General features: G+C 36.0%; 1 long non-coding RNA gene across 1 annotated transcript; it reads left to right on the plus strand.

The window, feature by feature from the left end:
• The first annotated feature begins 23,420 nt into the window (after positions 1-23,420).
• Positions 23,421-56,821, plus strand: LOC143693842 (uncharacterized). The gene is made up of 3 exons (XR_013181823.1): positions 23,421-23,518; positions 55,521-55,682; positions 56,761-56,821. It is a non-coding gene; the product is annotated as an uncharacterized LOC143693842 (long non-coding RNA).
• The last annotated feature ends 15,268 nt before the right edge of the window (positions 56,822-72,089 follow it).

Below are 72,089 nucleotides of genomic sequence, written 5' to 3' on the forward strand. Positions count from 1 at the left end.
ACACCCAATGGCTCTTTCTAGAAAATGGCAATCAAAAGGCAAGAGCTCAGCCCGTGCCCAACCCCCTGAACTTTTGCTTCAGACAAAAGCAGTAAGGAAAAAACTGAATTACTATTTCGGTTTATGATGACAGAAAATTTCACTCTGTTTCAATAAAGTGCTAAGTTAGGCAGACATTTAAATAATCACTTGGTCTAATTCCTATTCAGTAAACTTATATAAGTGTGTTCTTGACATCTAAATGAATGAAGTCATTCAGAAGCTCTAATGTTTTCAGAATTCTGTTCTTTTTCAGTAATCCCTTCTAGATAGAAATAAAGAAATATAAGTGAGTTTAGTGTATACTTACAACTGCACAGCTAAGCTTGGCCTCAAATGATTTGTTTATGATCCATCCCTGAGACATGAAATTAATTAGATTTCTGTGATTGCTAATCTAGATTAACCATAAAAAAACTAATTATGAATTTACATATAGGAAAACTCATAATTTAGTGACATTCATGTGTGAAAATTCTCTTTTTTATATTGAAAATATTCCAAGAAGAAAGGGTCCTGTAGAGACTGAAATCACTGCATAAAGTATGTCTATAATTTAGTCTCTTCTGAAGCACAGAAACTTTTTTTTTTATTTAATATGGAGGCACCGTATTTACTATTTTGCCTTTGTTTGTGAATCCAGCTATGATTTTTGGTATAGGAAACCATTTTGGCTGTTATTGACTGACTTACAGATTATTGCTTTTACAAGTGCAGCTCTTTTGGGTTTTCAGGTGCCCTCACGTCTCTTCTATTGTTACATGTCCTCTTCATTCCATTCCTCAGCACTGGGGTGGCATTATGTGCCCTCTAGTACTCCTTTCTCTTAGTGTGCTATTGAATTTGGCCAATACTTTTCCCCTGTTTCTGCCTGTCTTCTGCAGAATTCTAAAAAACCTAATTCCCCTGAGCCTGGAGTTTTCAACTGCTTTGTATAGTTCTAATTGTCTAACTACCTGTTCAGTGCACAATGGGGAAGGATTTTAATATTTTCCTTTTTCCTCTTGGTTTCTATCCCCTTTTCATCGTTTTTTTCTTTTTTCCTTTTTTTTCTTTCCCAGTCATGTTAACCATCTCAGTTTCCAACTCTAGAATGTCCCATTAATACCCTTTTTTGTTTGCTTTCCATAACGGAGTAAGTAGAAGAAATTTTTATATGTTTTATTTATATTGGTTTTTTATGTTATTAACTGATTTACACAGTTGTCCTTATTAATTTCTACAGTCTTTAATACTTTCTTATACACTAATCATTATTTTCTTTCCCTGGGATTTTAAGTGTTCAATAAAACTATCTTTTTCTCTGAACACTCTTTGCTTTGTGTTATTTATGCCCACACTCTGCCTTTTACCTGATGTATTTTTACCAAGTAGAACTATTAAGCATGCATAATTTTTCTTTACCAAATGTATCTTGTGCTATCAGGTAGTCTTAAGGAGGTTTTATTTAAATTTTATTTTTATTTTGATTACAAGCACAGCAATATTGCCTCCTTTGGCAGATTATCTTTTACCTTTATGTCTTCAAACATATTCTCTGTGCCATAGCAAAAGAACAACTGTGTCATTCAGATGCAGAGTGGAATGTGAACACAGGTATTACACGTGTGTATCTGCCTGTTCTTCCAATCAATTACCACACTTAATGCACTCCAGATCTCCCCTAGGAAATAAAACTCACCTTTTTCTTATTAGCATTTTGTCTTTTATGTACTTTTATTTGCTCTGTCAGTTTATAGTCCTTTCTTTTTAGATAACTTATAATAGGTTTCTGTAATTACAATAGTTTGCAATTTGAAGCATCTACAATCTTAGTCCATAAAAAATTAAACTAATGTAGGTTTCATCTGATCCCAATTACCAATAGTGGTAAGTAGAACTAATAAAAATACATACAGTTAGCAAAATACATGGTTTCTACTGTTTGTATTGCACATTTATGCCAGATGATATTTAGTGATATAAATGCTGTGGTAACCTTAGTTTTCTTCACAATTAACTGAAACTTGACAACACCCATATTGCAAAACGCTGTGATGCCAAGGAGAGAGGTACTGACCTACTCTCCTCTGATTTTTGGGAAATGCTCTTGTAATGTCTGCAACGTGTTCAAGGTGAACCTTAGCAGGGATGCTGGATTAGGTGATATGTAGAGGTCACTTCCAACCCCAAACATTCTATGATTTTGTGTAAATCTGTGAAAACATAATTTATACTGTGTTTGATATGAAGTCCCATCTAAAAGAAAAGAGAAGAGCTATATAAAGAAGCAGGAGTTCTGTGTTCAAAAGGCCATGGTATTTCAAAGAGCATTAAAGACATATGTAGATATTAAGTATCATTCTTTGGTATTATGTAGCTGAAGATCACTATAAGAGCCTCTCATGTGAACACTGTTATTAATTCCAATACATGTTCAGTATTGCTGCTTCATATTTCTGCTGAACTTATTTTATTCTATCCCTAGGAGATGTATTCCATTGAGTTTTTTGTGTTAACTTCCCTGCAGAAAATGTACTGCTATGAGATATACTGATTTCTAGATTTTAGGGTGTTCTGCTGTATTATTTCAAAATAACTTTTGCTGAAAATTCAGAATTTTCAGAATTCAGAATTCAGAATTCAAAATAACTTTTGCTGAAAATTCTGAGTTTCAACAGCATTTTTTTTTGCAGATGCAGTTTAACAAAACATGAAGTAAATGCAATAAAAATATTTAATAAAAGCACATATAATTTCATATTTTCTGAAAAACAATATAAGAAAAATATTAATGTAAGAAATCACCAGGCCCATTTTTCTCAAAATGCAGGAGATACAGTGGGTTTTTTCCTTCTCTATGTAAGAATGTGCCTTGGGCAATGGCTAATTTTTTATTTTCTCTCTTCAGCATTACTTCTTAGACAAACCAGTAGTGGCAATCATTACTTGCTGCTTCCCAAATGAAGCATAAATCTCTGTCACTTTAGAGACATAGATTCAGTGTTTTCCCTCTGAAACTGTATTGTTTCTATTTCACCCCTAGCAAAGCATATATACCTTCATGGCTGATGCTTTCTTTGGTGTGCATCACTGTTTGCACATCACTTTTTTATGTCTCTAATATATTCCTAGTGGTAGTATTTTCCTACCCTTCCCCTGATCCCACATTTTTCTCCCTTTTTTAGAAAGCAGTAGTATTTTCCTACCCTTCCCCTGATCCCACATTTTTCTCCCTTTTTTAAAAAGCTATAATCTTAATCTCTAAAGTTTACAAATCCTGGTCCTAACACCCTGTTTAAAATAAAATTTCTCTTGAGTATGTCAGTTTTGTGCCATGTTTTGGCATCTTACTGTCTGATTTAAAGCCAGTTGAAGATTTTAATTCCTTTTCTATGAAGCCTCCCATGTTATTTATTTTTTTTTTTCCTTTTGGACATTTTGCTAGTCTTTGAACAATAGGATCATTGGTTCTATTACTTTTTAGATTTCATGTGCCCCTAGTTGCAGTAAACTAAAATCAACTAAACAACTTTTAAGATGTTAACTACTATTTCAAAGATGCTCCTTTTGGTGTTAGTTGAGCTGATAAGGGTAGGACTCACCTTGCTGGCTGAAATGTTCCCTGATGTAGCAGACAATGTACAGCGCAGATGGTGGGATGAGGGGAACAGAGAGTAATCTCAAGAGACACTAGAGATGTCCATAAAGTGCAATGCACTGCTGTGAAGAAATCCCAGAGCTCTGAATTTGATGGTTTTGGATCTGGAAACATAATGTCATGTATAAGGTAATTGAGAACCCAGGCTTGGCAATATTGGATATCCTGTGGATATATTAGTTCTCTTGGCACTAATTCAGTCATCATTAGCACAGCACTGCTATGAAACATCTGTTCTTAATTTCCTATCTCTTTCTAATCTGTGGGATTAATGCTGTATGCTTGAAGAACTGCTGTACAGGCTGTATTCCATATTAATTGGAAGGGTAATCTAGATTTGTATGAGTGGGTGTGTTTCTTAAAAGACCTCAAAGAAAATTTATGGGAAACTCATTTTCCTGTATAAGAAACTTCCAGCTATGGCTGACATGCCACTGTCCCACTGCAGCACCTTCTTGAAGCTGCTGGGCAAGACAAAAGCCAAACCTTCACCTGCAGGAGTCGTTCTTGGAGTTGATGGAACTTGGCACAGCATCCAAGGCTGCGGTCCAAAATTTACTTCTAGATGCCAGTCATGGTAACTCAACCACACTTGTTCCAACAAACTTTTTTGTTTGTTTGTTTGCTTTTACACAATCACCATTACTAAATTCCTGGAGCTGGACAGCAGCTGGCAACAGTGCTGTATAGCAGGGGTCAATAGAGTAATTGCAAATGGATTGCACAAGTAATTCTCTACTACTTCTTTCCACAAACTAAGGAATCAATCACAGTGTCTCTGAGTGTAAATTATTATTAGTTAAGCATTTGCCAGATGAGTTGTGTAAGTAACTATGTTTTAGCCTGTGGCTCTGCAGGAAACACACTATGCCCTTTTCCCATATAGTGTGTAATCAACTTAATAAGCCAATAATGTGGATTTGTGTTCAAATATTTTCAAAATAATGGGATAATAATTTGTATGATAATGTAGTGACATTTTCATTATATTTGATAATATTTTGACTAGAATTTATTTTCAGTGAACATGAACAAGTGTTAGATACCAGCAATAACGTGAAGTAAGCATTCTTTTCACAATACTTATAGTTAATGATTCCTGTATCTATATTTACCGAAATCATAATTTTCAGCATTGAAAAGTGAAGTGTCTTCATTCTGTGCCCAAGAAGGGCCTATCCTATAAACTCTTTCTTCAGTTGCTTTCTTTGAGATCATCCATCTGCTTCAGACAGAAGGTATCAGAAATAGTTACTATGCTGCAGCAAAATGTTTTCTTTACTACTCTAGATTTATATTTGTTACAGCTAATCATAAAAAGAAATGTGCAGGAGGTAAATCAAATAAAGAGGGATTCAGAGGAAATAAGTATTTTAAATTGTGGGATAATATTGTGAGGATGACATTTAAGCTGTATGCATTTGTGGGTGCCCAAGTATTGTAAACCATTGCAATTTATACACACACTAACTGGACAGGTTATAAAAGCATAACAATATTTTTCTTTCATGGTTGTACTGACATGAGAAAAACACTTCATATTCACTATCAAAGTCTATAGTGTCGTCCACCATTACTTTTATGAAATGTTTTTGTGCAGAGCAAAGGAATGTAATTTAGTTTATGCTCTTATAGTGTTTTTTTTTTTAGTATATGAAGAAATGGAGGTTCTTAATTCGTAGGTGAGCAAAAGAAATTACATATCTTAACAGATCCTTGTCTTCAGATTCAGTGGCACAAATCCTGTCATTTGTAGAGTATTGTCCTTGGGCTCAGTTGCTGATTGAAGGGACAAAAGCTGGCATTTTCTGGTTGCTGGTATGACATAGAATGAACCAAAGGGAGAATTTTACTTTACATACTTTTATCCTCCTCATGTGTTCACCTTTTAAAACACAAACTAGATGAAAATGTTCCTTGAGTATTAGTCTCTGAAATTTTTGTTATTTGTACCACTCAAAGTAGCAGATTACAATGATACTTCTAAAAATGAGTGTATCTGTCTGCTTTGACCAATAACGTAGTAGGAAAGTTAGTAGTAGCTGTGCTCTAGGTAACAACAACCTCCCATATTGCATTAACTATATATATATTTTTTTTTTCACTCTAGCACTTTGACATTGCTCAAAATTATATTGAATATATAATACAAAATTATATTGAAACTATAAAGCTGAGTTGGTTTATATTATTCATAGGAAAATGATGCAGTTTTCTAACAATGTTCAGTTCTTCAAACTGGTTGAGTACAATTCTCTATGTCATCAAAGTTTGTTTCTCAGAATATTACTTTTCCTGAGTGATTCACGTACTTGCCCTTTTCTGTCTCCCTCCTTCTCTTTCCATCTTTATTGAGTTGATATCTAAAACCAATTTTACTTCCTGATAGGATAAATCATTATGGAATTTTTAAAGGTAGTCTTCCTCTCAGGATGATTCCTTTAGAAGTAGTAATATTTTAAACTCTTTTTTTTTTTCATGTAACCTCAGGTAAATCATTAAGGTCTAATAGAAGCAGATGACTAGCTGACAGGTGGAAAAGATCAATCTGATTGGCAGTCAGGGGTTCTCAAATATTTTAAGTATGGCTTCTGCATCTGTTTGGTCAAGTTCCAGATCTGCTTCAGTAAATTTGGAAGAAGTCAGTTGCATCCTTACTTATCTGTCTCAGAAGTATTTTGTAGCTCTCTGCTGAAGTAGTACATACTGAACTTTAAGGTTGTTTTTTTTCTCAGTGTCTTTATTCACCTCTTCAATCATTTGGTCTTCCTAAGATGTCTAGAGATCTATTCTGAGATTCCATTTTCAAGATGGATGTTGTTATCTGGGATATACATCATTGGTACATTTAGGAGACAGCTAAATAACGTCCATAGTTCAGCCTATATGCACAAAAGTCCAGGGATTCCTAGCATGGTTGAAATTCAGGTGTAGTATCCTCTCTATTTCCCCTGATGCCTATATTAATTCCTGAACAACTTCTATCATGACAATGTAAGCATTTCAAGATGCTGTTAGGTTTCCATTATTGCCATCTCTAAGGAAAGTAAGGCACGCTTCGAGTCTATGTGGGTTTCATGAAAATGAGTGATTATAAAAGACTGCATCAAAATTACCTTGGCAGATGTCAACACCAGCATTGTTGATACATTAAAAAGCCTTTTCTAAGTGGGATGCAATTATCCAGTAGTCAAGGAAGAGTTTTTTTTTCATGTTAAGTAAATGATTTAGGACTTGAAGAGCTTGTCTGTGTGGTTACAACGATATCGTGCCATTATTTCTCAGACAGATCTCTGATGCAAAATTCTGCATTAGGTTTTTCTGTTGCAAAAGTTCATTATGGAATTTTTTATTAATATTAAAGAAAAGGTGAAAGATAGTCATTCTATCACCCTGTCAATAATATTTAGAAATAGAGTGGAAAGAACATATGGAAGGAACAAACCTTTATAACATGAGTATTTATTTTGATGTAACATAAAATAAAGACAATTTTGGAAGATGGATTCAGAATTCTTCTGCCTTGATTGGTGCCTCCCATTTATCTCAAGAAAGAAAATCCCTTTTTTGTTTTCCAGTTAGAGATGCATTAACTTAAAATACTTTGAACTTCATAGGACAAAGTATGAAAAATTGTGCATTCATCCTAATAATCCAGGCTGATTTTGTCCATAAATCATGATTAGAATTCTCACAGGCCTTGAGGTTTGCTTAGGTTTACAATATATCTTGATTCCTCTATGATGAGGTTATTTTATGACTTTTCACACCCTTGACTGGCATCCTACCTATGTAAAATATCAAAGCCAGAAATCTGACTTTTTTTAATCCAAGCTTTAAGAACCAGAGCTCAAACAGTTATTACTTTTAAAAATATGTATATGATTTACTTAAATCATGCATGTAATCCATTATTAACATTACCACAGGGGTATAATGTCAGACTTGTTTGACATTGTTCATTCTTCTTATAAACAGTGCAGTCTGCTCTTAGCCTATTTTTGGTCACAGTGATGTAAAATGAGCATTGTAGCTGTAGCATAATTTCAGCTGCCAGAGATATCTCTAGCACAGATCAGCACAGAGTTTGTCACAGATCTTTTGGTGCCAAGACAGGAACAGACATGTGTCATGAGTCAGGTGGATTGGCAAGCCTGTGTGGAATCCCACTCAGTGTGTGTCTGCAGTACAAGTGGCTTCCTCTCATGAACAGGGACATCAATTAATTAGATATGCTACCAGAAAATCACCCCCCAAATGTTATTTCTGGATGTCTTAATGTCCCAGTGTCATCATGTCAGAAGCCATGGCAACAACATCACTAGACATATGGGAGGCTTATCAGTGGTGTTCAGTGGAATTTAGGAGCTTTTAAGGAGCTGACAAAAAATATTTGCTTGTAGTCTAAATACTTAAAATGCTGTTTTTGATGTCTGCCATGATAAAGGAACAGACTGTATATGTTGTTTCTGGCCAGTATATGTATGAACTAGATGTGGATTAGAGATGTAATTCAAAAACAAGTACAAAAAACTGCTATTCTTTGATTTCAGAGGTGAGGGTTCTTTCTGAAAAGAGAATGCTGATAACTTCTGTGCTTGTCTTTCAAAGCATTTGTATCTTATGGACCAAAGCATTTTTTACACTCAAATTTGGCCATTATGGTTATGTGGCTATATAATAGTTATGGTTAGAAAATAAAATGTGAATTACTTAGTGCTACTTTAGTCAGTAGTTTTCAAAAGACAATTTTAAGAATATAAAATGAAAGAAATCAGACAGATCAGATTAGACTGATCTTCTAATTTTAGATTCAATCAACTGCAGTCAGAGATAGAGGTGAACAAATGTCTTTGATGTCTAAAGTAAGATTAAATTGACATGCACACATTATATTCAGCACTGAAAAGTCCCTGAAAAACTCAAAGAAAATTACCAGAATCAATTAAAAGAACTAAAAATTTAGTGGAACAAATTTAGTAGACGTGTATGAACAATTATATAAATCAATATAACCTACCTGAAGTGAGTCAATGTGAATGGGAAATTTGCTTGTTGCAGGTTTTGAAGGTGTCAACAAATGTCTGTAAACGTCTTGCTGATAAAGCAAGCTGGACTTCTCCTATGCTTCTAGATACATCCCTCACCAAAAACTTTTAGGGAACTTAGGCAGTGATTTCAGGAGTTTCCCCACATAGGTTAATCACCATTTAAACTGATTAGTCAGATAGTTTTAAAAATTGACCAGGTGATAGGAATATACATTTCTGGAAAGAAAGGGGATCACAGTAAAATTTTGCATGGGGTCAGTATTGGAACCTGTGCTGTTCATAACAGTCACAGTGACCCGGGACAGGACTATGAGCAGTGAGATGGGAATATTTGCTGATGATACAAAATTATGCACAGCAGGGACAGTGACAGAACACAATAATAAAGGAGAACACTATGAAGATGAGTGACTGGTTAACAAAATGGCATATGAAAATCCATTGCAGGTAAATAGAAAGTGATGTTCTTGGAAAAAACCCCTTAATTCCACATAAGAAATGATGAGTTTTGAGGTGACTATTACCACTCAAGATTGAGATCTTGTAGTAATATTAGAAAGTCTCATGATAATATCAGTTCTATACTCAAAAGGAGTTAAAAATGCAAACCAAATTAATTATTGAAAAAACACATAGAAAAATTAATGAAAGACCCTTATTGTTCTCCCTATATGATGAATATTGCAGTTTATAATGGTGTCCACTTCTCAGGTTATTATAATCAAGCATCATGAAACACAGGTTATGGAAAATCGTATTTATAGAGCAAAAATGCTGAGATGCACTCCAGCAATGTCACAAGCAATGTGTCTTCTGGCTTATTTCATTGATCTAATTCCTCTCAACTCTTCTAATACTGTAAAGTATAATACAGTACAAACTGTGGCTTATTTCTACATGGCATCTAACTGTTGATATATTAATTCAATTTCTTCCTTGCAGTTATGAAGAGCTTTGCCATAGCTCCTGAGTTAAAGAATTTGATTCTGCATTTAAATCAGATATTGAACATATTTGCATTCTTTGACCAAGACTCTATATTCTTCACAAAATTGCAGCATTTATTTTTTGGGCAAAGAGCAGCTATCATTAATTAACTTATATTAATTACACACTGGCTCCTCTAGGAAATTTATCATCTGTGTTTGTCCTTTCTGTGTCACTATAGATAAGAGTAAAGCAATAATGTCTTTCTCTATGTCTATAGAGTTGAAATTGATTGAAACCTCATCTAAATTCTGCTTACATGGTAATCAAATTAGCTTATTAAATATTATTGTGTTTGCAGTAATTGTACAGACAGCAAATACTCTGAACAACGTCTCACCAACAGTTGAACAGAGGTATCAGAAGCAAGAGAAGGTTGGAAATCACCTGGGAGCTTCAGAGGAAACAGACTGGCCCCAAGCTGAGGGATGGGTTAACTGCGTTAACCCTGTGCAGGCTCCGTGACCTGCCTACAGCAGTGAAGGGATGGATGTGTGGAATCAGAGCCCAGGAAAAGCAGGGACAAGGCTTGGGCTGTTCGTGCTTTCAGCTTTAAACAGCCTGGCAGGTTAGGGACAACACTGGCTTTCCTGCTCTGGTTCAGCAGCACAGTTCATGGGCCAGAGCACCCTAGCTGCTTTTCACTGGCCAGATGCATCTCTAAATCTGCTCTTCAAGAAAACAGTAATCAACAAAAAATGCTTATTTCTAATACCTTGCATTTTCACCCAGCTAGGGATAGCACACACTAGCATGCATTCTAAACTACTTTTTAATTCTGTAGGGAAAGAATAAGAGTCCAAAAGCAGGAAATGTATCAATAATATAAAGAAGCAAAACTTTATAGGAATTTTACAATTACTTCCATTGTAAGGATTCAAGGCTTCCAAATGAAACTTAATTTACCCTTACAAGAATTCTAATAATTTTAAAATCAAAAGTGTGAGATTAAAGTCACCACACAGTCTTAATTTGGTCCAAAAGTAATACCTAGTGAGAAAAAAAATTATCTATATAATAAAAAAATATGCCATTAAAAACCAGCTAAATCTAATCCAGCATTTCAAACTTTAAAATGTATTTTTCATAACCACATAGTTATTGCCTCCTGTCACTATAAAGCTGAGATAAGGTTATTGCATGTAGCATCTTAATATATATTTTATCTGGGAGATATATGCATAATTCATATTTATTAAAATAGTTTATTAATATGACCAAGGTGAGTCAGTTGACCCTGAAAATCACCATTTTAGGCTTTCTAACTGAAGCTAATAGAACAGTTCATCTAGTGCCCTTAATGCAGGCAGTGTTACATAGATCAGAGTTAGTACATCAAGTATGCACTGGCATTTTCTCTCTCCCTCTTCCTCTTGCAGTCTGTCTTTCTCTAGAATTGCATACCCGGTGCAGATAGTAAGGCTGAGACATGGAGATGAAGTCTTGGCAAGTCATGGCAAGGCATAACTTACTGTTGAGAAATACAGCTGGCTTCTGAAATTTTCAATATTTATATTGTTTACTTGTAAATAACTTCGAAAAACTGCCTGATTTTTCATTGAAGTTCAGAGTTTTCCATTGAAAGTCTATTGATATGGATAAGCCACATTTTATGTTATATTAAAATAAAAAGATTATATATTATTGAGTGTTGTTCTGTGACCAGATTCTTTGTCTACTAGTAAAAGAAAACCTATAGAGCAAAATATTTGGCCAGGAAGTCACAAAATAGGTACTCCTTTAATGAATATTCAGTGTTCCTCCCATATGAACCAGTGCAGCTCATTCAGTGTGAGAGTACATTTTGAGACAGATGAAGCTCTGAAGAACCTGTCATCATCCACCTTAGGCCTACTCACAGAGAAGATTCTCCTTTCTATTAAAACTTCTTGTTTCTTACTTGCTCTTTTTTGTTTCTGAACTTTGGAGGGCATCCTAGAGTTCAGAGTTGATATTAATCTAATCTTGGCATTATTATGAGGATAGAATATTTGACTGGTCTCATTCATAATTAATGACAAAGGTTTCCAAGAGGGCACTATGCTTAATTAATGATTCCTGTACTTTGAAGACAAAGAAACTGCCTTAGAAAGGAAATGAAGCATCAAAACTTCTAAAACCTGCTGTTGATAAGCCAGGAACAAGAGCTAGAAAATTGTTAAACGCTGGATGCAGAGCTAAGAGGGGAATGCTATGGGGGCTCTGGCTTGTGGCATCCACTGACTGACCAGATCTGGTACTGGCAATACCCCTGACTCCATGCTGTAGATGGCTTTGTGAGGCTGCTCAGCTACCCTTTTCCCACTCAAATCCAGACTTGCAGTCTCTGGAATCCTAATAATAAATACAATTGGAAGAGTGGAAAACTTATCTGAGGTTATGAAAAATAAGAAGGATGTTGATGTGTTGGACTCCAGAGGAGGGGCATGGAGATGAGGACTGGAGCACATCTCCAATGCAAACAGGCTGGGAGAGCTGGGCCTGTTCATCTGGGAGAAGAGAAAGCACCAGAGACCTTAAAGCAGCGCTCCAGTAGCTGAAGGGGGCCAACAAGAGAGCTGGGGTGAGACTTTAGACAAGGGTGGTCAGGGATAGGATGAGGGGCAATGGCTTTAAAATGGAGGAGAGTAGGTTTAGAATAGATATTAGACAGAAATTCTTTACTGTAGGAGGAATTCTTTACTGTTCCAGAAACACTGGAAAATATTGCCTGGAGAACTTGTGGATGTCTCAGTCTTGGAAGAGTTCAAGGCTGAGTTGGATAAGGCTTTGAGCAACCTGGTCTAGTGAATGGCCTTCCTAGGAATGTCTGATCTAGTTGGAAATAGCTGCTATTTAAGGTCCCTTCTAACCCATAACCCATTCTGTGGTTCTATTATTCCATGAAAGTGAGCGACAAGATCTCATTTTTTTTTCCCAACTGGTGAAGGAGGCATCTGCTCATAAAAGATGAAAATCCAGAAAAGATAATGGAGAAGGTGATTAGGATTAGTTACCAGTAGCTGTATAAAGTAAAAAGAAGACATATTTGATCCACCCTTATAGCTTTTGCTTTCTCAGCTACTTTAGTGATTTTCCAACTACTTTACGATGCAGTGAGGCCAATAAAGCCCTAGCAGAGTTGTACATATACCAAGTCTTGACACGTTAGCATATATTGCTCATTGAAATAAGAGACACTGGCAAAAGCACTTTTTTGCAAATATAGGAACAATCAGTAAGAGAGTTTTAGTGGCAGAGCTCTGGCAGTAAAATTAAATCAACCAAACACTTTAATGCGGAGAAGTTTAGGTGCAGAGAATCCACCAGAAAAAATACGTAGACAAGAAGTTAGAGTTTGGGGAAGATGCAAGAGAATCAGGAAAGTAGTATAGATTGTTGCAAATGGTCTTTATTGTGGGTTTGCTGTTTCGTTTTGGTTTTTTTTTTTTTCTTCACAGTAGCTTTTTCTTCTACTTAGAATGGTATGTCACGGTGGAACTGACAGAAAAACTATATGTTTAAAAACTAGAACATTAAAAAGTGTCTACCACATGTGAAGTGATAAAGTAAACTTCACTTTAGAAGCTAAAAGACCTGGTCCATTATCTTTCGAGCAGAACAGGAAACTTTGCTTTTGTGCTGTGAATACAATAAAGGTTGGGAGCAAGAAGCTGGGGGGTTATAGGTATAGCAGTCTTTTCTGTATATCTTTTCTGTATAAACCTACCTTCTGAGTTGACATGGTGCAGCCCTTTCATAATTCTTACCTGAAAAAGATGCTACTATTTAATGCTAAGCAGTCAATGAGATTTTCATCAAAAGCAGCATTTTCACTTAGAAAAAAATCTTAAAATTAAAAAAAATGTAAAAAGCTTACCTTTAGTAATAAAATAAGATCCTCTCTAATTTCTCCCATTAATTAAACGTGTCCTAATTTTTTTAATGTGAAGTAATTTTGTCTGGGACCCGCTCAATATGAATCTCATGAATTTGTATGAGCAGCCATCATGGTCACAAACCAGAAACTGGGAAAGGAGGCTGGGGGCTGTCAGAAAGGCAGCCATATGGCCCTGGAAAAAAATTGAGTGATGAAAGAATGTTGTGAAACAAGTCTGAGATGGTATGTGAAGAGTATATGCATCCTGTACACCTCTCCCAGACCAAAGGAGTGATGAGGGGAAATAACAGGTCAGTGTCGCATCATTGTGTAAGGTGGGTCTTAGCTGATGTAACTTGGTAACTCTTGACCTTTCTGCCCCACAGATTCCTTTTCAGTCCTTCTGTCCATGCGAGATATGGCTGTTGCTCACTGCTCTCAGTAATAAGTATAGGGCAGGCAATCAGGATTTGCAGGTTGAAAACTCATTTGTTTTCCTCTCAAAAAGACACTTTTATCTCTCCCAATCCAGAAAACCTATACACAGCATTCATTATGATGGTTTTGGCTTTCATATCTCTCCAGTAACAGCAAACAACATGAGATTGTGAGACCACTTGCTGCCTGGAAAAAATGAGTCTTTGTAGAAGAAACCTAGCAAAAATTCTCTTTATAGAGCCACTCCATACAAAACATGTCGTATGAATTGAACAAGAGTTCCCTGCAGATAAGATAGCTCTGGATAATTGAGATCTGACACATACTGCATATCTCTAAAAATAATTTAATCACTGTCTGATCAAAGTTTCATAAATCAGATAGTGCTTAAGGCTTATGACAGTTAATTATAATTTTGATTATACCTCCATGCTTTAGGCTTCTTTATATGTCAGAAGGATTGCTCCTCTTATTAGAAAGAAGTATACTGTAGTTTACTTTTATTTTGCTTTGATGAATTGCCCCTAGAGGACAGGTACCTGGTGCCTACTCATTTGGGGGCATATGTTCAGTAATGACATGCTGTGAGTAATTTTTTTTTTTTTTATTTTAACTGTGCCACATCATTTATAGACTGATTATGTGTGCTTAGTCAAAATATACACAAATAAGACAGCTGTGCTCTACTTTTGTTTTACCAAACCTAGCAAGTATTTTATTTGCAATAAAGAAGCTGAAGGGCCATCAAAGTTGTATACAACCATCTGCTTCTGGAATTAGTTTCATATAAGGGATTTAAGTCTTGGTGATGTTCTTCAGTGCAGGAAATTGAAAATTGTTTCTGCCTTTTTAAAGTATGCAGTTGAGTATTAAATGTATTGTTAACAAGACATAGCTTACTCCCTTCTGTCCTCATCTCAATTTGTGACACTGCTCTTCTATATGACAAAGGCATACTAACAAGTTGAAAGTTTTGCACGCGAGATAAGTTGTTCCACTAGTGCTTAGAAAAGTGCTGACTTCCTGGTTATATAATAAGCTCACTGCTGAATTTGGTAGGTAACATGTGATAACACTAACACAAAACATAATGTTGTTAGAGGCTAGTAGATGAGAGATCAGGTGTTTGTAAAAGCCAATGGAGCCAACTGTGATTTCTGCTATATCGAAATATTACTGCTGTGATACCAGCTCCAACTTGTTAGACTAGCAGGAAAACCCATTAAAGTCCCATATATTAAAACATTTAAAACAGTCTTATGGGGGATAGTAAAATGGGAGTTACCACAGGGCTGTTGATTTTATTGTGAAAAACATGGTATTAGGTGAAGGCTCACTACAGAGACAGATTCTTAAAGAGTTGATGAGGTTACTAACTCCAAATTAAGGATCACCGGCATGCAAAAAAACCTTTTCAGCTGCTGCATTTCCTTTGTGATGTTTAAAGTCCCTCAAGACTGAATTTTCTGCCAGGACATGTATAAAGCTGCCTAAATCTTTAATTACCTGGCTTTTGCTGTATCCTTAGTCTGCAGGGGATGAAAAAATAAGGCATTTTCTCATTTTATCTCTTTTGGACTGCCTGAGTCAGGAGTGTGATAAGAGTACACTGTGTGTGCACTTGTGATTTCATGTCTTAGAAGTCAATGACTAAGAAATAGAAAAAGAGCTAGGAAATCCTGTGAGGGAAAAGGAAGAATTGGATGAGGACAAATATGCTTCTCTTCAAAGGCCACAATTAGATGAGTTGTCTGGACCACAGGAGAGCCAGATCCCTGATTTGAAGAAAAGGCTTGAGCTTTATTGTACCACCTTCTAGAATACCCTAAAAATAGTAAAATGGGTATCCTGTCAGAAACCTCTCTTTCAACGTCTTTATCAATGTTGCTTTATATTGCACAAAGTGCGTACAAAAATTTTGGCTGGACTTTGAAAAACTATTATAATTCATTAGCCAGAGAAGTGAGACAATGTTGCAAAACAAGATAATTAGTTGTTAGTTGAGGCATTGAATGAGTTATTATAAATTCAAGTCCTTTTTTCAGTGACTGCAGTAAATAAACAGAAACAGCTTCAACAGAAAAGACTCGATAGGACACTGCTGTTGTGGGATGATGCATCCAGTGATGATCAGGCCTTTGGAAGGGGAAAGAAAAGACTTTGTCCTGCCTCTGTGAATGATCCTCCATTCTAAAAGATGTATTTCACATAATTTTGCAAATATTCTTTTTGGTCAAGACATTTTAATTTTTTTGTATGCTTGCAACCCTTTTTGACTTCTCAGGTTTGGGATTGTTCTGGGTGTTTCAATCCAACTGGATGTCAACATCTGTTTGTCTCTCCAGCTGCTCTGCTTTAAGTTGTGGGAACCCACTTGTGAATCTCACTGCTGCAGTGTTTGTAAAACTCCCAGTTATTGGCTTAGATGACTTTTATTTTAATGAAATAACAGTTTATGCTGTGTAGCAGGTTTCTTTGTCAGTAAATCCAATTACAAAAAGACTAATTGTCCCCAGGCCTTGGCCCATATCCTGCCCTCTGGACGACAACTTTCTTACCATCTGTAGCAAAGCGTTCTTTCAGAGTACATTTTTTCTGCACTGCCATAAAACTCAGTTTCTCTTCTCAGTCCTCTACTGACAGTCCTCTTATAATTAGCCACTATGTCTTTGTAATTTTTTTCCACAATCCTATGCAGGTCTTTTACCCATCAATTCATGTCTGTGTGCATCTTCTTGCTATGTGTCTAATGAGTGCTCGCAGTAGGACTAAATTCCTCATTTAGTTTTGGAACCAGGTCCAAGATCTATCTCATATGCTTTTCTGCAATTATACCCTTCTGTTCCAGAGTACCCTTATTAGCTATCAGGCCTCTTCATTAGATGACTCTTGTTCCTGGCCTGCTTTCTCTGAAACTTTCTGCAAACAATGGAATTGGATGGGATAGGGGGAAACTGGGTTCAAATATACATTGATTGACTGAAATGCATTTTCCTAGCTTGTCTTTCCTTCCAACAGACGCTATAACTCCTCAAGCAGCCTTTCTGGAGTCTTTACTTTTTACAGTAATCTGGAAGCCTTTTCCTTCTCAAGAACTCCTAAAAGCTTTTGGTTCCCAAATTGATGCTCTATTACACCTTTTTGTACTTCTTCTACATTTAGTTTCTCTGACAATGACAAGATAAGCACTCAACCTGACTCAACCTGAAGGCTACTTTTTTCTGTTTCAAAAATGGATAAAAATTTGGTTACTGAATTAACATACATTTCATTTAGGCATCATAATTTCTGTCCATGTATGAAGAAAAAAGTGGCATAAGATTCCCACTTAGCTGTTACTAGGGTAGCTTTCCTTTGGATGCCTCAAGACACCTGAGAGGAAAGAAAGAACTGGAATGACAGGAAACATCTTGGGAAATTCATATCTTTATCTTCTTTTATCTGGCATTTTACTGTTATCCTTAAAGCAAAACTGTATCTTAGCTCTTACATATAAATACCACAAACACTCCATAAATCTTCATCATTGCAGCTACTCTTAAAATTCAATCATGACACACTAATATATAGCTTCATATAATCTAGCCAACATACATGAAAGTTTTTCCACATTCTTCAATACATCTTTGTCACTATAAAATAGTTCTTCAATGTTACCCACCCTGTGACAACCTTCAACCATTCTTCTCATAATTTCTAGCACTGAATAAACACCATTATGTTAAAAAAACTGACTGATGAATATCAGAAATTTCTGTCACATCGTATGTAAATAGTTAATGGGTTTTAAGCTTTTAGGTTCCATCATGTGCTTTTTTGTCTTCCTTCTAATGTGCATTCCTTCTTTCTTGCTCACTTCCTGAGGCAGATAGAAGCTCTGCTTTTACTTTAGTATTACATATTAAAAAAAAAGATTAGTCATCATATTTCCAGTCTTCTTTATCAAAGGAGAAGAGCAATATCCAAAGATAATTTCCAAATACTGCTGATTCTCTGTCTTTAGCTTTGCTGATTATCTCAGTAGCTCAGTTTCCTAACTATCACAGTAGGAAGTTTCAAGTCTTCTCTTGTTCAGATATATTATTACTGACTCGCCACTTTCTCCTTAATTCTCTGTTTTTTTACTTCAGCCACTGAATCTTCCTGCTGATGTCTTTTTGATGACTGATTTATTTATTTCCCACAACATCCTCTAATACTGCTTTATTGTCATGACTACACCCTAGGGTGAATCTTGCTGAATTATTACTTCTTAGCAGTCATCCTTTCAGGTAATATATTAACAGTTTAACCGCCTAAGTACTCCACAACACAGAAAATATCCTTCTGTTATTTTGCTTAGCACAAAAATATTAAAAAAACATTTGAAATATTTCTGTAACTGAGTTCCTGCTATAGAAGCTTTTCATATTGTGCATTTTCAAAAGAGAACCAGGTAATTCTCAATGTGTTTGCTTTAGCACTATAATTTTTTTTTCATAAGTTATAAAAACTTTCCTCTTGCCTTTTTTTCTTCTGTGAATCATCATAGTCTATGTCTGACACTTTTAATGATAGGACTCATTGTAAAAGGATGAAGTTGTAACAACATAGAGCAGCTGTGGGTGCATTTGTTGAAAAAGGTGACTTGCAGCCAGATATTTATAGAAATAAGAGACTGTTGCAATGTGTTTTTATCTCAATATATGTGAAATGCCATTGCTAATTCTTGTCAGTTGATACAGTCAAGAATGCAAGATAGCAAGATCAGATCTTTTCAGAGCTAGATTTTAAAATGTTTATTGTTTGACCACAGTAGATTAAAATTGAAAGTTTATAAACATTAGAAAATAAAACAGGAAAAAAAAGGAAGGTCCACTCCATTTTCCAAGGGTTGTGAGAATAATGTTTATTTCAAAATGAAAAATATTATTTTGATGTTTGTATTCTGTGAAAAGTTGTTGGAAAGTTAATTTTTAAAATCTATGTCACAATCCTCTTTTTGATATGTATATTTTAAGAAGAAACAGTGTTATTTCTGGGACACAATGTGTTTAAGAACAGTCTGTGATTGTGTTAAGAAAAAAAGGAATGGATTTTTTAAATACAAGGTTCTTTACTGTTAGAATCCTCCTATAAGATACTTTCTTCCTTATGCAGTCTTTCAGGTATCAAAATATTGAAGCAATTCTTCCTCCTCCACTTGTTGAACACTAGCTATAATCCACATCCAGAAGAATATTCAAACCATAACCTTAGCTGAACAGTAATGAATTTTTATTTGAATTATTGTACTGTTGGTGGGTGAGTCTCTAAATGAGCTTTAGCACCAGGTTAATAGTTAATTAGGTGAATTGATTGTTCCACAAAAGAAACAGCATTTTCTTGAAGGAAGATTATGATAAACGAATAGGTAAATGTAGACAATTTGAACAAATTGTAATTATCTACTGCTATGTACCTCTGTGTATAAGGGAATGATTATTTTTAATGACTTTTCTACTTTTCAGTGATTATTTAGATATTATTTAGTCATGTTTCCTCATAGCATACTGCAAATTATATCCTTCTACAATGATGGCATTATAATTAAGAAAAGAAGTCACATTCATATTATCCTTTGTATATTTTGACAAAGCACAATTAAAAAACTTTCTGTGGGGAACAATAAAATATAGGAAAGAAAATGTCCTAGCAAATATTTCCCTTTTGGTATCCCCTGTTAATATTTTTATGAGTCTCTTAAGCTTATCTAAGAGATTTTTAATGCAGCAGGGTATGTTATTAGGTTTGTATTTTTTTCCACACTATCATACATTTCAGTCCTTATCACAGTGGGAACAATAAAATAACAGACCGCAATGCATTAGCATCATAAAGAAAATGTAATAAATGGCTTTATAACTGTAGTAAAAGTTGCATGAGCACCAGCAGCTGTAACAGAGATGTTGCTACAGCAGCATTTTATGACCTAATAGCACTCAGTGGGCTGATAATATTATGTGTGTGTGTGTAATGCCAGCAGTTTCCCAGGCCTAGATTTCAATTCAGATAAATAATTGAAAGCACTTTTAGACTTTTCCATAAAATGTTTAATAAGAGATCAAATCCTCCCGCCCTGTAGTGGAAAATTAAATAGTTTTTACAGGGATGTTTTATGATGAAACTCTATTATTAGGAAGAGATGGTATTTGTTTTATTTTTTTTTTTTAATGTGGTTGTTAGAACTAAAATATGTTTGAAGGAGCTCTTGTTTGTTTTGTTTCATATTACTGGTAGTAGAGAATGGTACTTGTTTTTACATTTGTTTGCCATTTCCTGATATTTGGAGACAAGGACCATGATAATAACATTTACTGAATTACTTTGAATATGATAATAATCATGACAATGTGTCTGCATTTCTAGAATGAGAAAAAAACAGAGAAGGGCTCCAGAAGAGTCAGTTTTAGAAAACAGTGGGACTGATAATCATACAGTATAAACGTGGAATTAATCTAGCGTTCTCCAACAAAAAAAAGTGATAATTATTTCTCTATCTCCTCAGCAGAGATTAAAAGCAAAATGTAGTCAGGATGAGTGAATGAAAAGATCATCCAATGTACTGCCTGCAAGATCATGTTACCATTTAAAGCACACAAAATAATATACTGTGAGATTTTGGTTTTTGTTGTTTGCTTGTTTTAAGAGGATTTTGGAATTGCTTAATTTTCTCTCTTTCATATGGGAATTACTTGTTTTTTAAAAGGTGAAAGAAAGAGTGTGAGCTATGTATACTAAATTAATTACTGTCTTGAATACTTTTGTTTGGCACAATAACCTGCTCTTTCTGTCTCACTGTTCTGAATACTTATGTAACAGATAATACAAGATTTCTTGTTTGCCAAAGTGCTCCTTCTTGGACTTTCTTTCTTCCTTTCCATGATCCTAAATCATCTTTCAAAATTATGAAGCAGGGGAAATTTGGAAACAGAATATTCTGAGGTCTCACGTATTTCTCACTTGGAAACTTTCTTTATCCTTTTTATTTTGCAAAAGTTAAAAACAGGTGATACAACATAAATCCTCCAAATATTATTGCTTTTCTTTGTGTTCCATCTTCGCCAAAAGAAAAAAAATCCTATGGTTTATAACAATGAACTTTATCAGCATAAAATTAAATCACTTTAAAACAACTTTATATTTGAACTCTGTAAAGGCTGAAAATACTCAGATAGAGTATAATGCCTCATGAAGCAGAGAGTAGAGAGAAAGAAGGACAAGAGGACATTTGGAGGTAAAAGAGAAGGGAGATGAAACATACACATTGAATTATTTTTGAAAGTATTGCTCTAATGTGTTCCTGAATTTTTATATTATGAATGTTATAATAGATCATCTAGATCCTCTGAAAGGACTTCTTTATTATTTTAAATCTAAATGAATTAATACAGTAATAAAAAAGAATGGAAATATAAGTTTTAAAAATTTATCTCTCTGTAATGAAAAATCCACAGAGTTATTTTTGGATGGGTCTAATACAGAGTTTTGTGGGGCAAGGTAATTCCCTTGTCTTGATCAAGTATAAGAAGGTAGGAGCTGATATCATCACAGGCAAGTCAGCTGAAACTTTTTTTAGTGAGATCTTCAATCTTTAAATTGAGACAAAATTTAAGATACATATTTACCTTTGACTGTTTTCTCTTTTCAAAATTGTGAAACTCACTTGGTGAGAAAAAATGGATGCTATGGCAACTTGGTATTGTGTTTAATAGCAACATTAAATGAACAGTCAAGCTGTGATTTAGTTGAGTTACATTTAATAGAAAAGCATCTTCTGTTGCTGACAAGCTCTGTGAACCACCCTTGAGAAGAAAGAGTCCTATCCCAGTTAAATTTTGTTTCTCTTTCCAGGAGTTTATTTCAGTTACATCTCTGCAACAGTGCAAACTCCAACTTTTTTAGGATTACCTTAAGAGTCAGAGATATCCCTACACTTCAAAGGCCTTCCAGCTTTTAACTATGTCCAAGATCATTTGCTACTTATGTAAAATGGAAACTAAGACAAATGACCAGCTTGCTCTGACCCTGTCACCCTCTCCTGAGACAGAAAACCCCCTAGGCAATTGTTGCTTTATAAAATAACCTATGTGCTAATTTATAGGTAAATGCAATAAAAAGTATTCACCTTTTCTATCAAAAAGTGAGAGGTCCTGCTACATAACAGAGGTAATAAAATGTGAAAAACTGGAACATGCAAAAGATTTCTAACAATAAGGCAATACAAACCTGTAATTTCTGTTGATTGAACTGTAAAAACTGAGCACTAAATATTGATATTTTTCCAGCTAATTAAATTGGATGAACATAGGTTTCACAATTGAAGCCAGGTATTTAAATTAAATTTTAGAAGATTTCAATTATAAAGGTTGAAAGGATTTACAAAGGACGTGGTAAGAGGTCTGTTATCTAGGGCTCACAATTTTCATAATAAAGACTATATTCTCAAAAGAAGTTTATCTTATTTCAATGGTTACATATGTAAATATTACCAATTCAGTTTACTTACATATCATTAATAAATATTATTGTGTCTTCTCAAAGAGCTAAAAGATCTAACCTAGCTGAAGGCATAAACTGAAAAATACATAATGACCTTGGGAAAACCCCACATAATTAGTAGCTTACTTGCACCCATTTTTTTTCCCCACTTCCTGGCTTATTTTCAGTCTGACCCTGAGCAAAATACATGAAGGCAATGCCGTCAAGCTTTTTCTTTTTTGTTATAAAGTTGCTGTTACAGTTAAATCTTCTTGGGCTGTGCACAGCATTTCATATTGTTAACCATTGCTAGCTTTGTATAGGTAATTTCCCTGTAAGCATAATCTTAAAGAAGCAGAAATGAATTTAACTCCCTTTGTAAGCTGCCAGACGAGGTATCTTTCTGTCCTTTGGGAACTTCTGCACCATGAACATTAAATTGATACTTGCCTTCACCTATTTTCCTTCTGAAACTTGGTTCCTTTCTCTTTCTTCAGAGCTTGACTGTAAACCAAGGTGTTCCTGCAGCAGCTCACACACCTTGTGGGTTTGGAGACAGAGAAAGTGGTTGGGAAGTCTCAGAAGAGATTCTTTTAAAGATAATTGACTGTACAAGAGAGAATAAACAGATCCTGAGAAGAGAATGAAATGTCCACAGAAAATATTTTACATCCCCAAAAATGTACTTAATATATATGTCTCTTTCTCAGCATTAGTCTCTACTAACAGAGACAAATGAAACTACAGCTATCAACAAGATATGAAGGAATACATACAGTCATTATCTCATTGTTATGCTCCAAACCCTAATTTTCATACCAGCTGCAGACTTTGATTTACAAAGACCTTTATGGTTACTATCTTGGTTTCCTTAGAAACCACCTTAGACTCACACTCCATGTTTTATCAGAAAAAGGCCAAATCACCTGAGGTTTTTTGGAGCCTGGATGTTGTCTCTGAAGGTACTGGTGGCAGAGCTGTTTTGACCGACAGCCCTTACAGCAGGTAATTTTATTTTTTTTCTTTCCTAGATTGATTCATTTTAATGATGGTTCAAGCATGCTTTGCCATAAGCCTGTCTCTATAATTAGATTTTACCTAATCAGGCTATCCATAGAACTTATGAAGTTCAATTTGTTTGACAATGGCTGGGACATTGTATATATTTATATTGGTCCATTTGCCCCAGAGTAACTAATGCATTTAGTAATGAAGCTTTTTTCATTTATATCTTGATGAGTCTTTATATTTTATTTCAGTATTGTTGATTCTTTTCATTAAAAAAAAAAGATATTTGATATGGCAGGGTTCAAGTGTCAGGGCCTACAATGTTTGGCATATTTGTAAATAATCTGGGGAAAAAGAAAAGTGACCAACTGTGCCAATCTAATAAACTGCAACATAAGACTCTGTGGAACTGCTGATATATTCATGATATTGAGACAACAAAATGACAGATGACATTCAGTGTCCAGAGACAAAAAATGAAATCTATGGAAATACTTTTTTAGAGAAAGGCTGTGCACCTAGAAAAGATATTTTTTTGGTTTCATTTTTCTATTCTATAGCAAGATCAATTTGTTGCTGGGTGATATTTAACAAAGCAAAAGGTAGCATTTACAAGGAGTGGGATAGAAAATGTTTTTATGGTCAAAATACTGTGCATTACTTTGCAATTACTGCCCATCTTGGGCCTATAAGCATTCTGTTCCTGGAATGATAGAACTGGAAAAGATATGTAGGGAGGTGATGGAGGTGAATGAAGATGCAGAGGTGTTTCATACTGTGGAGAAATATTCAAGGATCTTCAGCCCGGAAAATAAGTTACTAAATTAGGTATGATAGGAATCTATACATCATGAGCAATAGAGATATTAGAAACTATTGTTGTTTTTTTTTCTAATTTGAGAAAGAAGGGTATAAACGGAAATTATTAGACAGCAGAATCAAAGCAACATAAGGAAGTATTCTACACTGTGCACAGATAAGCTGCAGTGATAACCAGCTGCCAAGTGTTGCGACTCTGACACGAGACACTGCAGATGCCAAATAAATGTGTGTTTAAAACTCCAGTAAGGCCAAGTTGTTTAAGGAAAATCATTTAAGACTCTAAAAACACAAGACAGCCACATTCACCCCAGGAAATAAAGACTGCTCAAAGCTGGGAGGACATAGTGGGAAGTATCTCTGAATGTGTTCCTTGTTTCTATATTTTCTTTAGGTGTCTCTATTAGCATCAAAGAAAGGATGTATAATCTCCTGAACCTTTCATCTAAACACAACATCCAATCTGATTGTTATACACTCATATTAATCTTATGCTCTGTTGTGTGTGACTTCAAGGCTATTTACTGTTCTTTCCTTCCCTCTTTAAAAAGAAAGTAATCTGTATGAAATTCCATATCATATTTTTAAAGAAAATGGGGTAGTTTCAATTTGTTTTGTCTAATGTGTTTTTCTTTCTTACAACAAAGATTTTGTTTTTAAAAATTACATTTTTCTCTATGATTACTATTCAGACAGATGCTCGTTTACTCTGGCAGGAAAAAAAAAAGGACACATTAATGTGTCATCTATTTTGTCTAAAACCTGCTAAATTAATTGAGAACTACCACCACTGAAGCAGAAAATAAGGTTGAATTCGAGTAATGAATGATGCCTGGCTAATGATACTAAACACCATTAGAGCAAGATACTTTTTTCTCGACATAGGCTGATTGGGGAGGGGGTTGGAGTTGGCAGGAGGATGCAAGACTAAGTGAGAAGAATGTGTTATTCATTGCAGAGAGCAAACACTGAAATTTGAGAAAGAAGTTAGAAAGCAAGAGAATCAAAGGAGGTCAGAGGTAGAAAGTAAAGAAGAACAAAACTAGGTGAAAATTGAGTATTTGACACAAATCTTTGGCATTTTGTGCCAAAAACAGCGTTATGCCAGCTATGTTTTCTGTCTCTCAATTTTCATACTTTTAGGTGGTATGTTGACCACAAGTTCCTGGTCAAAATCCCAGTCTACAGATTGGGACAACATCAGAAACTCAATGCTAAGCATCCTTTTTTTCCCTTATCATTCACTGGATGGTGGGAAAATCTTGCATATAGTTCTCACTGAAAGTTTTGGAATAAATATAAAATAACAGGACTGACTTTTCAAGTGACTTGTTTACCTACAGTAGGTGTTGCAGTTAGACAGAATTATTCTTTGCTGTGATGAGATACAACCTTTTTCAGATGTGGTATGACTGACATTACAAAAATGAAGTATTCTAGTTTGATTAACTTCTGTACACCATCCTTTCAATTTTTAAACTTTTAAGTCACTCATTTCAATGCTTTTCTGAATCCAAAAGGCTGATGAAAAGATGAACTGCATGTTTGACAAATTAACTCCCTTTATGGCATTATTTTTCTTCCTTTTTTGTCTGAAGAGTCTTATGTCTTTAAAAGCAGACTTGAACTGCCATATCCAGAATGAAGTGACCTAGAAGCTGATGTGAAATAAAAGAGTTTTCTTCCTAATTAGTGTCAGAAAAATGACCCAAACTTTAAAAAGTAGTCTCTGCTACTGTATTCCTCCTGACCTCTTCCCCTCAAAGAGGCACTGAAAACTCTGTGGGCTTTTATCATGTAGGACCAGTATTGTTTCCAGTACCTTGTGCATATAATGAGCTAGCACCACAGATATCTCTCATTTCAAACCTGATGCAGTCACAGCATAGAAATATTTGAATATTTGCTCCCTCTTTGGCTTAAAATTAGGTGGTTATTTTTCAGTCTCATTAGTTAGCTAGCTCTACAGAGACTGACAAGACTGCAAATTGCTACTTGGGTGACTGTAACTGAGCTGACCTTTCCCTCACTCGTGCATAGCACTGCATGTTCTGCAGTCAGCATGGTCTTTCACACTGCAGAGGAGACTCACAAGTCTCTTTCCTTGTCTTTCCCTGTGATCTCTTGATTAACTTGTCTGTACCTTTGGGTGCAAGATGGAGATTGTGAAATGGGATAAGTAGGCTGCAGATTTATTAAGACAGCAGTCCACGACTTGTGTTGATTTGATTGAAATCCTGCTCACACTAATGGGCTAGGTAGCTGCAGCAATATTACATTAAAACTCATGTAATATTTGTGCGTAGGACCTGACCAAATATAATAATTCTTCTTAGATTCTGATTGTTCTTGCTTTCAGTTAGCTAAATATTTTAAATATTGAAAACATCCAAAAATGTAAATTATTGTTTTAATATTAGAGATGCTTCTTCCATGGATTTTACTGTAGAGTTATTAAGGAAACAACTATAGAAATTACTTCTATTTTATATCTGTAAGAATAAGGAGATTAAGACAACTACCACAACTTTGACTGACATAATGTCTAAGTGCTTGACCTGCACTTCACATACTTTTCCTCCCTCATTTATAGAACAAAAATAGACCATGTAAATGCCTAATATACTCCTTTATAAACCTCCTACAAAACAAATAAAAGGATAGCACATTTGGCATTTTGCTGAAGTAAACAGCACTAATGTGAAAATGATGTAAAGTTTGGGAACTACTTGGCTCATACATAAGAATTGATAGGAATTAAACTTCCCAAAAACATTGAAACATGGCTTCACGTGTATAACCTACCTTATGTTTCCAGGGTAACAAATCTAATTATTTTTTCCTGGGGATGTTTTCACTTTAGGACAACCTTGCAGCTTTTTCGCCTGTCCTTGCTAGACAGTATCACAACAATTTTAGTTATGCTTTTGTCTCATAGTACCTTGCTAATTTCATTTAGCACAAGAGAATGGGAGAGCATTCTTGTGTATTTCTCACTTTAATTGTTCATATTTTATTGTTAACAGGAAAGAAGGTGTTGAAAAACACTGTTATGACACTCAGTTATCATTCAAAACAGGAGTGTATTATTGGCTTGGGAAAGCAGTCTTGGATGACAGGATGTCTGTTCTCTTTAGGTCCAAAATTAAGCTGTTGTCAAAAAGTTAATAAAGCCCATAAGAATTTAGGAAGCAGAATTGTTTATACTTTGTAAGGTCCTTTATTTGCCAAATGCTCATTAAGATAAAATTATAGCACCTGCAACTCACTGAACATAATTTACATTTTTACTTCATATATTTCTTGTTTGGTTTCAGTTTTATCCTAATTAAAACATGGGCCAATATCCATGAGTATGGGCAAGAAGAGCAGTGTTGCAGAGCAATGAGCCCAAGGCCACTGATGCGTGGCATGAAGCTGGGGACACCGATGTGAGACAGTTTTATGGAGTAGCCTAGAGAGGCTCCAGGGAGAAATGATATGCTAGAAAATGTTACTGAAGTCCTGTAGTCTGAAAATTACTAGAGGAAGACAGATGGATGGGATGACCGATAAAGGACAGAAATCTGTAAAATGGCTGATTTGAGAGAACTGGTAGGCTGAGTGTATCAGAAAAAAAAAAATCAAAGCATGGAAGCCCAGTGGAGCAAAAGGCAAGGGCTAGGAATCACTGAAGTGTGGAACCGACAAGCTTTCCAAAAGCTTGATTAGCAGAGCACGGTTATGCCTTTGACTGAGAGGGTCAGCCAAAGCAAACTTTGAAACTTAAATATCGCTCACGGTAGCCAAGAGGTTGAAATACGTCTCCTGTGTCAGGTCAGAAATGATAGACCATAGAGAAAGGATTGCACCCTTATTTCCATAAACAGCTGTAGTGTGCTCAGCCATGGTTCTGGTGGTACAAGTGGCAGACCTCACTCTGTTGCACACAAGTGAAGGTGAACTGTGTGGCCTCAGAAAGCACTCAGTGCCTGCAGAGGGAGGCTCACAGCCCGAGCAGGTCTGTGTGTGGTGTGGTGATGTCCTACCCTCTGGAGGTCACCGTGCTGCAGAGCCCTCTGTGCCAAGTGCCCTTTGCAGTCAGCTCAGCATTTGTGCCAAGAAACAGAATAAATTAGCCTGTAAGGAGATGTGTGCTGCTGCAGCTACTCTGCAGTGAGTGCCTGAACTACTTCATTTGAGCATTGGTTCACTTCCATGTAGTTCAGGCTACCTTGCACTGAAAGCTATTGCATATATTTAATTATAAAAGAATAATAGTGGCATTTTAGTTACATCCTGTTTTTTTTTTTTTTTGTATGAGCCAAAACTGTATTCAGAACTCAGAAAACCGATAAGAAGTTAATATTCATTTCAGCATATTGGTACAGGCAGATTCTTAACTGAGTAACCACATGAGCTTTTTCTATTATCCTACCAATTTTCCTGTGCTTGTCACGTTATTGGAGTTTATGCTTGAAATTAGATTGTTATGCCTTAGGAAAATAGTCCTCTGTGTATTTAAAGTATTTATCAGTTTTGAGGATATTTCCCTGATGCTAATTTTTAACTCTTGTAACCACATAAAATAATCATGGGAAAAACCCCCACAAAACCCAGACTAAATAATTTGGAAAATATACTGTAAATTACTATTTGTCTTTCATTTCCTGATTCTGTTCTCATAACCATATCCATTAAAATATTTTATAAAATTTACTTCATGTCAAATTTTCAATTTTGGCTTTAGATTATGATCTATATTAAAAATTTCTAGTTAGGCACATAACATTTCTAGAAGCCAAAGGTTCCTTGTCTGTAAAAGAATGAATCAAAATTAGTGAGGAGCTTACTATTTTATATTATATGTGACTTCTCTTTCCCTCTAATGTGCGTATGCATGTTTTCTCTAATACTTGTATTTATGGTATGCTGGGAAATAAACCAGAGACCAAAGCTTTCCCCTGATTAACAGTGTTCTGGAAAGGGCTTTGAGAGAGGCTGAAATTGAATTAGGATCCAAACTTATAATTCAATGCTATGATAATCCATAAAATAAGAAACACTATTAAATCAACAGGAAATGAAAAAGGCTGCAGTTAGCCAAGCAACCATCACTCAGAAGAGAAGCTAAGTGATCCTTGAACTGGATGAATCAATCCACACTGCCAAGGTCAGTGGTTGCCATACTCGAGGAAATATGAACACATGTAGTAGGAGCCTTGCAATAAAATGAGCCATGCTGCCATCCTTTGTTAATAGCAGCTTTATCTGATTAAAGGGCTGAAGGCAGCCCTTGTATCAGCAAATTTTCACTAACATTTGGAGAAAATTGACTGACAAGAGATGATCCAAGGAAGAATTATGAAGTAGCCATGCTGCAGTACAGTCATACACTATTAAGCTGAGCAGAGGTACTGTAGATAGTAGATTTTAGTATCTCCCTACAGCTGAAAGGGGTTTAAATAGCTGTCTTTAGTATAAAAGGGTTTTGTATGCTACATTATTTTCTAATGAGTAAGGCACAAAGCTGAGAAACAAAAACATGAACTTGGACTTTTAAATACTTTTCCAGGAGTACCTGAATAGAAATATTCTTCTTTTCACTCTAGTGCATTATCTCTCATAACTTATAGCCTCTTTTGCCTTTCAGCCTCAATCAGTTCTGTCACTCTCACATCTATTTCACAAAATAGGATTTGCATAATGAACAATTTCGCAGAGATTCAAAACATAAATTAGGTTTTTCTGACACTGCAGTGAAAGAAATTTGAAAAGATTTGATCTTTGTGACTGTCAGAGTCAGCAGGGGTGAAAGTTAAGTTGTGTAGAAAGCATAGCAATCATACTTTTCATTAAGACCTGCATATTTTCTCATTGATCATTCTCCGTACATCATGCAGATGGAAAACCTATCTCAAACATGACCCTTTATAATAATTCCCTTACATGAACATAATAATTCACTGTCTTTTCAGTTACAGTATAAGATCTTAACACTGACTTCACTCATTTCTGTAATCAAAGAAACTTAGTTACTGAAACACCTAGAAGTGATAATAAGCACTGACTGGAATGACATTAGTGCCTTTAGCCATTAAGAACTCTCCTTCTTGATTGAAATTTTGGATTCTGGCATGGTTATATGAAAGGGGATGGAAGAGAAGAAGAGACTGCTTGAAGGATAGTGATAAGAAATTACAAGGTTTGCTGTAATGCAGAGAAGCAGATGAAATGGAAATGGCTCCATCCTGAATGCCAGCACCTGCCATTGGTAAAAACAAAAGCACTTGCAGCACACTTCTGAGTGCTCTTTCAGAAGTGTTCTCAGACCTGAATGTGTGCATCTCTGAGGGCTAGGACAAGACTTGCTAGAGATTCCAGTCAGCTAGTGAAGATTGCAGTGTGGTTCTGAGAAGAGAAAGAACTTTTGATTTTAATGCTGGATAAAAGGGAGTTGAAGTTTGAGAAGAAAAATTCCTTTCTTATTGGGTTCCTTTTACAATTAGGAAACTGTTTCATGTTCTCTACAAGTAAATAGGAATGTGAAATAAATATATTGAATATTATTTTTTGCTTTGCAAAGATACAGCTTGCAAGGACTTCAGATAATAGGTGAAAAAGGGACATGTTAATTGAGGAATTTTATATTGATGAGCACTGATGAGCAAGTTCTCCTAATAAAACCAAGAGAATGTGAAACAGTACTATCTTTTTGAAGGATTTATAGTGATCCTAAACATCATGAGATCTGTGGTCCAGAGAAGTTTGTACAACCTCTGAAATACTACTTTATATAGTATGGTAATACTGCTTTGTAGGCAGGGTAAGCATCCCCATGGGACTTAGTTACCAGCACCAGGTAGGTAGTAGGTTAGCCTTGATAAGTTAGTAACTAAGTAAGTTAGGTGATTTCCCTGTCCAACTAGTAGGCATATTTCCATTCTTTCAAATGGAAACTCATGGCTGCATGTGCAAAAAAATTGGCAAACTTGGTGGGTTCTTTTCAGGTTTCTTCTGAGATTATTAGAAATATGTAAGCTTTAGATGCTATGAGAGATCAAACACTACCTGTTTAGCAATGACCAAGAGAATCTGGGAAACCACTTATCCCAGGAGGAAAATTCGTCACCACCAGATATTTCACCAGCCCTAAATAAGTCAAGGAGAAAATCTGTACTTCAACCAAAGGTGAAACTACATTATAATTGGAGCCAAGCATTAATCTACTTTGCATGAGCAGCAATATAAATGAAGATATGATAAATGGAAAACCCTGGATGGGATTGCTGCAGAACTTTGTCAGCCGGTCAGGTTGGTGGTGGCTGTCAATGCCAGTGTACAGATGCTATGTGTCACCTGCATAAGCCAAGTGACTGCAGTGAAGGCATGCACAGGATGTATTTTCCAAGTGCTTTTGCGTATGTTGAGATTAGGAGGCCTTAGTGAAAAAAGCTGTGTCTCCTTACCACTTGTGAAAACAGAAAAGTGGTTCCTAAGGTATCATTTTAGCTGCATTAATAGCTTTGACAGAGGGGGTTATGTTTGTGCGGCTGAAATCTTTCTAGCTGTTTACTGATTTCTGAGCAAAATAAATTACTGTTTATTCTTTTAACTACCCTGTCTCTTTATGTTTTAAGATCTTTTTCTAACCTATGGTCTTCAGTGAGGCATTTTTAAATATTTCTTCAGACTGATACCTGTGTAGCTGCTTTGAATTGTAGGACTTAACAACATGCAGATGGTTCTAAGAATGATTAACAAATCTGTGTTGCCTCTGTAGCCCAAGTAGCAGGCAGCAACATTTGCTGAGAATATTGGCTCCAAAGGTTGGTGGTGGCCTTTTTCTGGGGCAGTTTCCTTTGTAATGAGAATGCAAAAATGAACAAAATCAACGTACTCCCTTTACATTTACCATTGAATAGTGGTGGCTTTCTTTATTATTGTCAAAGAATTGTCCTTTTATCTGAAAATGGGTAGCACCCATGTTTCTGCTTCAGTGAAAACCTTTGCATTTAATCTGTTTCACCACAAACATAAAGGGATCACCTTTTGAAGATTTTGTGAAACAAGAAGCTAACTCACTCAGTCAGTTACCTTCATGTTTCTGATAGTCCTGGAGTGTCTGTCACTCCATCTGTCAAGCCCCCAGTAGCCAGCAAATGGCACAAGTTTTAGACATAGCTTTTCTACAGTGAGTTACTTGAGAAAAAATAATCTTAACCTAAAAATAATCTTAATTTTAACTTGCATAAAAGGACTAAGAAAACTCAGCAAAAGAGAGAAAGGTGCTGAATTAGCCACAAAATATCCCCCAAAATAGGCTGTGTACATCACACAGAGAATTTTGTTTAGGACTGTAGACACTAAAGAAGATGTGGATAGGTAAACAGAAATATATTTATCAAGAAATTATTTCTATTGTGCACAGTTAATATTTTTCTCTTGCTAACAATTTCAGAGCTGAAATCGTAATTGTATGTGCAACAAAGTGGTTTATTTGTGATGCTAGTCAAGCTCTTCTCCCATCTTTCTGCCAGTAGCTTGAGTTTTTTGCACATCCTTAGTTCTTAAAAGCAATATGAAAGTGGAAGAAAAATATTTACGTATTAAATTTATGGATTGTGCTTAAAATCGTAGTTTGTTTCAAATAGTCTTATCATAAAGTTCTTTGAAAGTGATCAGCATTGAGAGATTTTAGGGACAAAGACTGAAAATTTAATCGAAGAAGGAAATAAAATGCTGGAAAAACAATTAAGGAGAGGATAGAAGTCACTGTTACTTTGATTAGAAAGTGAAATTTGTAGATGTTTCATGTGAAGAAGACCCAGTTACCACTTTAAAATGTACAAGTCTTCACTGTCCCTGGAAAGTATTGAGCCGGCCTACTGACCATTTTCTGTTATTTAAATAAATGCCAGATATATTATATGCAAATAAAAAGGTCTGTCTGCAGACAGAAGAAATTGCCTTTTCACCATGAAAAGATGAATATGTTTGATTATGCATGGGTATGGTTAATTAATGTAGCTGTACCGTCCAAAGTAGTAGTATTTTAAATACTTTTTTAAAGTCTGAAATTTGAAATATTACACAAAGTTGTCTGGAATGAAAATAGCTTTACAACACGTTTAACAGCTGATGTTTAAGATAAAGTTATTAAAATGACATGTAAGTGCTAATTAATCATAACAGACCAACATAACACATTGGAATTCTTTATGCTCTCCTGGAAGATATATATGTTCATCATTGCTCTTTTTAATAATAGAAACAGGGACAAAAATAGAAAGTTACACCAACAATATTTTTGACTGCAGGCCAAGAAAATTTAAAATTACCCTAGAGATAACAAGGCTAAACACAAATAAAATAGTTAAGCATGCTCATTACTGATGTAGGGCCCATAATTAAGCTTATTTATATCTGACTTAAGGCTTGTAGCTAAGCATACCCATAGCTGGCTTTTATGCCAGTGGAAATTGGATCAGGCTCTTAGACAACATTAATAGTTCTGTCCCACCAGGGTGCTTAAGGGCTGGCTCCTAATTTAAAGTTTCCTGTTTTTTTAAGAGAGGTGGAGCTGTCTTATGCCCTACTCACCTGCAAGCGCAGGGTTGTGAGGAAGCTCTCTGTGCATGGCTGGGGATTGCTGGGCTGGGACAGACCCCACTGCAGGACAGCCCAAGCACAGGAGATGCCATCCTGACTTCTCTCTGCATCCTCCCTCCTACCCAGCCTCAGGTTTCTCATGCCCCTTCAGACAAAACCTGGAAAGCTGGAGCAAGCCACAGAGTCAGGCATGAATCTGGCCCTGAAAATAAACCGCTAAGACCAAAACTTTCCAAAGAAACTGGCCAAGAGAGCTACACAGATGGCCTAATTCCTCAAAAGACTAAACATTCAGCCTTCAGGTATTTGGCTGAATACCCAAACTGCTTGAAAATGGGCTATATACTCTTTGAATATCAGCATTACAGACTGTCATCTCAGTTTCATAAAGATTGCTTTTCAAATATCTGTCACTCAGATGCCCGTAGCTATCACAGCAGTGAGTGTTCTGTAAGCATAGTTACAAAAAAAGCCATCAATTGTATGTCTGCCTCTACCTCCTGTATTCTCAGTTCTTCTACTTTTCCTCTACAGGACGCTTTCTAATGACATTTTTACATTAATTTTTATAGCTGTTTTAATGAATATAGAAAAAAGCCTCCTATAACTGTTACTACTTTTGTCTTATACATAGAATAATAGTTATTCATCTAGCAAAAAAGCACTGCCATATTTTAAAGAGCCCTCCTGAGCATATTTGTGCCAAATATTAATTTCTTAAAAATGCAAATGTGTCATCCATGCTGTATACTCTTGTAACTTTACAGCTTGTTTCAATTTGTGTATATCCCCACTGATCACTCCTACTACATCTGCTTTAGTGAACTAATATAATGAAAAATATTATCCAAACTATTCATCTGGTCTTCTTTTCTTTGCTCCTTCCCTCTTCAGCTGGACTGATAGCTCTAACCAGTAAATTCAAATGTACATTTTATAAATTATTGCTGTGAGAGCAGGGATTCTATTGAAAATACTCCAAAGTGTTTCAAATGCATTTTGGAATTAAGATTGCAATCACTGAAGGAGTGTACAAGGAGAACAGATTTATGAAATGTTAGAGGCCTAATTAGATGGAGGGGTACTGTGAAACTCTCCTTTTCAGATGCATTAAAGCATTAGGTGATTTTCCCTGATATTTGACAGAGTGACTTTTATATTGCATCTTTCGTGAAATGCCAAATCCCATTCTCCATGGCTATGAACAGAAACTTCAAATATTCCTGGGGGTAAGACATTCCTTGGTGTGAGAAATAAGTGTAAATTCTGCAGTGCAAGTGTTAACAGCTAGGATCACCCAGGATTGCACTGGGGAAGGCCTTTTCATCACCACACACCAACCTTGCCTTTCTGCTTTATATCCTCAGTGTAAATGTGAAATCCTGCTCTTTTCCCCCTCCACCCTTTTCAGGAGGATACTACTTTGAAATCTCTTTATGAACAGCAGAGCAAAATAGGCCTTATCTTAGAGGGGAGAAAAATTGTATTGACTTTGAAAATGGAGAGGAGCATAGTCCAGAGGAGCAAACAGCAGACTTGAGAAAATTGCAAATGCTTTCTCCCCTAATGCATATACAGATACAAAGCAATCAAACAGAAATGAGATTGTGCAGCTAATAAAATCAATCAGGCCAGGCTGGCTAGAGCCGTTTCCAGATGGCCGTGGAGAGTTCCTTATCACTGCTGAATGGTTATTGACGAATATGTACCAACACTTGATCTCTCTTGGGAAGCTATTTAATTTATCTCCAAATCATCTGGCTAACTCCCAGGTGGCTGTTTATCTTGTATCAGTATGTTTTTCCAATTGTTACAGGATTCCTTCCTTGTTTGCCTAGATTTTCCTGTGTTTCCTCTTTCTTTGCAGATTGTTTATCTCCAGATTTCTCACTCTAGGGGAGCATACGCATAATTTGTTTGTCAATAATAAATAATGAACACATTTTATTACGTGTTACTAATGTTTTGGTGCAGAACAGAAGTAAAAAACCTTATAAAACTGCAAATTCACTGAATGTGTATAAATAACAGTGGGCACCTGGCCTGCATATTTCTTTTTGCCTTTTTTTTTTCATTTTGTACATCAGTATTTATATTTTTATCTTCCTTTAGTTATAAGTAAATAGCATATATCTAGATAGTATGTGTGTGTGTATATATATCTATATATCTATATATATATAGTTCAGTACGTAAATTGCATGTTGAATATGTTTGAGCTGTTTCTGGGTAGAGACAAGACATATCTGGTTATTTCACAAAATCAATGAATGGCTAAAACTTTTGCCCTTAACATCAGATGCCAGTCATTTGATACACTCTAAAATTTTACTGTGTCCCTGACTCTCAGCCTGAAAAAAATAATCTTAGTCCTCTATTCATAGGTGCACTGAATACCTTCTGATTTCTTCCTTTTAAAGTCTGTCTTCAGTGACGGCTTGAACTTACCTATCTGTCTCTATTAAGTGTCTCATGGGATCAACCCCTTTTGTTCACATACTTTTGTTCACTTATGATAGTGCCTTGCTTTCACTATGATTTCCTTGAGGTAGTTGTATGGAGTATACTGTAACCCTGGGAGTAAGTTGCAGCTCTCTTTCTGCCCAGGTCCTGTGACACAAACAAATCGAACAGGAGGATTCGGGGCTTTTTCAGTCAGACAGGGAACAGTGCAGCAAAATTTGTAACAGAAGAAAGACTGATCAATTGTCAAACACAAGAAAAGATACCAGAAACTGTCCCATGAGGTTTAGCATGAAGGTTGGAATGGTGCAAAATACCAGCGTCATCAATTATGTGATTCTGTATTAGGGACAGGAGAATCCTTCTGAAAACATGCCAAGCACTTTCTTTTGATGTCTTACTCTTTGATCCCCCAGTTGCTTTGTAGGCTAAAAACTTTTTTCTGAGTTATGATATATGTATGCACAGGATTTTATCTCCATTTGTCCTTGTTTCAGCACTGTCCTTGTCTTTAATGTTAGTGCTTGACATTCTCTTCTTGATGCATAAAGACAAATCAGTCTTCTCCCTTTTGTTGTACATTTTGGGCTGCTGGACAAACCCAGTCTCCTAGTGTGCCTTAGTAAGACAGGCCATACAGTCCCTTAATCATTCTTATGTGTCTGTACCAATTCCAGTCTGAATCCCTCTTTTGTGGTATTGGCTCTGCACAGTGTTCACTGAACTCTTACTGGCTTTCTGCACAATAGGCTGAAGATTTCCTGAGCTTACTTGAAAACAGCTTGATGGCTGCATTTTAAACTTTCACTTTTTACAGGCACTGCATTGATGAATTATACACATAATGAGATCAAAACAAGGACCAATTTATTTTATTCAGTCATCACAGTCCATTATCTCCAGGCTCATTGCAGAAATCAACATTATTTTATTCTCCCAGTGTGAGGCCTTGCATTCTGACTCTTTCTGTACTACTCTATTCTCATATTCTGTACCTTTCACCCCATTTTTATTTCAGCTTTAAGGTGATGCTTATGTTCTTTCTGTACAGTCTATCCTCTGTTCATAATACCTCTCTGCTTCATTCTGTCAACAGATTTTGTTAGGACACATCTATATTTTTCAGGAAAAATGTCTCCCAACCCTGTGATTTCAGTAGGGTCTTTCAGATTACTTCCTTACATATTTTGTCTCACCTCTGAATATAAATTCATTTCTCGTCAAAAACCTGTCTGGCAGAAAATGGTAGCTCTACTCAAAGGGAACATTGCATTGAAGGGCTGCCTTAATGACACACCACAGGCAATTACAACCCAAGTCTTCCATATCAGGTTTGGTTGGGAACCTCTTCAGGACCCAGTTAGATGGGAGGTGTTTGCTTCGTCCAGCACCCACCTTCCAAGTCACTCCTTACATGAGTCAGTGCCAATATAGCAGCTTGGTCTGGCTGGTTTTTAAGCACCTCTCAAAGGGACAGCTCTCCATGACATGCCAGCAGCCATTCCATCATATGAACTTGGCATTTAAACCAGCAGCTAGGGTTCATCTGTGTCGGTGGAGAATTAAGATCTGATTCAGTCATTTCCTTCTATCACATGGAAAGTTCTGGCTGAGATATTGCCTCTCCAGGTCTCACATTTATCTGAGAGCCTGCTTGTGTTTCTCCATATCAGTGTTAGAGAGTGGAAAAAAGTTTTTTTGGATCAACTCTTTGATGATCTTAGGCAGACTTTCAATGAAATAAAATCATTTTAATTTATGCATCAGAGACAGTGTAATAACCCCACTCCTGTGCTTGTGCAGAGGTAGGAAAGCATAAACTGTCACATATTCTATCATTTTTAATCTTCAGTCTTTGTGCAGTCAGAGAGTGTAGAAGTGTGTTTTGATTGGTTGTTCCAAGTCCGAATTCTGTAGGGGTCCAAGAGTTCTGGGCTGGGCAGAAGCCTGGATTAGTTGGGTATGGATGTTGTCAGGACTTATAACCAAAAAATGACATAAAGAGGCTGCAGTAAAGCATTTTTAAAGTAGAACAGTATGTCCAAATTCTGTCCTTCTGTATTCTTTAGGGAAGGACTATATTTAGTGAAAGATACCTTGGGCAGGTGCTGGCACTTGACTCCTCATGACATGTGATACAAAAAAGCTAATCTCATTAATTAATTTTCATTCCTTTGGAATCTTTCTAAACCAGGGCTGCTTGTGGCTGTAAGAAGAATGTCTAATGGGGTTAGCTGCCTTTAACAGCATTGGTATTTGGAAAGCAAACTCTTATTTCTGTGATGCTCTGTTTCTGTTTGCATCTTTATCATATTTTTTCCTAACAACAACAGCAGAAAGAAATTAATCCTAAAAATCAATCCATATATTGGCCCAAAAGCAGTATTAAAAGCCAAACTAAGGGCTTAAATATGGACACCATAGAGCCTTAACAAGATGCATAACAAGGTGTGACAGCTAATCAGATTAGTAACAAACAACAGATATGCAATAGAAGTAACAGAAATGCAACAGTCTTTCAAAAATTAAAGTCTTGCTCCTCCTTAAGTGTTTTTGAAGGCCTACTTTAGATATTCCTGTTTTCTGGTACACTAAGTTTACCCCAAGCTAATTCACAGGTATTAGTACCTAATCTATCAAATTGTTTGACTCGTTAGAGACAAGAAGTGCATTGCAATATCACTTGACATCATGCACAATAGCAGCTACGTCATGGCCACAAACTTCTACATTTGTTAAACATTGCATATCCAGCTGCAGGACCAAAAATGCATCTTCGGGCATGAATTGTTCTTTGCTCAAAATCCAGCACATTACAGTTTCTCAGCAGTGGTTTGTTTTCCTGCTCTGACAGCACAAGCTCTATTAATAATCTGTGTTCATACAGCTACTGGCAAACCAGGAAAGTAAGTGATGTTGTGGCACAGTAGAAACAAGAGCTTTTAATCACACCAGCAGTGTTGTCTGGAGGGAAAAAGAGTAAGCCAATGCTAGATGTGCAGAGGAAGTAGAGAGAAACTGGAGCAAGATCATGGAGAGTTTTATAATCAAGAAGTTCCTTTTGCACTGTGTTCTGAAATTAATGAGCAGCCACTGGAGTTGCCTGACAATGGGGGTGATATGACTTAGTTTCCAGGGAAGTTATTCTGAGCCAGACACGTTGAATCGTTCATTGTTTTCTCCCACTGAACAGTCTTATAATTCAAGTACTTAATCATAAAGAACAATCAAATTCTTTCTCACTGGCTTCAGCTTTTCTACCTTTCTCAGCTGGCTGATCATGCCTTAGATAATCAGACCCATCTCATCTCTGACATATACACCTGATGGTTCCCCTGTCCCTCTGTGCCTGCCTTCTCCTTCGTACTATAGCTCTATCTCCTTATTCCATAGCTGTTATTTGCTGACTTCTTTCACAGTTTTCTTGCAGTGATGGCATTGCTTCAAGAAATAAAAGCAGGAAAACCTTATTTCTGCCCTCTCCCATGCTATTGCTGCCTTACTTGCACTGTTTTGTCCTGGCTCCTCTTTTGAACCTTGGCACACTTTCTCATTTGTGACTCATTAGCTAGAGATGACCATTTGAAGCTCAACTATCAGGACATTGCAGATTTCACTAATCACATTTCTGTTCATGGTCTTGGGTGCTTTTCAGATTGCATTTCCCTGCCACATCCCTCATCATGGCTGCACTATTGATTTGACTGAAATTCTGCCTTATGCACTCAAATGAGATTTCCTTGAAGGATAATAATAAGAGTTTTGGTCTCAAATTAGTCTGATTTGCAGCATTAACCACTGAGTATGTAACAATTACAGAATTGTACTTATCAGCTGGTAGTGCTGCCCAATTGCTAGACTCAGATATGTAAAATCATTTAAAATGGAGTGATGTAAAGTGAGGTGATAGTCATGGAGAACTAAAAATATCTTGGAAAAACAAACTTCAAATTTCCCTTTTTCAAGGCTAATTATTTTTCACAGTAACCAATCAAGTGCAAGGTATTGAGATATTAAAAAGTTTTTTGTTTTCCTAAAGATGAAAGAAAAATAAGATTAAAAAAATTCAGAAGGCTTAGTAAGATACAAGTCACCTCGACTTATCAACAAAACCAGAAGTGCATCTCTTTAGGGTTAAGGGGAAAAAAAAACCTATTCTGGCCCTACTGGGCATTAAAAATGATAAATCTTTGGCACAAGGAAAGATTTTTTAAATTAAATTAAATTTTCTTTACAACTTAAGGCTTTTTTGATTTATGCTATCTAGCCCCAAGCAAGGGTCTTAATTATTTTTTATTTATTTCCTTCATTCCTGAGAAAGGTCTTTCAGCTTTTCTTTATTATTTCAGTTCTTCTTCTGTAGGCATATCTATGTCTTCTAGCTCTTATATTTGCTGCTAAGTTTTCATGTTTTATTTCCCTCTTAGGTGAAATACTCTGGTGAAAGCCTCCAGGTCTTAAACAAAACTCAGCTTTCTTTTACAAACATAATGTAAGGTTGGTGTCTTTTGATTTTAATTTCAATTTATTAATTTGTTTCCCCATGACTTCTGCTATGTTACTATAAATCAGATATCCCGTCCCACCCTATAAAGTTATAAGTTTCCTGAGCATCCATATGACCTCTTTTTACTCTCAGATGATATTTTTAGGTAAAACATTCTATGAGAGCTTATGGACTTTTTACCCTAGTGATAAAATGGGGTTTAGTAATATGTTTTCTCTTCTTTATGAGAATTTTTTTTTTTTCACTTCCTATGTGTATAAATGGAAAAACATGTCCTGGCACACTTTCAGGATAATGATAGGAAAATGTCCATGCCCAGCAACGCTCAGTAATTAGAGCATTCTCCAGGACTGCAAAATCCTCAGTCAGATAAAGCAGTTGAACCTTTGTCGATTCAGACTCATTAAGCTGTGGCTGTTGCTGTATAACAGGGAAAAGCTGGTTTTTTCCAAGAAGGTCTGTAGGTGCTTTCTGAGCCCTGCCAGGGTGGAGATTCTCTGTCTGGCAAGAGGATTCTCTCAGGCTGAGGTGGGAGCAGTGCCTGGGGCTGCTCTACCCAAGCCTGACCAGGCAGCCCTGCCAAAACGGAGAATTGTGATGCTGAGTGCCTTACTAGGATAAAGAAAGCACTGAGAGATTTTAGGGATTTCTCAGAGTTTGCTGAGTGTGAGTTTGCTCTTTGATATAAAATCAGGAATTTGACTTGCTGTAGTGCCCTCCATGCTAACTGCAGCTCATGTTCAAATACTCAGCAGTTGCTTTCCATCCAAATCATCAGAAGCATGAGTTTGCCTGCAATGGAGTTTGAGAAACACAGATTTTATATGACAGGGGCTTAGAGTGCATTAAGTCCACAGGCCAAAACCAACCACAGAATTCAATGCAGCAGTAACAGTGCACATTTAATGATTTTTTTAGTTTCAACAAAAGGAAGGACTAAATTCAGAATTCAGGTCTTCCAGGCCAAGAACCCTCATGCTTCTGCCTGGAGAAAAAAAAGTGTGGATAGGCAAGGGTTGCAATATATGTGTACGAAAATAAAGGAACAGAAGGCACTGAAGTTTAGTAGGGAAAGACACTGCTTTTACATAACTAAAAGCCTTTATGTTGATATGACACACATCTACAGCCATTCTAAATTCCCTACCCGTCCAACCACCAGTGCAGAGTTGGTTTAGTTTGCTCTTAGGATCCAGTTACAAAAAGGCTATAAGAAATGCTGCTATTTGTCAAAACCAGACATAAAAATGGAAGGTAATAAATCAGAGAAGAGGGCTTTGAGTGGTCTAAATGCTGGTGTCCCCGTTTCATCCCAGAACACCCTGCTGTAAACCTAGCATCCAGAACTGTTTTGTAACAGGCAAGAAATAACATAGTAAAACTGCCTCAGTAATGAGAATCAAAGAGGAAGGGAATTATACACAGAAACTGAACCTTACATCCTTCCAGATGCTGTAACAAGACTTTTGTGCATCACTGGGTGTATTTCCAAGCAGACAGCTGGAGCGTGGCTGTGGAAAGGCTCACCCTCCCTCCCATACCTCTGCTCTTTAATGTAGCAAACACAGCTATATATCAGCTATATGTCTGGAGACAGAGGGAGTTTATCTCTTTATGCCCACCAGAGCATATCTATCTATGTGCATCTAGCATCTGTACCCAGGAATGGCATGAATCCAGGGTATTCCAGCACATTCCACCACATTTTTTATGCTTGTATGCATATGGGATTTTACTGTGGTCACTCATGCTAACATATAGGCTTGTCAAGTGCTAAGTACAGGGCCTAGTAAAGCAGACATGGCTTGCTCAAGACCACAGATTCCTAGAATTTAATGTCTTCTGCCAGACTTCCCTTACAGAAGATCATATCTATGAAATGGAAAAATTCATAGGCAAATCAAATACAGCTGACAAGTGGGTAAGCTCTTGTTATGACAGCTGGGTACTGATCAACATGGCGTGGGAAAAGCTGGTCAGAAGTCAGAAAAATAGCAGGGTAATCAAAAGGTAGATATTGAGAGGACTCTGAGCTCACTTTAAGGTTATGCAGCCAAGAATACATAATTCATCCCGTATTCTTAAAGTAAGAATCCATCAGAGTGAGAAATTTAGGCTAGTGGCTAAAGAAGATAAAAAGTAGCTACAGGTGAGCAAGCTCATGTTTTTTAGTAAAATGCATAAACAGAACCCCTTACACATTTCAGCATTTTTACCACAACCAAATACACAGTTCTATTGACCATGGTGAGCTATCTGTGTTGGATTATCTTTGGCTTCATCTGATTACAATTCAAAATGCCAAATCTTGCCTTAATATAACTGGCAGTGGGAATATGAAAATAATTTTTACTCAAACCAAATTTGTAGTAATGGTTACTGAGGATATTTCATAAGCCTTGAACTTATCAAGGTTGTCAAAATGATACTTTTTTAATTCAGGAGAACTAAATGGACCCAGAAAGTCAAAAGTAATAACAGGTTTTTTGCTGTGTAATATTAAGCAGTTAAAATTGGTTCAAGATTTTAGTTTGGGGCTTTTTTACTTACCGCTATGGAAAATAAAAGCAAAAGAAGTCCAAAATTGAAAAAAATAATGTGCAGCACAAAAAAAAAGAGGTAAAAAAGGAAATGTAGAATTATGCAAAGCAAATTCAAGCCTGTTTGCCTCAGAGAGGTTACTTGATAAAGTTCTATCTTTCCTAAGCAACCCATATGAGCAGGAAAGAGGTTAATTTTAACCCTGAAACAACGGCGAGCACAGCAGTTACTTTTATGTCATTCTGGTTGCCTAATTTTGACAAAATAGACAACCAGAAAGAGAAGTGTGGGTAGTATAATAAATCATAAGAAAAACTTATCTCTGAATATCAGATTTTAAGATAGTTTATCAGTTACAGGTAGATACTTAGAACTAACAAGTTGCCTCTCACAGGTATTCCCGTAGGACTTGGTGCACTTCTTTTGTCTAAGGCATTTTTTGGCTGGTCTGGTTGCCCCTTCTTTGACTCATCATTCTCAGGCATTACAGAGGTAGACAGTTTGCCTGCTCATAGGCAGGAATAATTTTGAAGACAAGAGTAAAAAACGGAAGAAGAAGGGAAATATGTACAGAGTACAGAGGAAAGTGACAGAAAAGGGGATCAAGGTGGAGGGAATCCTTGATGGTTTGGTAACAAAGGTCTAAAGCATTTTGTTGCTCTGTGCATCCTAACGATCACCAAAACAGGGCAGCCTTTGCAAACAAACAGTAAACTAACTTCCTCCATGAGATTGTCCAGGAGTGATTTCACTTGGTTTGGCCTCAAAAGGGTAGATGGGTAGAATGGACAGTTTTCTCCCTCTCTGCTCACTAAGCTAACATTTTAAAACAGAGTTCTGATCTTTCCCTTTCTACTGTACCTGAGATGATCTCAGTTGATGTGGTAAGAATAAGTCACTCAGTTTGAATCCAATGGTCTTCTATTTTTTATATTTTTGGCGGCATTCATTTCTTTGCAAACTACTGTAGCGCTTATAAAAGTTTCAGCTGCTTCCTACAGAAAGGTTCAGCATCAGTAACTTTTTAAAAAAAAGTAGTAGGATGTTACAGTATAATTACTTGAATAGGTATGTTTGACTGGGCAGGTTGGGATCTGACTGTACCAAAGCTTCATGAATGAAATGAGGTCACACTTGCCCTTATGACTTGCATTCAGAAATCTGAATTACACATCTTCAGGTAGAGAAGAAGAAAAAAGGTAGAAAACAATTCTGCCAATTGATTTTTTGCTATCTTGTCATCTTTCCTTATATCCACATTGGAAATCAACCTAAGAATCTCTAGAGAGCCAAGAAAAATGTTATTCACCCTCTTGCTCAAGCTCAGAAATTGCTTGGCCTAGTGAGTGACATATTATCCAAGTTAAAATTAGCATAATGTATAAATAATAGATTTTTCCTCCATTAATTACTGCATTTTCTGAAAAGAAAAAAAAATGTCTGCTTCAGGTGCTACAGTGTCTCTTTGTCCTTTCTGAAGCCTTTTTGGTGGCCTAGCAGACTTTTTTCCCCTGAAAACATAATTTTTTTCCTAAATTAGAGTTTTGTGTGGTCTTCAGTAAAAAGTCATTTGAAACCTATTGACTACTTTATGTATTAAAGCAAGAGAATATATTTTGTCTTATCAAAAGGATAAAAAATAGTTCTAGAGTAATTACTTAATATTCACTTTGGAGATATTAGTTCTGCCTCTATGAAACAAAGGAAGGAATGCAAAAGTTTAATGTTTTGTTCTTTCTTCTAACCTTTAAATATTGCATGATTTGTGTCAATATTTATCTCTTTTTGCTTAAAGCAGATTGAAAATCTAATTTCTTTATCTCTCTTTTTATTCTGTTTAAAATCTGCAAGGCAAAACCCTTCTGGCCATGGCTTTTACCAAGAGAAATCCTCCAGGAGGCAAAAGTTAATTGGGCTAAACTTTTTAGATGAAGAAAAGAAGGGGAAAAGAAGAACAAAAAAACCAACAAGCTTATTCTGAAAAGTCTAATTTTTTATTGTATTGTATTCTTTGACATTTGTATGAAAGTGTGAGGGCAGATTTCAGAAAGTCTGAAAGTGTGAGGGCAGACTTCTGAAACTGCTGAAAAATCCCAGCACCTGAAATTTGAAGTAGGCATAGTTTTGAAGACCATCTCCTTACGTACCAGATAGGGAGCTATGAGAATATTGGGAACATGGTAGATTCTAAAATGACATAAATGTTTACCTGAGAATAAATATATATATGTAGAAGGAGCATAATATTTTCTCAGTAATAACAATAGGTTTTAACAATGTTAAAGGCAGAATAACCTCTGAGGTTGCAAAAAATGGTAATTTTGTGTATTACTCCAAAAATCTTACAAGAATTCATCCTTGTTTACACAAAACAATAAACAATTCATAAAAAACAACAACAAAAAAAAAACCAACCAAAAACCAAGAATTCATGGTTGCAAAACCAGGAATTCTTCATTCCCCAAATAACTTAATGCTAACCTCAACTCAATATGTTTCTTTTAAATATTGATCAACTAGCCTTTTACACTCAGCTGGCATAATGCTTCTCACTGTCTGCTATCTCTACAAAATCCCAATTCTCTGAAAATCCATATACATTATCTGCTAGGCACTAATTTGATGTGAATAGCAACAGAAGAGCTCTCTTAACTCCAAATCCATCCACCATATATTAATCACTGGAAAATTACTGACACCTCTTTTGTTTTTCTTTCTCTCACCTTCCAGACCCAGCCCCGTCTCAGTTCCACCATTTAGCCCATTTTCTCATTAATTCTTCAGTGCAAACAGTATTTACAATGGCCAGCAATTCTAACCTGATTCATCTGAACCATTTGACACGGCTCAGACAGCTTACCAAAGAATTCAGCCTATGGCTGCATGAACTCTTGAAGGAATCAGAAACTATACGATATAGATAAGCATTATATACAAGTACTTGTTGTCATGGTTACACAGATAGGCTCGCTTCTGACTTTTCCCTCTGAATAGGAAATAGAGATCCAGGGAGACTCTCTAGCCCCACTCAACAGACATTCGTGCAATTTAAAATGTGTAGGTGTCTGAGAAAAAGGAAAAAAAGAGTGGATGGGCTGTAATCCATCTACTTCATCTTTTAAAATATTTATAGATAGCACAGTGTAAGTCAACAAAAATAAAAGGAGCCTGTACAGGTTTTGCTGCATTTTTCAGAGCCAAAATACTGTTTTGCTGTCAGGGAAATCAAAATAAAGTAGTTAAACAAAGTATTGCAAAGAGTAAATAGACCTGAGAACCTGTCAATGCATTATTTCAGTAGACATTTTAAGTAACCAGATCTTTTTCGAGAAATCCATGAGAAAAAATTGTATCTATGGCTCTAAGCAGAAAATAATAAAGGATAAACAAAATATATATGTTGTTGTCCTTGACAAATATGAACCCTGCACAAGTCCATAACTCAACATAACTATTGAGTGCTTTAAGCCTTAAGCTTAAGTTGTGTGATAGCAATTTCAAAACAGATAATGCAACTTCTGAGTGAGAAATTACACTCTATTGACTGAGAAGTGAAGCAGGCATTTAATGCATAGTTATCTCCTTAGCTGAGATTAAATTGTTTGCTTGACTTCCTAGCTGCTGACATAAATATTTAAATTATTTCACTGTTTACATATTTGCAGGTTATTGACCTTTAGCCTCCAACCACATCTGAGAGTATGGGCCAAGAATCTTTATAAAATCTGGTATCTAGTCAGCAGAAAACTATGACTCACTATTTATGGGGTGGATTCAGGTATTCTCTTACAACAGGCTAACTATTGTATCCCCTCTGTTGACCAGATGTTCTCACAGGGACTCACTGGTTTACACATGCACTGCTTTTTTCTTAAGGATGAGTAGCTGAAGGTAAAGATAATAACTGAGGAACTGAGACCTGCTCCAGCAAAACACCAAAGCATGCAATGAAGTGTGAGTAAATAAGGAGTCCTCTTATTTCCTCTTAATCACAAAGGTCTCTATTATGCAGAAGTACACAATCAAAATCAAAATTATCCGGTGACCTGTTGCATTAATTGACATATATAATACCTTCACATTTTATCAAGTGTTATGGTAATATGTGTTCTTGTTGCCTAGTGAATTGTACTTTTTTTTAAATGCTTTTCAATGAAACCAATATGCAAATTATTTTTTTGTATTAATATTAATATAATCTGAATTTGCTGATTTAATTTTGTTTCCAAGGAAACTGCCTGGGAATTTTTCCCATAGTTTTACATTTTTTAAAATTAATTTTCTTGTCCCTTATTTGGGGCAAAGGTTTATACATATTTTTCGACAGAAAAGTTTTTCCCCAAATGAAGTTGGTAGAAAGTTTCAGCTGCCTGGTTATCCCTCCATAACATTATTTCTTTGGGTTTGTTTCTCTACTCTTCATACTAGTTTGATATTTGTTGGTTTTACTCCTTTTTTTAGCTTTCTTGCTTTGTGATAAGTTAACCAGCTCTTTCTGGTCTCAGTCCTTTTAGCTGTGAATAAGGTAGGTCTGCAAATACTGAGGTAACTTTTGTTGTTACAGTCTGTTAAAAATTTAAAATCAAGGGAAAACAGCTAGTATGTAAACTCCAAAAAGCCAGCCAAATAGATTTTTTGAGAGTGAGGCAACAAGAAATCACTTAGCTATCCATACCAGCACAGACCAAGTAATGGCATTAAGTAATTTGAAGACTACACAGGTTCACTGTGAGGATGCTCTGGGTTAAAACATTAGTAGGAATGTGATGCTGTCTGGTGAACTGAAGTGGGAGTGTTTTGCTTTCACTCACATCCTCCAGGCTTTGGGCAGCAGATTATTATGGGTATGACAGCTGAACATTGAACAGTTGAACATTGGATAATAGAAAGTCACAGTGGTACAGGGAACTCCAGAGCCTGTGCTTTCAAACTCGACTTCTTTTTGTGAAATATACCTTTTAGTTTGTTTTGAATGCTTATAGTGCCTTTTATACACTGTCTGCAGGCTATTTTAAAATATATTATTGTGACCTTGGTGACCCTCTAGATGATTATTCTGCTTTGGTTTCCACACTTTTTCCTCTGCCTTTTTTAACTCTTCCCTTGCCTATTCTTTTATATTTTTTATCTATTTCCTGAAATACTTCTCTCATTTTATAAATAAAAGGTTTCCATCTGATGCCTCTTGCTTCACCATGCACTCAAGCAACTCTTAAATTGTAATCTCTTGCCTGTAGTCTGGGAGATGAGATTTATTCTAAATTTTATTAGATATTTGTAATATATTTTTTTTTTAGTGAAGATATGCTTTCTTCATAATGAAAAATAAAATGCAGACTAAATCCTCAGCTAAGCACACTCCAAAATCATATAATTTGCGGGATTTATCTTATTTTTGTGACTAGAGCTAGAATAACCAAGAAGGTTAGAAGAATCAGGAATCAGAGGTCTTTTGGGTTTTTTTGTTTTTTCTTTTTAATTCAAAAGAAAAAAAAAGTCAGGAGGAAAATGTGGGAAAGTTCTCTTTCTTGCTCTCCAGGAATGGTGTCCTGTTGGTAAAGCAGTGTGGTAGGTTACCATGGCTGGATGCCAGGTGCCCACCAAGCTGTTCTATCTCTCCCCATCCCTTCTGGACAGGGGAGAGAAAATAAGATGGAAAAGCAATTTACAGGTTGAGATAATGCTGTTAACTACAGTGGAAGCAAAAGTTTGGGTGCAAACACAAAAACAAGTAGGTTTACTCTCTACTTCCCATCAGCAAGCAATGTTCAGCTTTTTCCTGGGAAGCAGAGCTACAGCACACATAGACATTGCTCTGGAATGTCTTAGATTCTCAGTCAAAGTGTGGAATTACCTTTCTGATTCGTGCAAGTCTGGCCCACCTGCTCATCTCCATACCTCCAGGACACGTCAGTGTGGTGCTCCAATAAGAGACCACTCCAAAGCACTGTGGTTTTTCAGCACCATGCTTCTCACACACTAATCCAGACCACTTTTGAGCAAGGTTAGGAAAAAGGAAAGGGTTATTTAGGAGGGGTCTCAGTACCCACTTAGAGTCAGCTCCCATACCCCTCTGTTGAATACAGTTGGTGTAGGCAGATCACTGTGTTATGTCCACAACATTGAGCTCATTTGTGCATATCATTTTATGAGAAAGCTGTTGACAAATTAGAGGAAAGGACAAAATTAGAGGAAAGGACAGTTGCATTAATTGAGCTTGCTCAAATTGAAAGAAAGTAATTATTTATGGTAGCAAATAGTGTAATAATTATGAAAAATTGAATGAAATTAAGATAAAAAATATTTAAACAGAATATTAGAAAATGTTCTCTGACAGTGAGATATATGAAGCTGCAGTTTCTAAAGAGAGGTGGTTATATTCTCATTGCCTGAAGCACTTGAAACTATACAGGAAGAGAAATGTTGAAAATTGTGGGAAGTGTCTGTGCCTGAACTGGCATGAGAACTGACTGACCTTTTCCTTCTTTTATTCTGTGAATATTAAAAATGAGACTTTTAAAAGACTTAAATATCCATGTCAAAAATTATACCTACCTTTTCTGGTATTTTCAGGTATTTTCTTTCTTTCTTTTTTTTTCCTTAATTAGTATGGAAATGTCACTGAATACATTAACTGACACACTCTTTATCTCACTACATTCCTTCTTCTCCTTGTTAATATTACATCTAGCTTATAGTGACCGTTAATTGATTTTTCTTTATCTTTCATAATTTTCCTTTCACATGCATTGCCAATAGCTCTTCCATCCCAGAATATATTCAGTTTTGATGGTTTTCCATCTAATGAAAATTACTCTGAGAACTTCACTACTGTGGATAACACTGTTGAGGTAACTGGTCTGGTAAATAATTTATATCACAAGGATTTAATTGTTTAGTTCTAGACCTACACCTGATTCTAAATTTTTTCAAAGTTTTTGTTTATTCTCTTGTTTTGGTTTGTTTCCTTCAGATGAAAATGTAGCCTATATATTCTGCAATATATATGATATGAAAACAAATTTTTATCAAGTATATCTTTTATGCTGCTCAAAATTTAAATTTCCTGTAGAAACAGCATTTCCAATGCAGACTTGGAAACAATACCTGCAGATATGTTACTGCTTATCAGAGCCTCAATGATCCTTTGGATCTGCAGGTACAGTTTTCCTGTTCTAAATCACTCCATTCAGTTCTGGGCTTTTAAATGAGCAGTAAGCATCCCTCCTGTTTCCTCTGATGACTCTACCAAAGCACATGTACTTTCAGCTCCTCCTCAGTCTCTGCAGGCTGGATTTTTTTTCCCCCCTGGGAGATGTCTGAAGCAGTTGTCCTGTGCTTGTAAATTCCATGTCAGGTTTGCCATAATTTTTCATGGTTTCTGTCCTTTAACAAGTTCAGTGACTTTTTAACTAAAAAAAAGAACATTTAATTTTTTTTCCTTCCACTGCTATAAACTTTATCTTTTCCAAAACTAATTTTTTCTACACCTTTGTATTTAACTGGCATACTTGGTGAGATGGACTAACCCATCTCTGCAAAACATCAGTTTCACCCTAGCCACCCACCTGCTGCTGACTTACCTAGTAGTGACAGCATCCTCAGGGCTCTCCTGTGCTTAAAAGGTGTGTGAGATGTTAAAAATAAAAGCTGTCCCATTTGCAGCTTGATAGTCTTGTATTGGCAAACATTGCTCTTTTGAATATTTCCCTGAGCAAGCAGCACTGGACACTTTGTCCTTTCTAAACACCTTTCTTTGTCTCTTGCCATGGATACAGTCCAGTGAAGTCCTTTCTGTCTCAGAGTCCCTCCCAAATTCTGGCTTTTACCACAAAATATGCAGACTTTTTTGGAAATAAATACTGAAATAATTGTCTTTTTAACATAAATATCCTTTTTTGAATCAGTTTGGTTTCTTTTGTGATGGCCATGGTGAGTCTTCATATTGTGCTATCTTTGTGATAGTTCATGCAGGACTTCTAAGGACTCGTCCTGAGTCTTGCATGGCACCATTCCTCCAGACTTTTTCTTTTTAAAAAAAAAATATGATTTCCTAATGAAGCATCTATAACTCCTTCATTACTCCTTTGTGCCGCTTCATCATTATCATTAATGTTCTTCTGTGGTCATTTTTTTCCAAAATATCACTGAAAAAGAAATCAAATCACCTTTATACTTCATTTTCACAGGAAGCACAGCATTTTCCAGACCATTAACACGGAAGTCCATTGTTAATTTCCTCTGCCTGATTTAACTGAAAACTACTAAAACATTAAGTTGCTTCAGAAGCAGCTTCTTTCAGAAATATATTGCTTGTTTTTGGCACTCTATTCATTGCAATTGCAGGATAAAGCAAAATTAAACCATTTTTTCCAGTTGTACTCAACATTCCCCTGCTGCTCAGAGTAAAACACAACTGATCAGCCCTTTCTTCTGTATTGTCTCCTGAACTTCTCTGTGTGGTAGTTTTCCCTTATCTACATTCCTTCTCCTTTGGCCTTGTATTGTTTAACACAGTTTGGATTGATGTGCTATGGATGAGACAGTTTTTTCTGACATTACTGCCATGTTCATAATGATGCAATGAATGATTTGCACCTCCTCAGACAATCAGTTAATAAAAATACTTAGGTTGCCACTTCAGACTGGTATCTAGTGAGACAGAAGACCAAAGAATCTGTTTCCAGGAATAACTATAGTAATGAATTTTTCTGGACTTGCTAAAGTCAGTGAGAGAAGGAAGGTTCTGAAATTAAGATATTTATTAGACAGATCCAAAAGTCCTAGGAAAGGACCAAGGTGGTGTTGTTTAAGGAATGTGACAGAACCCTATGGATGGTAATACTAAGTGAAGCCCATCCCATCCTATCACTTAATGTCTACTGCTCCTAAAATGAATCACAGAATCATAGAATGACTTGGGATGGAAGGGACCTTAAAGGTTGTTGAGTCCAATCCCCCAAGGACCAGCCTGACCTTGAACATTTCCTGGAATGGGGCATCTACAGTCTCTGGGCCTCTTGTTCTAGTGTTTCACCAGCACTTACAGAGTTGCATTTCTCCAATTGAATCTGATTGTTTCTGTTGATTTTCATCATTTTGGAAATGAAATTTATACTGATGCTTAAGCAGAAATAATTTGAGTCATAACATAATATTTGAGGTGTGATTTCTGCAAAATATTGAGCATTACCCAGCAATAATTATATAGTGTCATTGATCTTGTAAGAAAATCCTTTCAGACTTTCTGGGGGATGGGAGTTTTGTATCTTGTGAAATTCTATAAAATTTCAGTTGACTGCATTGTGTTGACAAATATATCTTTACAGTAAAGGGAAATACTTCTTAAGTTCACCTCATTTCAACTTATCTTTCCAGAACAAAGGTTTAATTCAACCCCTGTTTAGCCAACCATATATAAATGTGTTTTGGCTGGGGACTTTTTATGTGCCTCAGACATCCTTTGTTATATAAGGAAAACATACATGATACCTTTGGACTCATTATACCTTTTATCAGATACATAAGATTAGGCAAAGAAAGGAGGTCACAGTTTTTCTGGCTGTTTTTCATATTAGCTGCAGTCATTTCCTAACAAATTAAGTGGATGTAGATTCTAAAATCCTTCTATACAGCTACAACAGGTACTGTCAAGCTGCATCCAGAAAAAAATATTGTGGCACTTAAAGCCATGTCACTGTTCCAGCTGACCAGTTTAACCTGAAATTCATGCTATAGTACAGAGCAAAGTAAAATATCTGCACTGGCTCTGAAGTAAAAGGAATCTGACTCCACCAGTTTGGGTTCACACACGATACATCCGCTACCCTAACCAAATACTTTTTCTTTGAAACATAATGAAATCTGATTTGAAAAAAAAAAAGGGTTTTATCCTTCTGAGGAGCTAAATATGAATTTTTTTTTTCTTTTGGCTCTGACTGCAATAAAAGAAACTTGCTATGTATGCTACAAGGCTTTTACCTTGTATGTAATCCAAAACCCATCGGAATCAGTACAGGCAAAACTTTCCTCCTTTTCAGAAGTTAATGATTTTGTTTTCAGGCTTTTGGATTCCAGAGGAAGCCTTGTTTCAGAGACATAATCCTGTAAGTCCCAGGAAAATAATCTGGGAATTCTCAGGGTATAGCAAGGATAAGGGGAGAGTTATTTTTCAGTGAAAAGTTGAGAAAAGCATGGGTTGAAAAAAGCACCAAGATCTGAAGCAGCACCACTTGTCCAATTCTGTAGTGCAGTAAATAGTACACTGTCCCCTTTGTCTTTCCTGTTCTTTGTTATGACATTATACTTCCTAGAATAGCATTAGATCATTTTTTTAAGACATAGTAACATTTTCATCAGGCAGCTACATGATTCTTAGGTGACCTAAGATATAATACTACTTTCAACCTGAAGAGGTAGAGCTATTTTCCTCTGTTGAGGGAAAAACTGGTACAAAGCGCATTTAACATGATGGGTGAGAAGTATGTGTAGCAATGGTCACTTATAAAAGGTACAGCAAGAAATCTGTATTAAAAATGATGCAAAAAATGAACAAGTATTGAAAAGAAATACAGAATGAATACTGTTTCCCATAAACTTGCTGATTGTACATATTGATTATTCAGTATTGCTTTTTTATATTAAGCAGGAATTTATTGTTGCTGTTGTTTGACATCTGTTGTATTTCATCCTGAGCTAATTATTCCAAAAGTTTCATCAGAGTGAAAAAAAGTCCACCATCTCTCTCTTTGGCACAGCACTTCCAGCAGTCAGTCAGGTATAAGGTATACAAGAAACTAGGCTCAAATATATTGTTACCTAAGCTACCTATGGAAAAAATGACAAGAAAAGGACATTTGTACACAACCACATTATAAATGTTTTGATTTACAAGCATCTGCTATTCTTGTTTGTGAGTGCTTTACCATGCATCTGGACCTTGACATCTAGGAGCTTATTGAATAACTTGAATTTTCATCTCTTATCACCTTTATTGTGGAGAACTACACAGGGTAACTCTTCTAATTCTTAAAATGAAACCCTCCCAACAGAAGAAATGCCTGGTGTTTTGGAAGCCAGAAATCATCAACGTAGAAAAGAGTCCTTTAGAATGTTCAGCATAGGAGAATGTTCTACTTAAAGTGTGCTGCTGATAAAAGAACTCTCTATCTCTAGAGATACAAAGCAGAAAAAATGATGTTGTACATCAGAGAGATAAAAGATCACTGTGCTGAAAGTAATCATCAAACTATGACTTTTAAAGCTTGAAACTGCATTTTTCTAAAGTTTCCACTGTTTCTTCATTCTTTCCACATTTTCACAAAATAATACTGTTTCTTTAGAAACTATTGAAAATATCTGGAGAATATAAAAATATAAGTTTTTAAGAGACAATAAAGAAACTCTATCTGAAAGGTTTTTTCATTTAAAGTAAAATTCTCTAAACAATCAGTCCATTAAACCAGCAATATTTTCCACTTTCCAGAGATAAAAAGAGATTTGTTTTAATGTGCTGACTGTATGAAAAGACAAACTTAAAGACTGCAGAACAGTCTCCCAGGCATACAATTAATCGGAATGAAAATTTTAGTTGGTATCTTGATATAAATAAAAGATACCATTAATTTGTTGTTGAAATTACTGAAAACGTCCCTGCCAGGAGCAGTCTGAATAAATCCAGGTTTGACTGATAGGGCATTAATGGCAAGCACTCAGACATTTAAATCAAAGGCTTATTATTCTTTGTAATACTTTTCCTGTACCCAGCTTATTTTCACATTCAAGTCCTGACAGAGATTTTCCTTTTATTGGCCAACTTTATATTGATAGACTATATTTAGCATAATCATACCTTTTTGGCTTAAATTATTTATATAATAGCCTCTTTCAAGGCAGAACAGTAGACAAAGACACTACTCCTAAAAGATAACACTGCTAATTGTGTCAATATTTATTAAAATACTAACATTCATTCTGTAAAGACAATTAGTGGTCAGCGTGGCCCTGTTTTCACTGAAGAATCTGGTCACAAACATTTCAAGGTATTGGATAACTCTCATGGTTCTACTGTTCCAGCAGGACATGCTCAAAAAGACTTCACTGTGAAACATCCTTCTCCTCTTCCTATGGTGTACAAGGAAACACACCTTACACCCATTTTCTGCTGAGTGGAGTGTCTCAGGGCCACACAGCCCCCTGCAAGATTTCACAAGGTAGAAGATTGCACCAGCAAGCACCCAGGTAAAACCTATCAGTATTGGCTCTGCTACGTCCACGTGGATAGAGGCTGGGTAGTCACGTATTCTGTGCACAAGTGTCTTGGTTTGTAATGAATTCATCAGTGGCAAATCTTAGTCTTGGAATCTGAAACTCCTTAAAAAAGAGACTTGAGTCATTTCTCTAGGTTTTGCAACAAATCCTATTTTTTTTTTCAATGGGGATGAATAATACAAACAGTGAAATCATACTGTAAGGTACTCAATCTGAATTTACTGTATAGTACAGAAGTAATATAAACCACCATTACCTTGAGAAATACAGTGACTGCCTTCTGCAAATTGTGCTGCAAAAATAGAAGTTTCTGTGCTGAGTACTGAAGTGTGAAAGCAGCAATAGAATTCAGAAGGTATATGATTTATTTTTCAAGAGTTTATTATGGCATTATATCATACTTGTTATTTTTTGGCACAGACAGCATTGTACTGCTGTACTGTTTGTCTGGGATTGAGTTGCATCCCTTTCTGTCTGTTTAGCTCAGCATCTTAGTAATATGAGTAATAAGTGCAAAAGATTTTCTGTAGAAACTGCATCGCTCTTTCCTATCTATACTTGGTAGAACACTTTACTCTTATTCCTTGTTTCTCACAAACTCATTCCAAGCACATCAGTGAAGCATAGTGGCAGCACTTGAGTTTACAAGAAACCATTTACCTGGTAGAAGGGAACAAAATTCCCATCCAAGAATTACTGCTCAGCCCAGAATATTGAACCAGTTCTTAATGCAAAGTCAAACTAGGCACGTCCTTAGCATCAATGGTGCATTAACAAGAATCTCTTCATCCCTGCAACCAAGCCTGGAAAAATCATTGAAAAATAGTAAGCAGGCATTGAATTTTCAGTACAATTAACACTTTGAAAAATGCTGAGACTGCTAAGGAAATAAAGAGGACTCTTAATATTAGATAGAGCTACTTAAATAATGTGTTGGGAAATGTTAAATTTCAGCTTTCTTCTTGTTTACAAATAATCAGTAAATAGATGCAAATTTTAGAGAGTTAGTCTTGCTGAGTATTTTAAGAGAACATTTTTTACCCTACAGATTCTTTTGATCAAGAGCTGAGATACTTCAAAGAGAGATGTATTATGGAATCATGGAGAAAGTAAGTAGCTGCCTGCCTGACTATTTTTTATAGCCAGTAGTGTCTAGAATTCATTATGTGTTTTGTGCAATTAGTCACACAATATTGGTTCTGCACCTAAACATTATGCAAATACATGTGAGGACTGCAGGAAAGTGTCTTTCATACCTGTACACCATAATAGCTAGGAGCAGTTTAGTGTTTCAGAGAGAGAGCAGAAGAGAATTCCACTGTACACTTTTTAACCTTTCCTTATTTTCTTTATTTTTGTTTGTTTGCTTATTTTTCTCCCTAAGGAAAACATAGTATAAATTTATATATGATGACTTGGGATGTAAACGCCTAATTCCCTTTCCATTCTAGGAATAAAAATATATAAACTATCTTGTCTCAGCTGAGTGTTTACAAAATATACACTCCTTTTGCTCTTGTCACAATCACCTAGAATAATTGTATTTATATGAACACAGCACTAATTGCCAAGGATTTGCTCACTGGCCTTTGTCTCTCTTATCATATTAATTGCCTGAACACCAGGGTTCCTGATGGAGTGTTTAGAGTGCTGTTGTGTCTATATGCTGAAAACTGTTTCATCTGCTCCCCTAACATACAAACTGGAGCTGTTGCTGTCCTTAATATCATTCTGATTAGGTTACTTTTACCATTCATTCCCTTGATAGGTGTGGTGCAGTGAATATTTTGATATATTACAATATAGCATTCAGAATTATTTTTGCTCATTAAATGGCATTTAATAATGCCATTTGCATTATTAAATTTTTCAGTGGAGGTGGTAAGAGAAGTATTTTTGCAAACACAGTGCAACTTTTGGACCTTCCTACAATTTATTGCAGATAATCAATAGGTGATAAATTTGGGAAAAACCTAAGTTCTTGATGAAGGATTTTGACATCTGGTAAAAAAAAGTCTAAAACTGAAATTGTCTTTGGAGGAAATAGAATTCTAGAAAACAGGAGTCTTTAAACTCAAAGGGAGCTTTAACTAGAACTACCAATCAATGAAGGTAGACTGGTATTCCTAGGTGTGCTCTGTAGCTCTTCCTATTGGAACAAAACTCCAACTTCACATGGCTTCACCTGTCTTTACATTCACTGAGCATTGCAAGAGTATTTTCTCAGCCTGTATTAGTAATGATTATTTCAAGTGTAACTGAAACAGGAAATGCTGGACATGATTTTCCTTCTTAGAGGGACCATGATAGACCAGCACAAGTCGTTCACATAAAAGAAATTTAGTAATGGATTCTTTGGCTTTGAAACTATATTTTAGATCAGAGCATTCTCCAAAATTGAATGGTCTGGGTGACTTGTCAGTATGTTTTCTGTGCTTCTCACATTGCAGAGATTGCCTGTAACTAAAGCCTGTAAGTAGCTTCTGACAGGAGAAAACCTGATTATGAAATAGAGTACGCGCAATAAACCCCTGGTCCAATCAGGATGGTTGCTGCCCAACATGATGTACCATACCCTGTTACCTAGAGCACAGGAGGCACGCAGCAGCAAGGAATAGTTAACCTGCATACAGTTCCAGACCTCCTCTTCCTCAGTTCCCCATCCAAAATAAATACTTTCCTTAAGTCTTTCTGTTAATACTGCTATTATATATCAATGGAGCTATTCTGTAAATTGATACATATGTCATTCTAAACTCAGGCATTTTTATCTATCTTAGCATGATTGAAAAAAACCACCGAAACACTGGGTTTCTATCTTCTCTTTACTTAATGACAATTTGTGTCTGAAAATCTCAGAAAACTGGGCTTTTAAAACTTCTGAAAGTCATTATCATGTCCCACTAAGTCAGTTCTTAGAAGTACTATCAATCATTTCTGTGAATGTTGTTATGGAAATTTATGACAAACACTCCCTCCCACTGACTGGGACTGAATCACACACTCACCAAATGTACTGTGCTCCTGACATCTGCCTCTGTATGATAAGGTCTGCACTATTCTTTTTAATTTTATGACTTTTCTTTGAACATTTTCTATTTGTCAACATTCTCCTAGAAGTACAAACTTACAAAGAAATGGCCAGAGTGTTCCAGTGGTCACAACATGCTGAAGCAAGAGGTACTCTACTGAGGATTAGTCGTAATGAAGATGCTACTTTTTGATTTAAAATTTGTGTGAAGCTGGCAATTCAGTAGCATCCTTAAGTCTTTGGCAAAATCAGCTGTCTGAACATGGAAACCCTTTATATTTTCATTCTTTGTTCATTCATGAACAACTGTATTGTTGGTCATATCAAAATGTAAATTATTTTCTTGACTTTTGAGTAATATGTATTTCATAATCATAATATGATACATATGCATTATACATACTGACTATCTTTCCCAAATGCATAACAAGTATTTAAGGAAAATTTGTTTTCTTCTCCATTACCATTGAAATAAATGACATATTTATCTAGCTGCTGGTCAATTTCATTGCTAGGTTCCTTTTTGATCCATATTTCCTTGAAGAAAAGCCCTTATTTTCAGTCTGATAATGATAGATTTTTCCACATCTAGTATTTTCCTTACCACATTCCTTGTGAATTTTCCATGATTTATAACATCATGGGTGTATTTATTGTTATTAGCTTAGCTATTGTCTAAAAGCCTACCTTTTTTTCTATTCTCTAGTTAATAGCTACTTTTTAAAATCAGACATTACCCTTCTTTATGATTTCACTGCTATTTTTTATTAATCAATTTTTTTCTTCAAAGTTGTCTTAGACAAATTTCCAGTGTTGTAATTTTCACTAATTTATATTTTTGTGTTTAAGTTTTTCTCCTCCCTGATGAACATAAGTATTTGGGAGACTTTATAGTATGCACGTAGCAGTTTATAGTAATGCATTCATTTAGTCCTGTTTATAGAACAGACATAATCAAATCATCATCATGCATCCCCGTAGAGGTCATAACCAGGTAGTATTTAGTTTGGTAAATGAAATATATTTATCTTTGTGTCATAAGGTTCCTGGTGTGTGTTAAATCTAATTTCTGCATTTCGGTGTTTTCCTCCCCTTCTACTCATACTTTATCTACAAGCACTAATATATACAGGCAGAAGCCAGTCTTTTGGGTTTACAAGACCTACGTCTGTGAGTCAGTAAATGATGCAAGTTATCGATCTAAGCAGAAGCACAAGATGGGGAAATAATCTATACAGATTCAAAATCAATGGCACCAACCTATCAATGATTCAAAAATTCAAAAAAGGACCATTTTGGACAGGGACTATCTCCTATGTCTTCCCTACACTATTTTTGTAATGGCATATAACCACTGATTTTAATATTTCCGTCATTAATCCTCCAGGTTTCTCAAATTCTGATTGAGACAAATGAGCAATTCCAAGTCTTCTTATTTGCTATTTATTCTCAGCAGTGGCATATAAATAGTTAATAAGTATCATTCCCTTGTGTTCCCTTAGTGCCTTGGCTAATTTTGTAATCAATATCTTGCTTTGGAGTTAATTGCTTGATTTGTATTCCTCTGTGCCCATCCAGCCTGTTAGTGCTCTGCAGACTGCTGTCCCACCACAACGCTTCCTTTTTTTTATCACATAAAGGCAACTCAGAAAATTGGTCTCTCACCTCAACAAAGATTCCACAAGTTTCCAAATTCCTACATAACTTATTAATCAGTGGTTCATTTCTACATTTTTACCATGTTTCCTTGTGTTTTGGACAATCCTGTTTAATGTTTTTATGGAAAACTTGCTCATCAAACTCTGAGTAATGGCACGTGTATAAAATATGATAAATATGTTTTTAATATGTGCCTTCCTTTTTAGAAACGTGTCTTGTCCTCTGGTTAAAGAAAATGAATTGCAGTTGCAGAGGAAAGAAAAGATATTAAATGTTTGTGTTAGTTAAGCTGGGGAAAAACGTAATTTTTAATTCTTTTTTCTTAAAGTTGTTTCATGGTCTAACATTTACTCTTTTTCTGTTCATAAATATAGTGAAATCTGGGGCCAGGTTCTGTGTATCTGTCTTTCAGGGTTTCATATATAGAAGAGTCACCTTTCTGAACTAGAAAAATGAAAAAGGAAAGAGCAAGGTGAAAGAGAAAAACTCAAAGCATTTAAAGAATATTAGAATACTTTTTCTTTTCTCTACAACTGATTTCCCAGTCCAACTTTCAGTATCTTGTGGTTGTATAATTTTCATGTATCATTTTCAAAGCTTTATGCTCCATGATTGTTGTATTTTCTCTTGTAAAGGACCATGAACATGACATTCAGGATAAAGCAATTCTGTTTACAAATAAATGTGAGTATGTTTACAAAGATTCACTTTAGACTTAGTCAATACCAGATAAAGAACTGGAGCTGTTAGTTCATTTCTTATGACCTGTTACGATGAAGCATTTCTGCTAAGCTGTGGAGTGGAGAGATCTATAAAATTAATTGCATCTCATCAGGTATCAATGACTTTATTTCAGTGCAGTCTTCATGAAGACAGGAATACTGTCATTTCACAGGTGGCTTGATGTTTTGCCTCATTCAGGAGGTAAACCAGACTGTCTTCACGGTTCATTAATTTACAGCCTAACATGTAACACCATCCAAGAGTTCTCCAGTCCAACAGCAGAGCCAGGCACTGCTGTACTCTCTTTGATGACAGCGTGCTAATCCCGCAGAGCCTCATATTTGACTGACACTTTGAATGGCTGCTGTGGCCTCCTGTCAAATTACGATAGGTTACAGACCCAAAAATTGCCTTCCCATCAAGGGTTAAACTATATCATGTAATTGCGGCTTATTCTAAAAAATCTGCTTGCCCTGAGGTCAGGCACAGCACTGAGCTGCAATCATTAATAAGCCATTTTGTGTTTGCCTCTGTGATCAAAGAGTCCTTGTCCAGAGCGCAGTAGCTTGTTTCCTTTGCATTTCAGCTTCAAATTTAGTTTCCAGAGAGAAGAGAGAATAAATCCTGACAATAACAATGGTGAATCTTTAATGGCACTTATTAAAGTCAATGTTTGATTTTTCAACTGTGCTACCTGAAATTCAATTTTTAGACCAAAAATGCATTTAAAAGCTTTGGGGCCTTTTGTAACAAACACCCTTTCACAAGTTATACTGATCTGCTATGTTCGATGGAAGACTATTTTATGTTATTTGTTCCATTAGTTCCTTTAATTTCCTTTATAATAGCTGAACCTTTACAGCAGTTAAAAAAAAAAATCTAATAGCAGCTTTGATCTTCAGATATCAGCTAGAGGGTACTCCACACTTAGATTTTAAATAATGTACTGTAGAAAGCTACCATCCAATGAAAAATCCTCAATTACTTTAAAAGCTACCCTTCACCATGCTTTTACATTTACAGGCCTTTCTCCTTTTTTTTTTTTTAAATTTCAGCCTCCATATTACTGAGGTGCTTTAAGAAATTATTTATGATAACATTACCTCATACTAATTTTCTGCTCAGTGCATAAACCAGAGTTGCATCTGCTTTTTTAGAACAGGGAACATGATCTAGCTGATACATATTCTTCCTCTTCTCTGGCATAATCGATGGAAAACTCCCCGCGGAGCCAGCAGTGCCTTTCTCTCCTCGCACAGAATGCAGTGTTGATTTAAATATTGTTTGGTAAATACATTAAAACAAGTGACAAAAAAAAAATCCCAAAGCTGAACTCTGTACTATAAAATGCTACAATACATTTATTTTTGCACCTCTAGGACCAAAAAGTCTGGCAGATAAAGCTCTAAGCTTCATATGCTGTATGAGTTAATGTGCCTCGCTGTCTGTAACTAAATCGGCGCTATTCCATGTGCGTGTGTTTGGCTATGGATATGGATATGAGTGCCTGGCTTCATCTGCATCTGCTGTGGGCATGGCTGAACAGGGACTGCTCCACACAATACACTGCATATAAGCAAAGATGCTTTTGCCCTCTAGAGGGGAACTAGTTGGGAAACACTCATTCATCTTTCTGGAGGAAATTTTGGTTTTGCAGGAAAAGAAAAGTGATTTGCTTGCAAACAAATCAGATGGAAGTCTTGCAGGCTGCAAAGCCTGCCAGTTTCACCTGATTACAGGTTATTAAAGGTTGGAGGTCCTAAAATGGGCATCTACACATGATGCAAGTGCAGCCACCTGTTGTGCATAAAGTGCACAGGGAATTGGATTAGATTCAGAATGGGAGTCTCAATAATCTGCTCAGCACCAGTGAAATGCAAAAGAGAGGTCTCAGTGATGACTAAACGAATGCTATTCCTTTGTATTATGAAATTCCTTCTGTCATTCAGTATCTATACCTACTTCCAGACAGAGAAATAGCTTTTGGAATAAATATTTTTATTAATGTTCTGGTATAGGAGATACAGATTTGAATTCATGTCCTGTGTGATCAAAAATGAGGCTGGTATATTGAAACCACCAAACTGCTGGGTGGTTTCTCACTCTCTTGCTGAAACCTTTCTGCCTTGTATTAATAATTGAATAGGCTTGAAACTGTCTTGCCACAGCTCTGCTATTAACAGTGTCAACTAATCCAGTTCTTAATTCCTCCATCCCTCAAAATATTTAATTCCTGGCATGGAGTGCTGCACTCAGTCTCCCCCACCTGAGGTGACTGCTGCACACCCTTGACTGTTGGATACATGCACACATAACTTGTGCTGTCCTCAAAGTACCACCTCCCTTTACATTTCAACTCTGCTACCAGTGTGCTAGGGTGCTTCTTATCTTGATTCCTGAGATCAGAGTATTTCTGAACCTGCCAGTCCTGCTGATCCCTGTTAGGCAATTAAGTTAGAGGCATGCCATAGCTGAGAGATGTAATAAAAGGCATTTGCTGACATTACTTATCAGATTCTGAAGCCTGCTTCCAAGAAATGGAAGACAGATGATCTCAGCCAGATCTGAAGTTGCCCTTCTCCACTCAATTGCTTGGGTGGGATTCAGGTTCAGCTGAAAGGTGAGCCAGGTGAATGGTGACAGGACTGTCACTCTTTTGTTTTAATTCTGAATGACATTTTTTTAACTTTCATGAAATATTAGGATTTTTTGAATACTTGATATTAAAAAGCATAACAGAACTTAGGTAGTTAAATAACAGTTGAAAGAAGAAAAATATTAACTCTAATTTTTCTGCCAGTTATAACAATGAGGGCAAAGCTTTTTAAGTCTGCACTGTAAATCTTCAAAATATTTTAAGGAATTTTTTCTAAGAACTACATAAATGTAAATGTAACTAAAGCAAGAGACAGAGGTAACTTTCATCTTATAATTTAGTGAACATAGGTTTATCCTTTAAGATTGTCTGGAAGACAGAACTGGTGCAGACACAGCTGTTTCTGTAAAGAAATATCTTCATACATTTCAATGTGAAATTGGCTGTAAAGCTTACATATCCTGAACTGGGGAGGAGGAGAAATCAGATAACTTACTCTTTCTTCATGGAAATATTACAAAACTCTTAAAGATCTCCTAAGCTCCAACTCACAACAAATCTAATGAAACATATAACAAATATAAAATGCACCCATGAAGTCCTTCCCTCAAGTCATTAAAGTACTTTCTGCAAATTGTTCCTCAAATCCTTGGACTGAAGAAAACAGAGATTTGTACAATGAGATTTACAATGTAGTCATATGAGATTTACAATTCCTTCATCAAGCTTTGTGGAACTGACAGTGCTCAACAGATTTGTGCCTTTTTTTCCCTTCCCTTCAATTTCAACTAAACAGCAAACAAAATTACCAAAAGTAGATTGATACAATAAGTTTCAATTTCTTCTCTAGAGAATCATGCTGCTTTATGTTTGGTAATTCCATTCAGAGACCTAGATTTTCCCCTTCTCTGCTTCCTCTGACACATAGTGAGTAATGGATGCCCAACATTGAAAAAAGTATGGGGGAAAAAGGGTTTTCTCCTGACACTGTAATTGTTTACAGTGATATTTTGGGGCCACCTTTGGGATCAAGGTCTCTTTTACTAGTTTAGATTATAATGTAAAAAATACTCCTTACTTCAGAACAGTTATAATCTTACTGGAAATGAATGACAGATGGAAGGTAGAGGGCAGATATGTGACTTGTAGGTGCTAGCTCTTGTAAGTCAGGGTCATTCAGGTATGTCCTAATGAAAGGGTGTGAGTATTTTAGTATTGGAAGGTTAGCAGTCGAGAGAAAAAACCTGAAAGACAGAAATCAAGTCCAGACTAGTGGTGGACAGGGATGGATTGGCTTCCTTTTATAGTTAACCTGGTGCACACTGAATATGTGAACAGGATTTTTCTCCCTGTTCACACACATGCTACCAAGCTTGGAGCCCTCCTCCAGGAAGTGAGTCGAGGAGGGGGGACTGAATATGAGTCTCGAGGTGGAGCAAGAAGCTGGCTCAACAAACAGCTCTGCCCCACCTTCAGAGGACCTTATTTTCCAATCACATCTTTCCTGTCATAACAGTCACAATATTGAGACAAAAAATGCTTAGTTCTTGTCCTCCACACTTGACCTATACATTTACAAGGTAGAGTCCCTTAGGAAGTAAGAAGTGCATAATTTGAAAGGTCGCATTTCATCTATTTACCTGTTATTACTGGTCTCCTTCAAGTATTAGTATTACCAATTTGGGTGTTTTGGTAGCTGGTGTAGCAGCATGACATTAATTAATGTTAATTCATGGGTTTTGTTTCATAGTCCTTTGACTGACATGATATTTTAGCAGCGCTCACCAGTCCTGCTATGAAGAATTCCATTAGGTTGATGATGTTCCATTTTTATGCAATATGTGAATCATCTCTTGGTTTTAGCTGCACAATCCATTATAGTTCTTTCCCATTTCTGCAAATTAGGTGCAGTCTTGAATTACCTAGTTTGTCACAAGTTTCTAATTCACATTAACCAATAAAGCAGATGTGGTACTCAACTTCTTGCAAAATTTTCAATTTTCATTGAAATTTTAAGAGAAATTATTGTGTTGCTGGACATTGTGTGCTCTTGTTTTTAATCTGATTTCTTAATACAGAGGTCTGAAGGGTTTGGTTCTTATTCTGACAGTAGCATCTACTTCATTCCATGCTTCATGGTTCAAGACTTCTGGAAAAGTATGAGATCAGCCTCTGCTCAATAGCTCATATGCTGGCTGTGATACCTTTCACTGCCTGCAGCTTTTCTGTCCACCAATTTTGGAGGTGCTCTGCCTGCAGAAGGCTCTCTACTCCTTCTTGTAGAGGACCCGCATACGTGTTGCTCTGCTGGGGATACTTTGAGCTCTCTAGTACATCTCCAGGTATGAAACTAACCACTCTGCTCAGCTTCATCTACTGACTTCTATGCTTGGCTAACAGTAATTAGCACTGTATGAAAAATCACACTATGAAAGCCAGTGTCCAAAAAGAAGACAGAGGAGTCCTGCAAACTTGTTAGAATAAAGGGAGAGAGTCCATTGGGGCACACGCCTATGGGGTTTTCTCAAGGTTTTGGAGGGTGCAGCCTCCTTTGATGCTAAACTCCTGGCTGCAAGTTGTCCTCTTCTCTCCCCACTGGCTGAGGTACTGGGAAGGTCCAGCCTTCCCAAACAGCCTACCACATGTCTCCCCTTGAACTTGTCATTTTACTCCAAAGCTTAGGAACTCAGGCTGGTGCAGATACACTGGTCCATTTCAGGAGCTAAGCTGTCTGGGCTCTGTAACAAACTTGCTGCTTGAAGTTAGAGACATTAAGACCCATTCCAAAGATGTTAACATCCATCCCATCACCCATGGAATTGCTTGTAAAGACTTTAGCACACATCTTCCCTATCAGCGCAATAATTATGGCAACAATTTCATGCTCTTTTGAAATTGCTTTATTGAAACTTAGGTAGACTTGGAAACTCCCCAAGTTCTTGTTTAATCTTCAAAGCCTCTGATCAAAAAAAAAAAAAAAAAAAAAAGAAGAGAAAGAAGGGAAAGAAGAGAAAGAAGAAAAAGAAGAGAAAGAAAGAAGGGAAAAAGAAAAAGAAAAATGAAAGAGAAAAAGAAAGAAGAGAAAGAGAGAAAAAGAACAAAGAGAGAAAGAAAAAAGAAATAAAAAGAAAGAAAGAAACCTAAAGTTTAATTTTTATTTGGAGGAGGACTCCTCAAATTTCAGTGATAGAATTTCATAGTTAACCTCCTCAGCCCTGAATTAACTGAATATTGTTGAAACATCAAAGCTTCAAAGCCAGACACCTATTGTTCGGAATAGCTCCCTGTCTTCCTTTTCTCTAGCACCTATTGCTAAATTACCTTCCTTTTATTACCTTTTCAGCTGTTGTGAGGCTTTTAATGGCTTCATTTTTCAAGGTCTTTGCCTAATTTGCTGCAGTTCTGACTCAATTATAACTCAGAGCCAAGAGGTCTTCGTCTCAGAGTACACAAATTTTGGCTGGCATATCAGCAGTCTGGGTCTCTGCCCAGCCACCAAATCCCACTGCCTCTGGAGTCAGATATGGATCAGAGGAATACCTCTTGATAAAGTCATTGTACTGGTAGGCAGCACGTTTGCAAAGGGCAGATTACCAAGACCAAATGTTACCTTTGTTGCTGGAAGGGCATTTAAGTAAATGTTAATCTTTGGTGTCTCCAGAGAACCTTTTGTTTTTAGAATGAAGATCAAGCAACCAATCACACGTAACAGAAAACCACTATGCATTTCCATTACTCAGAAAACATTCTCAGAAGGCAAATTCTCTCCAATGACTATATACATGAACGAAATCAGAGACTAATCATGGTATGGGACCTGAATGGGGGAGAGAGGCATATCAAGGAAGCACAGAGAAAAATCAGAAACTGGAATTTCAGGGTGTTTGTGCCAGTCTGTTTTCTGGGAAGTTTTGCGAGTTTAAATTTCAGACTTAGCCTTTTCTCAAGATTGATTTGGATGACAGTTCCAATGTAAAATATATTTTCACCAATTCCCATTGAAAGCCCAATTTCAGACTCATTTACACTGAAATCTATTCAACTAAAGCTGGTGCTTTTGGAGTTCTTTGTATTACTCTTGTTGTTTGCAATCAAGTCCACTATTGTAGTTCTGTTAAAGGAAAAAAATTGCAGCAGCCACAGTATAGGCAAACATAGGAAAAAAAAACTATAAACAAATGAAATATATACATATAAAAGTGCTTTGAATTCCAAACAGGGGAAATAAAAATGATTTGTATTAAAGGTTAAATGTATCCTAAACTACAATGTTACAATTTTCATAGTAATGATCTCTCTACATCCTTGTGCAATATATCATCAATCCACAGCCAAATACCACTGACACTGTACATATTTTATTTTTACAGAAAAATATTTGGATATGACTTACCTCTGAGGCAGTTCTGGAAATTTTAAATATACTTCTTTCTTGGGAAAAAAGGAAAGAACATCAAAATGAATGGTGAAACCTACAAAATGAATTTTCAGCTGTTTTATGTAAACTGGTAGAAAGAGTAAAATTTCTTGGTCTGTTTCACTGTACCCAGAGTTCTGATGATAGCAATCAGGAAAAGTTACATTACCTAACTGTGAGAATTATCTAGTTGTTACTTAGGACTGTAAATAATCACAAATAGTCTTCCTGGTGTGAGGAGGAACTATGGTAATACAAGGTTAAAGTAGCCCCATGCAAATCCCTGGAACAAATTCCAGCTGGACTGGTGAAACATAGCATTTTAAAAATAACATTACTAAAGCAAGAGTTCCTATTTAGTTGCAAATTTGCAGCACTTCCTTTTTATCCTGGACCAAAGTTATTTTATTCTTCCTCCTGGTGAACCAGAACAACACTGGCTAGAAAGCTGATAAGAGGTTATCACAAGCTTGCATGCTACCCTTCTTGATGAATCCCATGGCTTTAGTTAGGAAGATAATCATGATCAGAAGGACTCCCTACTAGATGCTGGAGAAGACTATGTGCAGGAATCAGTAGTACAACTGTAAGTATTTTTAAAGCTGAGTATAAACAGTTAAGCAATGTTTACTGCAATCAACTACAAACTGAATCCAGGAGGAGAGCAATGCTCTCTGCTGTACAGCATACCACTATAACATCTCTTTAATCTTCTTGTGACCTAATTTTCTCAATTCTAATATGTGCATTATCTTTCATGATACTAGCAGAGGGAAACATGAGGGAAACACTGTCCTTGTGGCTATCATCTGGTTGAAAGGGTAGGCCTAGACAATGGTGTTCTATGGCTAATTTGTAATACTTCCATCATTGTACTATTGTGTGTATACAATGACTGTCAGTTCATTAGACATTAAATACGCTTATAAATATTTGATGTTAAGTTCTTTGTTAAAGAAACTTTAAGCCTTGTCTAGTCTAGTGATGTGTTTATTGTTTAAATTAAACCTTAATATTTTACTTGTTTAAATTAAACCTTAATATTGCTCTAATGTTTTATATGGCAATAGAATTTTACAAGGGCTTAATAGGAATAGGCTTAGCTAGCTCTACTGTCATGAAAAGGTTTTCTGTCTTGTGCAATTTCTGCTCTTATTCCAGTCCCTCTCACTGATTCTGAGATTTAGTGGCTCATGTGTTCTCTTAGACATAGTCATCTATATACTATGCTGCTGTGACTATTTCATTATTCTGTTTCTTGACTTCATGCCCATGTCATCAATTCAGCAATTGGTTATTCAGTTTGTTAATGAAGGAAAAGTGCAATGACCATTCAGTCAAATTACAGAATATAGAAAAGGTCAAGGTACTAGAGTACATTATTCAAATTCATAAAATATTGTACATAAGAAGCTATATTTTCCATTCCCCAATACTTCATTTCATGGGAAAGTTATTAAAAGAACATAATACAACATAAAATTAATCCACACTGAGAACAAAGCCTGCAATTAAAATGCTAAATGGCATAACTTGAATCGTTTATTTTGACAATTAGTGGAGTAAGAGTAAGGATTTCCTCTGGTACCAAATGAAATAATAATTTTATCGTAATCATTTGCCACAGGATACTAAGTATATTTAAAATCTACAACAAGATACAGGGGCCGAAGTGCTCCTTAACCTCTCCACCCCAAAGGTAACTCAGTACAAATCAAAATTCTGCTATTTCATCTAATCCTAGAGACATGTGAAAAAATAGCAAAGTTTTTCATCAAGGAAAAGACAGAGATAAAGAATACAGCCAGGATTTTGTAGGCTTGTGGTTTCCAAAATCTCCTGTGATAGTCAAGATCATGATGACAGTCCTTGCTGGGCAGCTATGTAAACATTCACTGTAAAAACTGCTTTAAAACCACAGACTTCTTCCTGGAGCAGAATTTAAAATTTCATCTCCATTCTTACAGACAGCGGTCACAGGACAGGGGAATTCTGGTCATTTGCTCTGGTTTGGTCTGATAAATCTTCTGCTTTATGTCGTACAAAATGGAAAAGCCTTGAAAAAAAGTTTTAGAAATACCTTTCCTCTTAGCTCAACGCTGGATGAGAGGGCACTTCCATGAGGTGCCAGATACAATCTCTCATGTAGAACAGAGATTAATTCCACCTCTTATCTTTCAGCAACTATTTTAACTGCTACATTTTCAGATAAAAATAAAAGGGAAGGGTAGATTTTAATGAAATAACTTTCTCTTATCTTTTAGTCCTCATTCTCCTTTTCCTAGGTATTTTCTTTCTTTCAGAAAATGCTTAGGTAGGTAATTCAAGAGACTAAACATCAATGAAGGCAAGAACATCAATCCAGAAGATACAGAGTTTTAAATACATTTTTCAATTTCCTAATGGATAGCATGCTATTTTATGGATAATTGCAAAGCTTGTGAGACATTTCGTAACACCCTAAGGTTAGTTTTGCTTGGTATAGCTTTAAAGTGTGGAGCTTCTAATTGGCATTTTTTTCCACAATTTTGCTCTATATGTTAATGCTGCATGTCTACCTGCTTGTTTCTTCCATTATCTAGAACAGTTATTATTTTTATTCATACAAATACTAGACTCTCATGATGGTCATATGAATTCACATATTTCTGAGGCCTGTAATTTCCCTCTATTCTGCTTCACTAAATGGACTTACTGATATTGTGATGAATTGAGCAATTGTACTGTCTCAGTTCTTTCCTGCTATTAATTGTACTCCATTCATTAATATGACAAATTGCAACGTTTCCAATTTTGTTATTCTTTTCTTCAGTATTCGGAAAAAAATCATTTTCATTTTAATCAATGAAAATTAGAGCCTCATAGCAGATAAAAAGTGAGAAGTTATAGTCAAATAACAGGTTGGATCAAGCCAAAACCCACACCCGACTTGGGCTCACAATTCAAATTATGAATCAAGCTGCTTTTAGTCAGCTAATGGCTTGTTTTACATTGAGTTTTGTTTTACTCTTTCTGTCATAAGTAGAATAGGATTGCTTGTGTGACCCATTAGTCTCTCTAAAATTCCATTTTACAGGCAAACAACAATTGCTTTGAGACTTTTAGGCAGCTTTTCACCTGTTTCAATAGTTCTTTTTTGTCAGTTATTTGGGGAAATAAGTATGTTTGGGTAAAAATAATATACAATTGCCATTTATTTCATATTGCTTTGAGAAAAATTTGGGAACACACTGTTTAATCTTTATTTAAAGTTATGCATTGAGAAGGAAAGAAGAACATGTACTTCAACATATAGTAAAAGATTCATAATTTTTTCTGGCACATGTGCTGCTTGAACAATAGCTGCACCTGAACACCATTAAATTTTATTGCCAAATCCACTATTACAGACTTGAAAATCTGAAGGACATAATTCAGATGTACATTGGAATTTGTCAAAGGATACATGTTTTCATTGACGCTTGTGGCTGCAGTTTTTTCTGTAAGGGATTTAACAATGTTGAACTACAAAGGAGAAAAGGTTATGAAGACCTTTACAAAAAAAACCAGATACAAATATAAGAAAAGATCATTATTTCAATGCCGGGAAACATTTGAATGAGGACTTTCAACATTTCTAAAAACCTTTCATTTCTGTCTTTTTTGACTTCCTGGTATTCTTTCATTCTGTCTTTGTGATGTTTTGTAGATTTTTTACATAATCCATTTTTTGCATATTTTTTTTTAAGGAAAATAATGATGAATCATAACAGAGTCACATAAACAATTTGGAGTGGAAGCTTGACATATATGCATAAAAGAATTATCCAAATATAATAATTGAAGGGCTGAAGGGATGTAGAGGACATGATCTCCAATAAACCAGCAACATTTTAGACCTGAAAATGTGACTTCTCTTACCTTTGCTGCTGTGAAGAAAAGGTTGATGATTCTCTGGAGATTCTGTGATAG

The sequence above is a fragment of the Agelaius phoeniceus genome, chromosome 4 (assembly GCF_051311805.1).
Source record: "Agelaius phoeniceus isolate bAgePho1 chromosome 4, bAgePho1.hap1, whole genome shotgun sequence".
NCBI classification, from domain to species: domain Eukaryota; kingdom Metazoa; phylum Chordata; class Aves; order Passeriformes; family Icteridae; genus Agelaius; species Agelaius phoeniceus.